The following is a 72089-nucleotide window of genomic DNA, read 5'->3' as shown; positions in this document are numbered from 1 at the left end:
AAGGAACTTCAAGTCAAAACTGATACCCCATTATAAGTTTATAACTATGACCGGATGGATGGTAGGCTTCTTAGCAGCCAATTTTTATGATTTTATCCGTTTTTTATTATATATGTGAACTTGGTATTTAAAGGATGAATTCGTTATTTTGATCATTCTTCGTTTGCTGTTATTTTAGCCATCATCTGCAACCAAAAGGCAAAAATTTAAGCACCCTGTCACCAGGCAACAGCATTATGAAGGTGAGAGGTCAATAGATGACATCATGATGAATAATTCTCCAACTTGAGAACGTATATTAGATTTGGTCCAAGTTATAAAGGGAAATGAAATCCCCTGGTATCTATCTAACTGCATTGTTCCCATTGTTGAACTTCCACTGCAGATAAAGGTAGTTCTGAAATTAGCGGCTTAGAACTACCAGAAACTGAAAGCTCCAACTTGCAAGACAAGAGGGTACCCACTGAAAGTGGAGTTGCTGTTGCTTTGACAGCTGATGTTGTCCAGGAGAAGCATTTACCAGAGGATATAGTTGAAGAATGTCCCAGAACTATGGAAGATTGTCCTCCAATCAGGTCATCACAGCCAAAACCTGAAGTTGCTGACATACATGAAGGCAAAAGGTCATTGCTCAAAGTTGAACATTCTGCGACAGATCCAGGGAAAATAATTTTGGCTGGAAATGAGCCTGTTTTGACTCCTGCTGCTGACACCCTGAATGAGAATAATTCACTTAAGATTGTGATGGAAAAAGGCAATGTCAGAACAACCCAAACAGGCTCGAGGAAATCAAAAAGCAAGGAAAAGCTTAACCTGCCTCGTCGGTCTTCAAAACGACTTGCTGGGCTTGAACCAGAGCAGGTAGCTAACTCGGTTTCCAGTGAACAAGCTCTTCAAGTTGTAAGAAAGTGTAGTAAAAGTGATGGCAGTCAAGATGCAGTTTTGGCTTCAGATGCAGATCAGCAGGTTGGGGCTGCATCAGAAGTAGTGGTTGCACATCATACGTCAACTGACATAAAATCTACATCACATGAGGAGGCATTGAATAAGGGCAGGATGCCACTTGATGACCAAATGGTTCCTAAAGAGCAACAACAAAAGCTGGAAAGTGAGAGAATGGATTCTGAGAAGCCAGAACCAGAGTTCTCCCTTCTGTTCGGCTCAGACCCATGCCTAGAATTTGCATTCAAAACGCTTACGGGGGAATTGCCAATAGCTGATACTGTGGATAATGAGCCTATTCTGAAACCTGCAGCTGATGTGCTGCAGAAAGAGAACTCACTTGAAAGTGAGATGGAAAAGAGCTGCAGCAGAAATACAAGGGTTAACAAATCCAAGAAAAATAAAGAAATTAAGTTGCCTCATCGATCTTCAAAACGGCTTGCTGGGGTTGAACCTGAGCTGCTGCCCAATTCTATGTCCAGTGAACGAGCTCTTCGAAATGCAACTGGAAGGTCCAGTAAAAGTAAAGCCATCCAAGCTGTCAATTCAGCAGATGAAGCATCTCAGCTGCCTGAAGCTGGGCCAGAGACGAAATTTGCAAATTATCCTTGTACTACTACTATAGACACTTCAATACCAGAGCAGTCATCAAACAAGAGCGAGAATTTTCTTGAAGACCAAGCTATTCCTCAAGAGAAATCACAGAAGTTTGAAACTGAGAAGGCAGCTATTGAGAATCCAGAGGCACAATTCTCTTTCCCTTTCATGGATTCTTGGTCTGACCCATGCCTAGATTTTGCATTCAAGACTCTTACAGGTGCAATACCAATAGAGGATGATTTGTTTCAGGGTTATTTCCAAGAAAAAATTGAAACCTCTCACAACCACAGAGATAGCTTGGCACTACCAGATTTTGGCTCACCCAGCTTTTTTCAAAGTGATATATTACCTCAGTTTGACGCACCAGAACAATCTATTTCAGGCCAACAGTTACCAATGAATTCTTCGTTCCTGCCTTCAGGAAATGTGGGCATGTCAAATTGCAATGGGGTTGCTTCAAGCCAACAGTTATCCATGAATCCTTCATTCCTGCCTTCAGGAAATGTGAGCATGTCAAATTGCAACGGGGTTGCTTCAAGCCAACAGTTATCCATGAATCCTTCATTCCTGCCTTCAGGGAATGTGAGCATGTCAAATTGCAACGGGGTTGCTTCAAGCCATCAGTTATCCATGAATCCTTCATTCCTGCCTGCAGGAAATGTGAGCTTGTCAAATTGCAGTGGGGCCGGTTCAGGCCAACAGTTATCGATGAATTCTCCATTCCTACCTGCAGGAAACGTGAGCTTGTCGAATTGCGGCGGGGTTGATTCGCAGAAACCTTGCTTAGGAGACAGTAAGGATTATCGTGGAAAGGTAAAGTCCTAGAAGAAAGGTAATTCCTATCTGTAATGGTACACAGGTTTCAGCCAGCTGGTTATACATTTTGAAACCTTGTAGCTGCATGTCTCCTGTGTTGTAGCAAAGAATTCCATCTGAATATAACTTTTATTTTGTAAGTGGATATTTACCTTTACCTTTTTCCCGTATGTATTGACTAGCCAAGAGAAATATTTAAACTCCCAAGGGAGTCTTTGCAAGTCAAAACTGTTGTAGTTCTTACCGACAGATAAAATGCGTCATAGTGCTGTTAATGAAAATTTTCAGTTGAGTTTCTGATCATTTAAATGGATTTAGGCACCCCATTTTGTGCTTATCAGAAAGAAAATTATTGGTTAAAAAAACAAATGAAAGTTTATTATCACAAAGTATTAGCAATGGAACACTGATATCTCCAAGTTGGTATTATTCTTCAAGAACAACAAAAGGAAAAAAGAAAGAAAAAAAAAAAAAATCATATATGGTACTGGTATCGAGCAAAACTATTATTCTTCAGACAATCAGTCGCATGTGGACTGTTTCCTTCCACCATTTCACTCGTCTTCTTCTTCTTCATCACAGTCGCGATCTCCACTGCCATAGTCGCGATCGCGATCTCCACTGCCATAGTCGCGATCTCCACTGCCAGGCTGAGAAAAACAGACAATACATATATTATATTTGAAAATATATATATATATACGGAAAAAAAGGCATGGTACAATTGCCTTGCATGATTATGATAATTTATTTTCGTTAATAATGCCCCATTTCTAATAAGTAAACATGTCCTTATAGTCTTAATTTCGTTATATATTTATATAATTCAGGAGGGCTAACCGTATTAACTTACCAATATGTTAAAATTAATTCTATTTATACATATTAACTTATTAACCGATTAACGATTAACTATATATATCAATTAAGTGGACGAGGAAGAACAAATACCTCAGGATTGAAAAAGAGGCCAATGGTAATTTCTCCTCTGACTTTGTCGTTCCTCATTACGTCGTATGGCGTTGCTGGCATTCTCCCTTCGCACCCGCTGTCGGTAACTATTGCATCCAGTGGAATTCTGCATGAACATTTTTAGTAATTTTTTTCAAGGAAACTAATAAGAGTGAAAAAAAGAAAATTAATATGCACAAAGAAAATCTCTAAGATTTCACAGTAAAAATAATTTAAATACACAAAAAACATGTAGGAAATTGAAACGAAAATCCTATGCTATTATATTATATAAGCGCATGTATAAAAACCTTCATGTGCTACTAAGTGATTCTCTTAATGAGGGCTAATTCTTATTTATTTTATTACAAAAAATTAATTCACAAGATTATGTTAGTATATAAAGCTTGAATCTTTTTTTTTTTTTTTCTTCATAAGAGGGAGCTACAAGTGCTTACGTTAATTCACCCACAGAATCATCAGTGCTACCAGAGTCTTCGTCATATAACTTCAATCTGAGTTCATCTTCAGCACCAGCAATTGTAAATAGAAAAGTTTCATTCCAATCTGGTTCAGACCCTTGACCTGCACAAACACTTTTTTTTCTTAATATTAATTTCACCAGGTATGTAATACAAGTGAATTAATGATTCATCATATTATACTTTTTTTAAAAAATTCAAAATCATTTTGTTCTCATGACCCCGTAAAATATATGTATATGTTATATACAATCCCATTCTAATGAGGGATTCATTTTCACTATTCTCGAAAAGTTTTTCTCGGTAGGAGAAAAACCATCAATGTGATCAGATGACTTGAAGCATTTATCTTTTTAATAAGAACTCATTTAATGACAAAATAAGAACTCTTTTTTTTTTTTTGATCATCTAACTATAACACAATAAGTAGACAAACACAATATTTCGTATCAAACAATGAAATGATCATGACGATATAATCAAATAATCGAACTTACGACCGCATTAATTTGCATGTATGATTCTTAAATGAGGATTAAAAGCTAAATAATTCAGATCATTGAACCACACTGTGGAGTATCCCCAACAATTCGATCCCTTCATACTCTTCATCAAAGAATTGTAGGTTCTTTTTTTCTTTTTAAAAGTAATTAAAATAAAGAGAGCTATGTAATGGCATTAAGCTCAACATCATACTAAAAATTCAGGGAGACTAGAAACCCGACCGTTTGCCACCTGGCTCTTTTTCTCCTGATCTTTGTAGGTGAATACGACATAAGGATCCATCATACCTACACGTATTCATATTAAATGTTGTCAGAAACATATTCTAATTCATAAGATCATCTCGCAAACCGATCATCATGCATGAAAAAGCCATGAACTGCATGCATGCTTAATTACCCATTGTATCCATGTTTTTAAGATCCTTAGCACCGACAAGTGTAACTTCAAGGGTTCCTCGAGGAGCCATTTTCAGAAAGGAAGGAACAAATTAATCCCAAGAGGGAAAAAGATGAGTGTGATGTCTTGATGAATATGAGCAAGAAGGTTTTGTGAGTGTAATCAAGTTGTGACACTTTTTTTCTTGGACCTGTCTCTTTAATGAATTATATAACTGGAAATAACTACGGATGAGGGCTGAAGAACCCGAAATACACACGGGATTATTGGACAAAGAGCATGCGTTCATTTGTAGCCGTGAAAACCAAGTCAAAGTAAGCCTCTGGAGCTAGTCCTGAGGGGATGGTCGAAAAAAAAGGTTAACAAAGAAGAAGTCGAAATTCATGGATATAGGACAAGGAACTGCATACACACTGTGCGTAAATCGGATCTAGGCCATAGGTGCATGCTTATTTACGTGGGGATTTAGGGCGAATCATGGATGGGTGAAGCTATGAGAATATAGGGTGTTAAGAAGAAATCAATAATTTGTTTTGAGTTAGTTGAATGCATGCAAACATCACATGAATTCACATTGGTTATAAGATAGAACCCTCGATCCTGCAAGCTTGGTTCACATTAATTCCACGTACCACAAATCCAACATGATCCTATAATACATTGGTGGAAAATATATCTGTGACATGTCGATGTGTTACATGTTAGGAATTTATTCAAATTATATCATGTGACATGTACAATCATTGAAACAAAATTCAACATATATAATGTAGTTATAATTAGAGTGTGAATTCGTAATACAATATCGACATGTCATGTAATTTCCGAATCAAAACCGACCATGAGTCCTCAATGCGGCAACTGTCTTAGGCACTTAAATTGTTCAGTCCCAAATTAATGTTACCTCATTTAGTATATATGTTAATTTTGGCTAAATCAATTATTAAGTTTTTTTTATTAACACACAAAATAAAAACCGAACAATATATCAAACCCATGACCCAAATACACAAAATAAATTTATTTATTTCTATATTGGAGTAATATTTAAGTGATGATTTTTTTTTAATGTTTACATTATGTTTAAGCAACCTAGCCTAATCCAACCCATTTCCATGGTCAACCTTCCTCATCATTTAAGCTAAACTTCGAAACCTTAATATTTAAGTGAGGTTTTGATGCAATTATCAAGTTTCCATTTGGGTTGCATTTTATTTGTTGCTTTCCTTCTCTATTTTGGATTGCATCAATTATGTTTGTGAGTGAAAAAATTATATGAATCTGTAGTGCATATAGGGTTAGAGTACACCTAGGCCCCATTAATATTTTAATGGTTTAAGGTCTTTAAGCTAAGCCTAAGGATATATCATACGATCCTCCTAGAACTAGAATAATTTTGGGGCGACGTAAGATTATTTTATGTTTGATTCGTTGACGATTTTTTAAAATCTTATCTTTATGTTTCATTATTTATATATTTCATTAAAATCCCATCAACCAATGCAATTGACATTGAATTCTATTTTAGGTCAATCTCATATACTTTGAATTGTAAAAAATGGTCAACATTTTTTTACAAACTAACCGTACGTTTTGAACTGATAAAACAAGAAAAAAAAAAATTTATCAAATGTTTTTTTTATTATAGGAAATTAATCAAATGTTTCTTAGCAGCTTCATTTAGCAAAGAATTACACAAGGACTAGTTATTTTGACAAATTGGAAGGCTTAATTGGACCAATCTATGTCTGTCGAAATCTTTCTTCTATGTGTCTTTGTGTCTTTTTTTTTTCTTTGGGTCGGCTGGCTATTTGATTCAGCCAAATGAAATAACAATGCTCAACCTCACAAGAGCCTAAAGGAACTTCTCAAAAATGGAATATGTACTGTCTTTTTTTAATGGCAAATCACATATTATTAGCAATGGAACCCTTAAATCTCCTAAGCCAAGAGTGTAAACTTGCATTTAAAGTACATAAACTCCTAGCAACTCGACTCGTTCCATCAACCATAGCTGCTGGAGGACTCCTTCCATCCGCCTACGAAGTCCAAGTCCCGATCATTGTGTACCTAAGAACAATGCACAATTTGTTATTATTATGTTATAGAATGTAAAGTCTCACCTCGGAAATTCGAAATCTTTATAACATTTTGTAGTACCACTCCGTCCATTATCAATCGGGTTTAAATGTGTCGGCCGTAAATATAACAATGAAAGTAATTAATGGAAAAGAAAAAGAAAAACTACCGCAGGAGTGAAGGTGAGGCCAAGTTTAATCTCCCCATGGTACTTTTTGTTCCTTAGGACATTGTACTTCATTGGTGGTAGCTTCTCTTCCACAAAGAGAGTTTTCAGTGGAATACTGCAAATGATGATCAAACCAGAAAATAGTTTTGTCAAAATATATTTATATATGAGACAAATTAACAGAACTTGTTAATTGACTGGAAAATATTTTGCAGATTGGGGCTTCAACTTACGTTAATTCTCCCACAAAGTCATCCTTGCTCCCGCTGTCCTTGTCCATTATCATCACATGAAGTTCATTGACATCATCAGAGATGCCGAACACAAAGCTCTCATTCCATTCTGGATTGGACCCCATTGCTGCACAAACATTAAATTATATATTTTCAATATTAATTTGGGTTCTTATGTAAATTCGCCTAAACCCTATTTTACAATATTAACTTTTTTTATTTTTTATTTTTTTTATAGTTAGATATTAAGAATATAGGCGAACTAGAAAACTGACCTGTTGCCACCGTGCTCTTTTTCTGCTGTTTTTTACAGGTGATGACGACATAAGGGTCCATTTTGCCTATATGCATTTTAATATCAAACAAATGAAATTTCATTATATTCTTTCTTTCTTCCCCAAAAAATATATATATATATATATATTTCATGGGTTTAGCTTCACAAAGTAATGTAAATCAAATGGTTTCAGCAAAAGGGTCCAAAGAATAAAAAATTTGAACTTGTAAGATTATAGGATGTTCTCATAATACGTAATGTTACCGTCACATATAATAATTTCTCACGAAGAAGAATATTTGATGCATCACAATTAGTAAACCCAAGAGACAGTCTGATCGAAAACTAATTATCAGCTAGCATGAAAATTTACAGAGACAACATGGGAAACAAAATTGAGAGCGAGGGAGAAATTTACCAAAAATCTCTGTGTTTTTAAGACCCTTGGCATTGACAAGGTTAACTTCAAGAGTTCCGCGAGGCATTTTGTCTATGAAAGGTAGAGATCCCAAGAGACAAACAACTGAAGGTATAAAATGTCCAGAGAGAAGCAAGCGCCCCCGAGAGAGAGAGAGACCAAGAAGGATTTGAGTTAATCTCTTTCCTTCTGGCGAGCTATAATATGCCAGAGATTAATGGTTATATATCTTCTTCAACAATGGTTTCGGGCAAAGCAAGGATTGTAGGTACGAAAACCAGGTCAAAGTGCATGGCTGGTGGATAACCAGGCCTTGTTTAGCGGGGTATGAGCAGGACGTCACACGCCTTAAATTAGTATGTCTTGATTTAATACATCTTTAAAAAAAGGCCGCCTTTTTCATTGATTATTGAAGTGGAATTATTTGCTCACTTGAGGGTGATGGTCCTCTTGTTTGCGAGCTTTTTGTGCAAACAAGTCTAACAGAACGTGCTAGTGAGCTTTTTCATTCATGTATTGCATCTTCCCCCTGATTCAAACTAACAAAGAAAAAGTCCAACAAATGCCAAGTACCCAGATATTACTGATTTCATTCATGCATTGCATCTTCAGCCTGCTGGACCAAGTTTCAACCTTAAGCACAAGTACCAATAAGTTTCCTAGAAAGCTCCTCCTCCACATTAACAATTGTAAGCCGAGCACTGGATCCAGATTCATAATGCTTCTTTTCTGTCAGCAGAGTTCCATGCACCACCAACAACAAACATTGCATTGTCTCCACCAGCTTCTTCTCACTACATGGATGCAGGTAATGAGAAAACCCTCTCACTTCTCAAGCATTCCTCTGCCTTCATCATGTAACTGTCCTCCAAAATCCATCTTGATGCCTCACGAGAATTTTTTTTTTTGGGTTGAAGATGCCTTACGAGAATAGTAATCACAAACAGCCACCCTTTAAATAAATAAATAAATTCATTTCAACATTAATACGTGCAAGATTTGGAAGAGTAACCAAAATAAAATAAAATATATATATTAAAGTTATTATTATTTTTAAATTCATTTTGTAACGAAAACTGACCAAACAAAAATTAACTCAACAAAATTGTAAAGCAACAAAAAGACAAAAGCCATGATCAAAGTTACTAAAATTAAGTCAAAAGAACATATAGCTTCAAAATCAGATGGACTTCTTCTTAAAATCCAATCATCATTGGGACTTAAAAAATTCAACTTAAACAATCAAAAACTTCGCTGCAATTTCTGATCAAGTTGCAACTATACTAACAAAAACAAAAACAAAAGGCAAAGCCATCATGAAAAAAAAACAACTAAATAAAATTAAGAAGACATATCTGTTGATGACACAATTGTATAATTTTCTTTAACTTCAAAAAAACCAAAATGAACAAAATTGCCCTTGTTTATTTTTGGATTTCCTAAGGAATCCTTGAGAGGTTTTTCTGTCTTTTTTGAAAATTTTTTGACTATTTTTAAAAATAAAAGTTTTTTTATGACTAAAACCTAAATTTACTAAAATAATTTAAATAAACTCACCCCCAAAAAACATGCCTGATCTTTCATATTTTGAATTCAAAGATGCACAAAAACATCAATTTAGAAAAGCAATCCTGTCTGTCTATATTTGCGTTGGTCCTTAATGTGTAATAACGAGATTGGCTTGCCAATATAATATACTTCCAATATTCCTGGCCCAATTAAAAACCCAACCCAGCAGTCAAATCTCAAATGGCCACTAATGAGTACCCCGATCAGGAAAAAAAAATAACAAAAAGGAGAAGAAGAAGAAGAAAAAGCAGCCATTGAGTGAGAGTTCTCAATTCCTTTAAACAAGGAGTGGGTCTTTGCGGTATTCACTCAGGCTGCTCGGCTTTTTCTAGCCCAAGAGTCCAAGACTACATAAGCAATCACCGCCTTCACTTAGCTCAGTTGGTGGGGATCGTTAATCATCCTCAATAGGGTCATAGCAGGTGCAGTGTAATTAAGGGTTTGAAATGCTTTGATTATACACACCCTTATACTAGTGTGAGAGACTTGACAAAAAAACAAAGTTAATAAACCATCCATGTGATATTATGGCCCAGACTCCTCTATTGAGCTCAAATTCTTCTCTTTCTAACATGTACCAAATTTGTTGTTGGAGGCAAGAATGGGAGGTCCCCAAATTAAAGAATGACCACCAAATGTACACTCTTATCATCAAGGGCGAGTGCGAAAAATGTCATTCCCCAAAATCTTATTTTCTTTTTGAACAATAGAGTTTGAACTTACTTCTATCATCATGCTATCTATCTCATGCCACTTGAATTAAGACTCATGAGCGTACCATTTATAATAGTACCTTGGATGAGTACATTAATATTATTAACATTGTGTTACACAATTCATGTACACTACCACATGTACATGCTGTGACAAAGCACTCAAGCTTTTAATTATTGCATCACATACATACAATCAATATTATCAACCAGCTATTGCCAGCAGATTTATTTCTTCTATAACAGAGCAAAGTGAACACCTCCTTCATGGGCATGATAACGAAAGTGGTATTTGCAGGGAAAGAGAGGGAAGAAGAAAGCTAGAGATAGAACACAGAGATTTCTAAGAGATGTTTACTGTTTGTATTTTCTTAATGAACAATTATCGTACACACAAGAGCTTTATACAACTGCTTGACAACTCCTAACTGACCACGAGATATACACGTGATCTAATATTCTGACTAGACATGTACAGTCATCATTCCCCCTCAAACCCAGCTGAGTTCCCCAATCTAAGATTAATACAGTGTTTGAGGATACTCAGCTGGTATGTATTGAACAATCAGGTCTCCTTTTTGAACTCTCTCTCTCTATGAGGAAATGAAAATCAATGTCTAAATGCTTGATACGTGAATGATAAACAGGGTTAGAACTGAGTGCATTCATTGACAAGTTGTCACAATGCAAAACAGGCTGCTGAGGAAGAAGAACTTTTAAATCTTGCAACACCTGCCTTATCCAAGCTATATCAGCTGAGGTATGTGCCAAGGATCGATACTTAGCCTCTGTTGAACTCCTAGCCATAGAGGTTTGTTTCTTGGATTGCCATGAAATAGGATTAGGACCCAACAAAACCACAAATCCGGTAGTAGATCTTTTGGTATTCATATCTCCTGCCCAATCTGCATCACTAAAAGCATGTAATTGCCAAGGACCACTAGAGAACTTCAATCTATGATCTAGAGTGCCCTGAATGTATATGAGTATCCTTTTAACAAGTAACCAATGAAGTTCTGTAGGAGCAGTCATGTATTGGCAAACAGAATTGACGGCATAGGATAAATCTGGTCTAGTAAATGTTAAATACTATAAAGCTCCAACAACACTTCGATATAACGAGGGAACAGATAGAAGAGTACCCTCAGACTGCAATACTTAAGTATGTGGCTTACGAGGAGTTAAACAGGGTCTGCATGAACTCATGCCTGCTTTGTGCAGAAGTTCTTTAGCATATTTCTTCTGACTTACAAATATATCACTCTCTGCATTATAATCAATCTGTAAACCCAAGAAATAGGTAAGCTTTCCCATGTCTTTCATTTCAAAAACTGCACTGAGTTCATCAACCACTTCTTGAATACAAGATACCTTAGAACCTGTAAGAATTATATCATCCACATATAAAAGAATGACAATATTAGATCCAGTATGTTTGACAAACAGACTTGGGTCAGAATGAGAGGATTTGAAACCAATAGCTGGTAAATAACCAATGAATTTAGCATTCCAAGCCCTTGGAGCTTGCTTAAGACCATAATGAGATTTCTTTAATTGACAAAAACTCTGGATGTGTAGAATCTTCAAAACCAGGGGTTGCCTCATGAAAACTTCTTCTTCAAGATCTCCTTGTAAAAATGCATTTTTAACATCTAATTGTCTTAAAGACCATTTGTTCATAGCAGCAATACTCAGAATTAATCAAACTGTAGTATGCCTAACTACAGGACTAAAAGTCTCACTAAAATCCAATCCAGGCTCCTGACTAAATCCTTGAGCTACTAGACGTGCCTCATGCCTAGAAACAGTTCCATCTAAGTTCCTTTTAATCCGGTAAACCCACTTACTGCCAACAACATTTTTATGGCATGGTTTTGGAACTAAAATCCAAGTACCCTGCATATGTAATGCATCAAGTTTTCCTGCATTGCTTTTATCCACACTGGAGATTGAGAAGCTAACTTATAAGTTGCAGGCTCAGTTTCATCAGGCAGTGAAGGAATAGAGGTATAATAGCATTGATAATCAGAAAAAGGCATTCTACAAACAATACCATCCTTGGATTTTGTAGTCATAGTATGTGTATTAATAGAACCACTAGGTACTGAAACAGCATCATTTTGAGAACTAGCTGGTAGAAGCACTTGTAACTGATCATCCTTTAGCACGGGTACTGACATAGAATCAAGAGGTACCATGTCACCAATAGAATCATAGCTAGACGAAGCACTAGAAATCGAATCACTATCAGAAACTTGGTGAGGTAAAATTACATCCTGAGATACAACAGGTTGTAAACCAGGCTGTGATAAACTCATACTATGCACTGGAGCTGATGAAGACACATGAATAGGAATAGAAACCAATACTGGAGTTGTCTTTGAATTTCCATGAGACGAACCCCAAACAGATGAAGACATTTTATTTGCAAAACGAAACACTATCTCATCATGCAAAACATGTCTCGAAAGAACAAATTTATCAGTAAGCAGATTAAAACACAAAACTCCCTTGTAACCTTCTGCATAATCCATGAACACCCATTGAGTAGTCCTTGGTTGAAGCGTGTGCACATTATGACATATCAAGTAAGGATAAACAGCAGTGCCAAAAACTCTCAGATGTTGAACATTAGGAGCATGGCCAAACAACTTAAGGAATGGAGATTGATAATTCAAAACCTCACTCGGCATTCTATTTATTAGATAAACAGCATGAGCAACAGAATAAACCTAAAACTTTGTAGGAAGTGAAGCATCAGATAAAAGAGTTATGGCTGTGTCAATAACATGACGATTCTTTCTTTCAGCCAGCCCATTCTGCTGAGGAGTGTGAGGGCAAGACAAGTGATGAATAACGCCTTTAGAATCAAGAAAGGCCATGAACAATGTGCTAGTAAACTCACCTCCTCCATCAGTTTGAAATATCTTAACTTTAGCATCATACTGATTTGTGAGCATAGCATAAAACTTCATGAAAACTCCAAAAACATCTGATTTATTAAAAATGGGATATAGCCACATAAAAAAAGTACATTCGTCAATAAAATTGACATAATATCTGTAGCCATCAATGGATTTTGCAGCAGAGGGACCCCATACATCACTATGGATACATTGAAATGGAATAGTAGCTCTAGAATGACTAGTAGGAAAAGACAACCTATGCATTTTGCCTTGTAAACATGTTGAACAAACGCTGAAGGAAGATCATCAGAAACAGAAATAGAAGAAGCTTGCAACATTTTCTTTGTAACCCCATTAGTGGTATGTCCTAACCTCTGATGCCACAGGGAGGACTTAATTTGCTAGCCAATGTAAGCTTTATTCATTGAAGAAACTGAAGATATTGTAGACAAAGGAAGCAGTGGAATAGGATATAAGCAATGATCACTCTTTCCCTCGAGAAGCACCTGATGAGTGACTTTATCTTGTATTAAGAAACCAGAGACATCAAACGCAATATAGCTGTTGTTATCCTTACAAAGTTGGTGCACTGACAAAAGATTTGCTTTGAGTTGAGGAACGTGACAAACAGAGGGCATTATAAGCCTAGATGTGGCACTAGAAAGATTAGAAGTGCCAATATGAAGTATATTCAAACCTTCCCCATTACCAACTGTGATATTTTCCTCAATAGCACATGGAGTCACATTTTGCAACTGAGACACATCACCCACCATATGATGTGTGGCTCCAATATCAGCAATCCATACTTGTTCAGGAGAATAAGAAGTTTGTGCTGCCATGGCAGTTAAGGAAGAAGGAGGAGCTTAACCTTGAAATGAGTAATTCGACCTGTAATAGCAATCCAAAGCACCATGTCCACACTTGCCATAGATTTGGCACTCAAGCACTGTAGAAACTAAAGATTGAGAATTAGCATGCCTATAGAAGCAAATAACAGTCATATGACCCCTTTTATTACAAATATGATATTCAGGAACAAACTTGGAACCATAAAATGTGTTGTGGCCTATATAATCAGGAGTAATGCCTCTGAAATTTGGATGAGCTGGAGAGCTAAAATTCCTTCCACCATTGAACTTGCCTCGACCAAAACCAGTATTAGAAATAGGGCGAGGACCAAAAGCCAGTGAAGGAGGTCGAGAAGATGCATTACAAGAATAACCAACATGAGAAGCAGGTGTAGGAAGCAAACCTTGTCCTGAAGATGTAGAGACAGACGATGAACCACTTTGAGCTCCTTGAAGCCCATAGCCAGAAGATGTATGAGGCACAAACATAGCAGAATGAGAGGTAATCCAAGCCTCAGCAGTTTGCTCAGTAGCCAGTAACTGAGCGCGAAAATATTTCAACGAGATTGGTGTATCACGAGCAATCAAGATCGTTTTGATTATGTCGTATTATGGTGGTAAACCATTTAATGCAGCAATGATAAAGTCATCATCAGAAATCTTAGTACCAACAACATGTAACTGATCACGCAGATGCTAGAGACGAAGAAGAAATCGCTCGATGGAATCTCCATCTTTTTGCACAGTCTGAAATTAAGTTTTCAAATGATTGATTATGGCACGAGAAACTGACACATGACGATCGGTGAGATTAAGCCAAGCATCCCTAACAGTCTTACAGCCAATAACATACTCAATTGCTTCGTCAGAGAGAGAAGTAATGAGAAGACTGAACAAGCTTTATCAGTGTGCATCCAATCCTTATACGCAGCAGTGACTTCCGATGTCACGCCCTCTTCATCAACATTTGCAAATTTGGGCAGAGGAAGAGTAGAGCCACCAAAATGGCCAAAGAGGTCGTAACCTTCCAGAACCAACTCAATTTGATAATTCCACTTAAGAAAATTATCATTAGTAAGACGAATAGTAAGCAGTTGATAAGTTCTTAATTTCATACATTCGCATGCCTTCTTTACTTAGTGACTTTGCTTAGTTTCTCTTTATTTTGAGTCACTTACCTCTTTTTGTTTGTTTTGTAGGTTAAGACAGCAAGAGATCACAATTGATGTAATCCATGCTTGTTAAGGGCTAATTGGGATAAGAGGAATATAAGCTTAAAAGACAAACCAATTTGAGCCACACTCTTTGTCAGTCTAGTTTCGTAGGTTATTTGCAAGCCTCATTTCAGTAACTTACACAGGTCGGATGAGGAGACATCCTTGATAGAAGTTGTTCCAATAGGTGTCTATTATAACATGTCCTAATTTCAGCCTAATTAGATAAATCTGGAGCCCTCAGCACGTTAAAGACTGAACCAAGTTCACAGAAAAGTCATGTTGGCTGACATCACATTTAATGTGGCTAAATCCTTAGAGCCATGTGCTATGTTGTGATATTTATTGCAAGCGCACAATTCGCACAAGTAATATAGTGATGAGTGAAGTGTCGTTCCCACGAAGAGTGATTTAATTTACCAAGTACCGATTGTGATTAACCCAAGACTTTATTTGAACAATTGATGATGAGATTTGATTGATTAATTAACTAAAACAATGAATAAAAACAAGCATAGAAAAATAAAGTAGTGAGATTCAAGTTATGAGAGCACTAGAGCTTCCGATTTCACCATAGACAATTCTACCTAATTTCCTTAGCATGTTAATCCTAATTATTCTCTATGTTGACAGTTGATTTTCCCTACTTTATTCGATACTCCATCCTTGGTTATACCAAAAGTATTCTTATTACCAACCCACTCTATCCCTAGTAATGGAATTAAGATAATAAGAACCCATTAAATTCCTTGGAAAACCTACAAAACAACCACATAAGTCATGACAAACATCCCTGTCTAATCATGTAACTCATGGCATCTATTACAAGAAGCAACCCCAAATTGGATATTCCTATTGTCAATTTAGCATCAAAACAATTAAATGTTGGCCAAACATTCAAAGCATTAAGCATGGTAATAGATACTCAACATGGAAAAATACTTGGAATTAACATTGACTAAAGTAATTGAGTATTCATGGCTAGGCTACATCGTAGCCCTAGCAAGAAGAAATTAGTTCATGACAACTTTAATAAAAACCATGATAAATAGTATCATAGGAAAGAAGTAACCAATTGAAGATTTGATCTCTGCACGACAGCAACTCTAGCTCCAGGTTGTCTTCTTTGTCTCTCTAAAACTCTCTCTCTCTCCTTTGAGTGTTTCGGTGATGAGTATGAATGTGTAGGAATTTTAGGGTAGATGATGGAGGATGGATGATGGGTAATGGATCCCTTCAACAATGACCTAAACTCCCTATTTATAAACCTCCTAGAAATCCTACCTAAGGAATAATTACAATTGTTATAAAAATAGGATTCCTTCTAAAATAAAGTCTTCTTTATTTCTCCTTGTTTGACTTGATAAGACTTGCACCATCTTGAACTAGGAAATTTGACAACATTCCTTGCAACAAAAGGAATGACTTGGCTTCTTTTTAGTTGATCTTCATCTTCTCGCCTTTTTTTAGCACACTTTCTCCTATTTCACAATTCCTTCACAAATCTCACAAAACCAATTAAAAACAACCAATTTAAACCAAGAAATTAATAAATAAATAAGCAAAGGAGGCATAAAATATATATAAAATATACACTTATCATGCTACACATTAGAGCAGCCACACATGGGAGATAAATTAGCTTGGGAACTCAGAAAGATGAACAAAAGTCAAGATTTCCATAAAGAAACCAAGAATAGTCCACCAAAGCATGTATTGGGCAGCTGGAGCAGTTGACATGTACGGGCAGCTGGAACAGTTGGGCATTTGAAGTAGTTGGGAGCAGCTAAGAGAGTGTGCTTTACCAGCCAAAAGGGAGGACGAAATTGCACTCTATAAATAGAGAGCTGCTCACTCATTCAAGAGGGATAGAGTCAGACACATTCACTTCATCCATTATTCTCATATACACATTCAGATTCACCACAAAGAGAGAAGAGAGCTTGAAGCTGTCCTGGGAACTACATTGCTGCTCGCTAGCTCTTCTCTTCTCTTTATTCTACCTATGTATTTCTTGTTTTCTTTATTCATAGTTATGTCTAACTAATCCATTTAGTTAGGGCTTAGGATGAAGCCCTAGTCATAAATATTCAATGTTATGGATGATTTTATAGTTAATTGATTTCCTTGCTTTCATTATCAAGTTGTTAATATCCAGTTTATTATGTGCTTAATGTATGTTTTCTTGGAGTAGCTAAGTAGGATTTTATGCATCTAGCACAAGTTGGGAAGGGGTTTAGATTCACCAATTCTACTCTCCTTTCACAAGCAACACATGAATGGCCTAAGAATCATTCAAGGGGTTACTTACCACAGGTTGACTAGGACAGATACCATGTTCTATGTTCTAGGACTTGCGTGATTGTCATATTCTCATGGAGCTTAATGACTCTTGTATGCTTTATTCTAAGTAGATACCATGCTTAGGTTGCATATTAGAGATCACGTGTTGTGTAGATACCATGCACAATTACATGCCTTAGGAGAATCATGCATCATGCACCTAGATACCATAGGCTTGTATGCGATAATCTATTGTTGATGAAGCTTGAGTCAATTTCTATACATTCATAACTTGGATAGGAAAACTAGTGGTGGATTCCAAGGCTCTAACACCTCTCAATCATTGTTTCACAACTTGTTGATTGCTGCCAGTGTTTACTTTCGAGCACTTTCATTTCACTTTCTTCTTTTCATTTCAACAACAAAACCCCCCATTTCGAGTGCGTGTGTGGTGCTAGGATTCTGTCCTAGACCTTGAGTAATTAGTAAGAGGCATTGTTGAATTCGACCTTGCCTTTAGCTAGTTAGTCAGTTTCTTTGTTCTATGTTTTTCTAGCATTCTAAGTAATTTAATTTGGAACCAAGTTACCATTCTCCGTGGGATCGACCTCGTATTTACATAAGCTATATTATAAACGGTTCGTGTACTTGCGAGAATTAAAGTTGCTGTTTTTAATAACTCATTTTAGTTGTTAAGAATAGTCTCAACAGCAGTCTAAGAAGTTTTTCAATTTTCAGAGAAGAAGAAGAAGAAGAAGAAGCCATGGCAGAGATCTAGGGTTTTCTGAAACAAATTTTTTTGATATTAAGAAGAAAATTCGTCGATGAAAGATGACGAAGACACAGAAGCAAAGAAAAGAACAGAGATATGCGCAGAAGAAGAATGGATCAGACAGCCACGAAGGGCTCTGGTACCATGATAACAAAAGTGATATTTGCAAAGAAAGAGAGGGAAAAAGAAAGCTAGAAAGAGAACACAGAGATTTCTAAGTGCTCGTTTGGCATTGCTTCTTTGGGTGATAAGTGATTTTTTAAAAATTTTGGAAAGCCCAGTCCGTTTAGTGTTGAAAATTATTGTGATAGAAAGCTATAAGGGAAAGCAGCTAATGAGGTTCATTTTCTGATTATGCGGGAATCAGTTTCAAAGAGGCGCTAGGTTTAATGATTATGTGGGAATCATTTTCTGATTATGCTGAAATAAGTACCAACAACACTTTTAACAAAAAATTTACCAAACGCCAAACTGTTTTCTCTCACAGCAAATTTAACAGCGATTATTTTTACAGCACAGCAATGCCAAACTGGCCCTAAAATATGTTTACTGTTTGTATTTTCTTAATGAACAATTACCATACACACAAGAGCTTTATACAGCTGCTTAACAACTCATCCTAATAGGCCACGAGATACATTTGATCTAATATGCTGACTAGACATGTAGGGTCATCAGGGCAGAACACAATCCTATAGTTAGTCCCAGTAGGGCATGTAAGTGTGTTGGTTTGGTCATCCTCGGGGTAACTATAAGCATCCGGGCACTAATCCTTGAAAAATCTAGAGAAGTCTGTAGGGCCACAGCTCCCAGAATTATTGCAGCAATATTGATCAGTTTTAAACACAGTGCAAGGGTTATTGCAGCCTCCTTGAGCCTTCAATTCGTTAGGACACTGCCCATTAATATCAGCCGTGCATTGTATCCCCCCAGTGCATCCATTGTCCGTGGGACTAAAGTCCATTGGGACATTGAACCCATCAACTAGAGAAATATCAAAAAAATCTAAGTTGTTAAATTGGTTAAGTGCATATTCTGCTAGGGTGTTTGGGGGTAGACCATGGCCTTGGCATTGGAGGACACCTCCACAATCACCTGTTTGGCAGACGCCACGTCCAGCTCCATCGAAGTTGCATCCCGTTCGTGCCCAAATGCGGCCCCCAGTAGTGATGTTGCTCACATCTAAAGGCCAAGATTCGCCACTGTTAAGCTGCCTTCCACCGCCTGGTACGGCTGCTGCCCAGACTTTGAAGCCACAGTTGTTTCGGATATCAAAATGCGCTGCATTGGTTGATATTGGAAAACAAAGGGTGATGCATATGATGGAAAAAACTGAGAAGTTTTTTAGTAGGCTCATTTTGGGGCTTATAATTAAGCAGTGACAATATTGGTTTTTGCTTTGTGGCTGTGTTTTGAATTGTGAGGGAGTTCTCAAGTAATTCTTATATATAGAAATTGCAGGACAGTTTCTTCTTATTGTCCCTTCTTTCCAAAAGACCAAGACTTTTTCGCCAAAACTGAAAATCGTGGAAGATACGTTCATGACTAACTCGAAATTAGATGCTAGTCTTGGTCAATTTGACCTAATACACGTCTCCAATGCGATATTATTTTTACAATAGATAATCACGACAGGACTTTGCTGCCCAAACAGTGGAAGGTCAACTGCTTCGTCTTAATGATTATTCCATATCAATATATAAAAGGGATGTTTCCTTCCGTTGCACATCATATAAATAAATAAATAAATAAATAAATAAAAGGTCCTCCCCTATATTCGCAAGGAGACAAGATATTTTGGCATATTTTTCCAGTCAATTACATGCAATATTTCTACCCTCTATTTCACCTAATTTAATTGTGAAGGGATTTGAGGCCAACATTGTCACTTCATTGTTGGAAAAAAATAAGGTTTAAATGCTATATTCATAGAAAATCAATACATTTACACAAATAAATATAAAATTTATTCCATAAAAAACACAAATAAAGTGAGTCATTTTCTTAAATGGCAAAGAAGAACTGTATCACAAAATTAAATGGCATCCCTTTCTTAGGTCAATGTCTTTGTTTTCTAGTCTATGTCCACTACTGCACATGGAAAGGAAAGGAAAATTTCTTCTTCACTTTCCCTTTTTTCCACAAGGAAGCAAAAAAAAGGAAGTAAATTAAGTCAATGATGTGGAATTTTATTCTACGAAATTAAATTAATGAGACACACTTGGCTACATTTGTATAGAGTTACAAATCGTCCCTATCCAATAAGACATCGAGTATGATGATGTCTCTCTTTCGGCCCTATAATATTATTAGACGAAAAATACAAAATATAATATGTGCCCATAAAGAAAAGAAAATATATATTGAATTTACCAGAGTCTTGTTAAATTAAGAGTCTGAAACATCGGTTAATTATGTTAATTCTTATCTAAATATATCATTTCATAAGTTAACAAGATAACACAAAGCCTTCACACACATTTAGGAGCCCATTTGGTTTAAAATTGAAGAGTTCGTTAGGATATCGACTTCCTACTAAGTAAGCATTGATATTTGGGAGAGGCTATAATGCGTGGTAAGTTATAAGGGGTGTCTGTGTGGGGTATCTAAGAGCCATCGAACATGGTGCATTGTTAGAACCGGGTTGAAATTACTCGTTAGAAACCCGACTCAGTTCAAGAGTTGTAACCTTCCAGAACCAACTCAATTTGATAATTCCACTTAAGAAAATTATCATTAGTAAGACGAATAGTAAGCAGTCTAAGGAGTTGTTCAATTTTAAGAGAAGATGATGAAGAAGAAGCCATGGTAGAAATCTAGGGTTTTCTGAAACAATATTTTTTTTTTTATATTGAGAAGAAAATTCGTCGAAGAAAGATGACGAAGACACAGAAGCAGAGAAAAGAACAGAGATATGCGCAGAAGAAGAATGGATCAGACAGCCACGGAGGGCTTTGATACCATGATAACAAAAGTGATATTTGCAAAGAAAGAGAGGGAAGAAGAAAGCTAGAAAGAGAGCACAGAGATTTCTAAGAGATGTTTACTGTTTGTATTTTCTTAATGAACAATTACCCACTACTACATTTTACACTTTGCGCGACGAAGAGAATTTCGTCGCGCAAAATATACTGTAGTCGTACAAATTTTAACGCGACAGAAACTTCGTCGCGCAAAGATCGTGAAGAAAGACTTTGCGCGACGAAAAAATATTGGTCGCGCAAAGTAACTTTGCACGACGAAAAATATTTGTCGCGCAAAGTTTTGCGTGACGAAACACATTGGTCACGCAAAGGTTTGCGCGACGAAACACATTAGTCGCGCAAAGGTTTGCGCGACGAAAAATATTTGTCGCGCAAAGTCTCAAAAAAATTTATAAAAAATAAAAAATTCCCGCGTCCCATTTTTGGTACCCGCCTACATTTTTAGAGTTTTGCGCGACGAATACTAACGTCGTGCAAATATTTGCGCGACGAAATATTTTTTGTGTTTTAAAATTTTTTAATTAAAATAAACTAATTTAATAGTTTGCGCTACAAAATATTTTGTCGCGCAAGGTTTTTGACTTTTTGTTTTATTATTTCTTTAATATTAATTTATTCAAATTTTTACTTTTTAAATTTAATTTAATTGTATGATTTTTTTTAAATCACTTTAATTTAAATTGATATTAATTTTTTCGAATTTTTACTTTTTAAATTTAATTTAATTGTAAGATTTTTCTTAATTACTTTAATTTAAGTTGACATATTCAAAATAAAATTACATATGAAAAATAGTGATCAAATTATCCAATAAATATATATATAATATTCAAAATGTACACATAAATTAACAAAATACAATAATAAAATTCTAATACAAGCGTATTGTGGTGGTAGTGGCGGATGATATGTTTTGATAGCTTCCTAATCCTCAACTTTAGCCATCAAAGTCTCGATGATTACCTACAAAAAAACAAATATGGTCATATAACAACAACAACAAAAAAAAGAATGCATAATCTCCCCTAAAATTGTTATACCACAAATCCAACCCAAACTCCAATATCTCCCCTTTACTCAACCCCAAACCCCACACAAACTCAAAACTAACTCCAAAAACACATATTAATGAAAAAAATTTCAAATTTGGAGAGAATATACCTTTTGGCAAGATTGAGAGTGAGTGAGAATGAGAGGGAGAAGTGAGTGTGAGAGAATTAGATAAGATAGTGATAGAGAGATGAGAGAGTGAGAGATAGTGAAAAGATAGATGAGAGAGTGAGTAAGAGTGAGAGATAGTGAAGAGAGATATGAGAGATTAAGTGAGAGGAGTGAGTGTGAGAGAAAGGGTGGAATTTGGGGAGAGGGAAAGAGAGAGGAGAGGTAAGAGTAGAGAAAGGCATTGAGAAAATGGTGGAGGACTTATTTCGGTTTTAAAAATCGTATCACTTTGCGCGACGAAAAATATTGGTCTCGCAAAGTTTTGCGCGACAAATTATTATTATTTTTTAAAATTCCCGCATCCCATTTTTGGTACCCGCCAAAATTTAACTTTGCGTGACGAAAAATACATATTGGTCGCGCAAAGTCTAAAAAAATTCCCGCATCCCATTTTTGGTACCCGCCAAAATTTTTAAATTTTTGCGCGACGAAAAGTACATATTGGTCGCGCAAAGTCTAAAACAATTATATAAAAAAAGTCCCGCGTCCCATTTTTGGTACCCGCCCAAATTTTTGGGCGACGAAAAATATATATTGGTCGCGCAAAGTTTTGAGCGACAAAAAATATTGGTCGCGCAAAGTCTAAAGTTTTTTTTTAATTTTAAAAACCCGCGTCCCATTTTTGGTACTCACCCAAATTTTTTGAGTTTTGCACGACGAACTGTTGGTCGCGCAAACTTTTGAGAGACGAAAACGTAGCACAATATTTATAAAAATAATTGTTTTGAATAATAAAAAATAAAAAAATTTATTTTATGATTTAAAATATAATAAAGGTGAAAGCTACTTAATAAATGTATATACTATTCAATTTCTTAAGTGTTATACGCACAAAATAAATAAATTTAAAGCTACTTAATAAATATATATATATATATATATACACACACCATTCAACGATCCAACCGTAAGACTTGTTTGTATATACTTCAAGATCGTATACTCCAAAAATCGCAAAAAATAAATATTCAGAGATCTAGTAACGGGATAAAACTTTTCGATAGTTATAAATGAAAAATCACGATTTAACGGTTATTTTAACTCCAATTTTGATGATTTTTTACAGCTACACTCCTTGACCCTATGAGAATACAATGACTGAATTTGATCTTCAATTTAAAACATTTGCACTAGTAGATACCACAAAATCTTATGTTATATTTAACGAAAGTATAAATAAACTCTTAATTGTTAGTGAATATATTGTTTTGATGGCATATGCATTCTACGAAACTAGTTTCAATGATCCAACCGTCAAACTTGTTTTTTTATACTTCGAGATCATATACGCCAAAATCAAAAAAAATAAACATTCATAGATCAAGTAATGGGACAAAACTTTTCGACGGTTATAAATAAAAAATCATGATTTAACGGTTATTTTAACTCCGACTTTGATGATTTTTTACAGCTACACTCCTTGACCCTATATGAATACAATGACTGAATTTGATCTTCAATTTAAAATATTTACACTAGTGGATACCACAAAATCTTATGTTATATTTAACGAAAATATAAATAAACTCTTAATTGTTAGTGAATATATTGTTTTGATGGCATACACATTCTACGAAACTAGTTTCAACGATCCAACCGTCAAACTTGTTTGTTTATACTTCGAGATCATATATGCCAAAAATCAGAAAAAATAAACATTCAGAGATCAAGTAAAGGGACAAAACTCTTCAACAGTTATAAATGAAAAATCATGATTTAACAGTTATTTTAACTCCGATTTTGATGATTTTTTACAACTACACTCCTTGACCCTATATGAATACAATGACTGAATTTGATCTTCAATTTAAAATATTTACACTAGTGGATACCACAAAATCTTATGTTATATTTAACGAAAATATAAATAAACTCTTTATTGTTAGTGAATATATTATTTTGATGGCATACACATTCTACGAAACTAGTTTCAACGATCCAACCGTCAAACTTGTTTGTTTATACTTCGAGATCATATATGCCAAAAATCGGAAAAAATAAACATTCATAGATCAAGTAATGGGACAAAACTTTTCGACGGTTATAATGAAAAATTACGATTTAACGGTTATTTTAACTCCGATTTTGATGATTTTTTAAAGCTACACTCCTTGACCCTATATGAATACAATGAACTAATTCGATCGTCAATTTAAAATATATATTTTCTAACAAAAACCCAATCCGAACAACAATAATATATTTTTCTAACAAAAATCCGATCCGATCTAAAATAATAAATTTAAAGGTACTTAATAAATATATATACCGTTTAATTTCTTAAGTGTTATGCATACAAAATAAAAAACAAAAATAAATTGGTTTAAGTGACAAAATGTTTGGATTACGTCATGCAAAGATTTTAAAAAATAATTTTTTAATTTTATTTATTTTTATAAGGACTTTGCGCGACGAAGTTTACTTTTCGTCGCGCAAAGTCACTTTGAGCAACGAATTATTTTTCGTCGCACAAAGTTGGTCGCGCAAGACTTTGAGCGACGATGTATTGTCGTCGCGCAAAAGTTTGTCGCGCGAAGTCACTTTGCGCGACGAATTATTTTTGGTCGCGCAAGACTTTGAGTGACGAAGTTTCAAGTTTCGTCGCGCAAAATGACTTTGAGCGATGAATAGTTTTTCGTCGCGCAAAATTTGGTCGCGCAATGGGTTTTTTTTACTAATGACCGTACACACAAGAGCTTTATACAGCTGCTTAACAACTCCTCCTAACAGGCCACATGATACATTTGATCTAATATGCTGACTAGACATGTAGGGTCATTAGGGCAGAACACAACCCTATAGTTAGTCCCAGTAGGGCATGTAAATGTGCTGGTTTGGTCATCCTCGGGGTAACTATAAGCATCCGGGCACCGAACCTTGAAAAATCTAGAGAAGTCTGTAGGGCCACAGCTCCCAGAATTATTGCAGCAATATTGATCAGTTTTAAACACAGTGCAAGGGTTGTTGCAGCCTCCTTGAGCCTTCAATTCGTTAGGACACTGCCCATTAATATCAGCCGTGCATTGTATCCCTCTAGTGCATCCATTGTCCGTGGGACTAAAGTCCATTGGGACATTGAACCCATCAACCACTACAAGAAAAATATACTATGACAACACGTTATTAACAACGTGCGTAAGTTAGCGTTGTGGAATTAGACTTTCCACAACGTGCAGAAGGTGCATGTTGTGTTATACAACTTTCAACAACGTGCATTTAGTGCTCGTTGTGGAAATGGAATTTTGGGGAAGTTCTAACAACGCACCTGTGCGTGTTGTTGTATATGGAGTTCAACAACATGCAACGCATATTGTCAAAACTATATCAGTTTACTACAGTAAAAAAATTCCTGAAAAAACTAGCCGAATTTTTTTGTGGGAAAAACTCCCGCACTGTTCCACTAAATATTTCAGTCTCCCTCTCAAATGTTTTATCGTCTCCTCTCTTTCTTTGGTCTTTCTCTTTATCTTCTAAACTCTCATTTCTTCTCTCTCCATCTCTTGCGCTGGCCTTCTATGTCGCTCCTCTCTCACAATCTGGTTTTTTGTTTGTCGTTGGCTCTCTCTCTCTCCCAGCCTCTTCCTCCATTCCCGAGTAGATTATCCAACACTCTCAGCCTCTTTATGACAGGTAAAAGCTTTGCTTCTCTTCCTCTCTCTTTTTAACTATGTATGATTTAGATTATTCAAATCAAGCTTAATGGTATTTCAATCTAGGATTATGGTCTAGGGGTTTTGACAAATCGATTTCAATGTTCCTAATATGCTTTAGGGTTAAACTATTTGGGTAGTGAATTGTAAGTCAGAACAAATCGATTTCAAAACTCGTCATCTCTATGGAACCGTCTCTAGGAACAAATCTCCAAGTACTCCTTCGATACTCTCCTCTACAGAGTACTTCTTTTTCTTCTTATTCTTTTAATTTGCAATATTTGTTGTTTTCCCTTCATTTTCTCTTAATTCTTTTTAATTATTTCGAATTTGCTTTTCATTTCCATATACTGTATCGGTTTCTTGAATGCAGAATTTGGTGATTTGGCATCTATTGATAGTTGGCCTATGTAGGCTTGTGTTTGGTTTGTTTAGAACCTACCAGAGTCCGCTAGGGACCTCCTGCCCAAGTTTTTGAAGCACAATACCCTCTCCAGCTTTGTTAGGCAATTGAACACCTATGTATGTATCTCTCTCTCTCTCTCTCTCTCTCTCTCTCTCTCTCTCTCTCTCTCTGTGTCTTTGCTCCTCATGGTTTATGCTTTTATTGGTGATTGAATTTTTACCAACAATTGATGGAAACATAGATTGATTTTATTTGTGGAGTACGTTTATAGTTTACCCAAATCTAAATCATTTAGGAGTATGAGGCTACTGAGAAAAACCTAAATTTTTTGGCTAAGAAAGGAAAAGGAAGAAAGGTGGCAATTTTGAGATAGTAGTTTTGTTGAGTATGGCTTGGAGCAGAGTCAAGTCTTTAACCATCTCGACTTGGTCTTTCAGTTCTTACATGTCTTCTTTTTTTCTTATTTCTTTTTTTAAAATTCATTCCTTTATATGTGTTTTTTATCTGAACCTCAATTCAATTTGCAGGAAATTCAAGAGAGGAAATTCATAAGAGAAAAAGAATCATTTTGCTGGATATACTGATTCATGTAAGAATTTGTTTGTCTCAATTGTCAACTAATTCACACACAGATGGCTGCCCTGCTTGCTATTGATCTTGAGGTATGTATGGATTGCTTGTTCTATGTATGTTTTATAAAGCTAGAACAACCTTCTTAGATCCCAAAATTTGCATAGAATCTGTAATCTCATATAAACTATGCTCTAACATTTTTTCTGAGGTTACAATAGTGGTGCATGTGCTTGTATCGTTTTCTTTTTATCCTAATTTTATAAGTACTACTGATTGGGGTAATGGTATATCCTCATATTTTGGGAAGTCAGTTATATATTAGTAAATGCTTCTCTGTTCAAAGCCTTGCATTCTTGTCTTTTAACACTTGTAAAATTGAATCTAGAAGGTGGAGACCAGAATGAGGATCGTTGCTTCTAGTGAAGGGAAAAGCAAGTCCTTCGTTCGCACATTCATTTAAGTGTCATCGTTCTTATTTATCATATTTTAAACTTTTACATGTTTTTTTCTTTCTCTTTTTGGTGGATTTTCTGGCATTTTGTGTTTGGTTCTATGTGATATTAGAAAAAGTGCATGATTTAACAGACATAAAAGATTACTTTAACGATGCGAAATCAAGTTTGTAATGAAGATAGTGTGAATTACAAAACACGAGATAATTGAAGAGCTCAATGTGAATGTTTATCATCCACAACTATTGGATCAAATCCTAACAAACTAACTACTAGCAATTATATATATATGTTCTCAATGTGGGTTGGATAGATGGGTTCCATTAGCAGCTTCATCCCGAATTGTAAGTATTATTCATATTTTCTTATACTATTTATTGAAACTTACGTGTGCATTTTTTTTTCTTTCTCAATGCACATAGTTTATGTTTAGAAAATCATTATCTCTGTTTTTTATTGTCCAAACCTTTTCAGAAGATATTTAAGAGGGTGAAAAAAGCTTGGAAGCATGGTAAGGATCAGCTTGGTAGATTATGTGATGAAGAGTTTGTTGATATTGGTACAAGTGAAAGAACTATAAAGGAGAAGCTTAAGTGTACCTTATTTAGTGATTATGAAGGTATACATTTATATATGTAGAACTTGACTTGTAGGATAATCATGTATATCAATTTGGTTTAGGTTTATTCTTGTAATTAGGCATGTAGTTAGAAGTCCTAGAATACTTCAATCTTCTAGATTTTATTTTATTTTATTGTACTTTTGATATTGTATGCTTTTGAATATTAATAAGTAATTGATACGGTTTTTTGTTGATGGAAAGGCAACAAAAAATGAAACGGATTATGTATTTTTCATGCAATAAGGTGATTATAGCGATTGGAAATAATTATAACATAATAATATTTAATATCACAACGTGCAAAGGCTGTTGTTAAAAAGTTAACAACAACGTGCATATGAACGTTGTCAATTAGGTATTCAACAACACGTTGAACAAGTTGTTGTCAGCCTCTTCCACAACATGCGTGCGTTGCATTTACTGGTGTTGACAACGAGCACTAATATCAACAACAACATGCGAAGCGTGTTGTTGAAAGCTGTGAACTTTTTAACGACATCGGCTTCAACAACGTGCACCGCATGTTGTTAATACCCTTCAACAACGCACAATGTGTGTTGTTGAATGACTTTTTTCTTGTAGTGAACCAGAGAAATATCAAAAAAATCTAAGTTGTTATATTGGTTAAGTGCATATTCTGCTAGGGTGTTTGGGGGTAGACCATGGCCTTGGCATTGGAGGACACCTCCACAATCACCTGTTTGGCAGATGCCACGTCCAGCTCCATCGAAGTTGCATCCCGTTCGTGCCCAAATGCGGACCCCAAAAGTGATGTTGCTCACATCTAAAGGCCAAGATTCGCCACTGTTAAGCTGCCTTCCACCGCCTGGTACGGCTGCTGCCCAGACTTTGAAGCCACAGTTGTTTCGGATATCAAAACGCGTTGCATTGGTTGATGTTGGAAAACAAAGGGTGATGCATATGATGGAAAAAACTGAGAAGTTTTTGAGTAGGCTCATTTTGGGGCTTATAATTAAGCAGTGACAATATTGGTTTTTGCTTTGTAGCTGTGTTTTGAATTGTGAGGGAGTTCTCAAGTAATTCTTATATATAAAGAAATTGCAAGACAGTTTCTTATTGACCCTTTTTTCCAGAAGACCAAGACTTTTTCGCCAAAACCGAAAATCATGGAAGATACGTACTTTGAGGTTCATGACTAACTAGGTAATGTCTCACAAATTGTGATCATGATTCCATTATTGTTTTACAAATTAAATTAGTGAGACACCGAATTATCTTTTAAGCAACCGCTGGTTGCTTCTTAAAACTTCCTAAACTCCCTCATTTTTAAATTAAGCAACCTCTTTTAACGAAATACTTGGGTTGTTAAATATTTCTAAATAAGAATGTTTTTTTTTATGTAGCAACTCGATCAACTATAATCAATCTCTAAATTAATCAAATCTAAAGGGAGTGGGATTCGAACTTAGATGCAAGTATAGTCTTGGTCAATTTGGCCTAATACACGTCTCCAATGCGATATTATTTTTACAATAGATAATCACGGTAGGACTTTGCTGCCCAAACAGTGGAAGTTTTTGAAAAAACCAATCCCTTGATCTATTGAGAGATCTGTGTCTGTATTTGCGAAGGGATTTGAGGCCAACATTGGCACTTCAATGTTGGAAAAAAAATAAGGTTTAAATGCTATATTTGTAGAAAATCAAAACATTTACACAAATAAATATAAAATTTATTGCAGAAAAAACACAAATAAAGTGAGTCATTTTCTTAAATGGCAAAGAAGAACTGTATCACAAAATTAAATGGCATCCCTTTCTTAGGTCATTTTCTTTGTTTTCTTGTCTATGTCCACTACTGCACATGGAAAGGAAAGGGAAATTTCTTCTTCACTTTACCTTTTTTCCACACGGAAGAAAAAAAAGCAAATAATTTAAGTAAATGATGTGGAATTTTATTCTACGAAATTAAATTTATGAGACACACTTAGCTACATTTGTATAGAGTTAATAATTGTCCCTATCCAATAAGACATCAAGCATGATGGTGTCTCTCTTTCGGCCCTATAATATCAAACGAAAAATACAAAATATAATATGTGCCCATAAAGAAAAGAAAATATATATTGGATTTACCAGTCTTGTTAAACTAGGAGTCTGAAACATTGGTTAATTATGTTAATTCTTATCTAAATATATCATTTCATAAGTTAACAAGACAATGCAAAGCCTTCACACACATTTAGGGGCCCATTTGGTTTAAAATTTAAGAGTTTGGTAGGATATTGATTTCCTACTAAGTAAGCACTGATATTTGGGAGAGGATATAATGTGTGGTAAGTTATAAGGGGTGTCTGTGTGGGGTATCTAAGAGCCATTGGATTAAATCGGACGGTTAGTTTTCAAAACATGGTGCTTTGTTAAAACCGGGTTGAAATTACTCATTGGAAACCCAACTTTAGTTCAAGATGTTTCCCTCTCTCTGAAAAACTCAAAATCCCACTCCTTCTCTTCCAATCTAACGCAAACCTATAATTACAAAGATCCAAAAATACTAGACTGGCTCCATTCTCATCAGCCCTTCAATGTGTTCCTCAATTGTGGTGGAGATGGAGTCTCCACCACCAAAGAGTCTTCGATTTCAAAATAGAGTGCATTGTTAGAACCGGTTTGAAATTACTCGTTTATGCGTTAGAACCCGACTTCAGTTCAAGATGTTTCCCTCTCTTTGAAAAACTCAGAACCTCACCCCTTTCTCTTACAACCTAACGCAAACCCATAATTACAAAGATCCAAAAATCTTATACTCACTCCATTGTCGTCAGCCCTTCACTGTGTTCCTCGATTGCGGTGGAGATGGAGTCTCTACCACCGAAGAGTCTTCTCTAATGTCCACCACAATCTCTCAAGCCGACTGACTTTAGGAGGTAAGTTCGCTCTTGCTGGATTGATTTTCTTGGGTTTAGTTTGTTTTTTTGTGGGAGTGGGAAATTTGTCATTTTTGCCATCAATAATGCATAATTTTTTTACAAATATTTAATATATTTAGTTGATTATTTTTGGTGGGGGTAGGAAATTCTGAAATTTAACGGCTTGGGTAAAAGACTCTAAAGTTAGGCTTAATAGGCATTAAGAGTAAGCATTTGGAGAGGATATTGAGTGAAGTTTAGTAATTGCTGATTTGAATTGCATCTGTGTTCTTAGTTGAATATGTTGGCTCTAACTTCTTCTTTTTTCCATATTATTTCACAAGAGATGATGTAATTGTTATTAAATTTCGCTTGTGTTTTGTGTTTTGTGTAATCGGAATCCGACAAGTCGGGCTTTGCATCTTTTTTGTCAATTTGGCAAATGTTTTGTGTAATTGAAATTTGTTATGCACTAATGTTTGCAATGCACTAATATTTGATTAATGAACTAATGTTTATTATGCAGTAATATAGAAGCAATTCAATAATATATGTGGGTAAAATGTATGGGGTTAGAGGAGAGTGATAACTGTATAATAGCTAATGGGACGGTTTACATACATGAAGTAAGAAATAAGGATACACCAACAGTTGGGATGAAGTTCGACTCGCTTGACCTCGTTTATAATTTCTATAATAGATATGCATTCTTGGCTGGCTATGATGTTAGACATCATTCCAGCTTTAGAGGAAAAAGCAATAAAAAGATTTTGAGGAAAAAATTTTATGTTGCAAATAAGGTGCATATAGGAAAGATAAAACTTGGCTGAGAAAAAGACAGCGGGGATAAGTACATGCAATTGCAAGGCTAAGGTTGTGGTTGTGAAGACAAATGGGCACAAAAAGTATACCATCTCTCTTGTTGTGGAGGGACACAATCATACAATGACACACTCAGAAAGAGTGCATTTTTTGAGATCACACCGTCGTATTTCAAATTCTACAAAAGTACTCTCAAAACAATTTGGTTCAGTTAATATCCCCACTCATAAGAAGGTAAGTATTTTCGAGGTGCAATCCAGATGAATGGATAAAATCGATTTTATCAAAAACGATATTTACAATCTTGAATATAGTGTGAGTGGGAAGCTGAGGAACCATGGTGTTGAACCAGTGACGGAGCTGAACAAAAAAAAAAAAAAGAGTCTTTTTATTTCAAGATTGAGGGAGATGCCAATAATAGGTTTAGTCGATGTTTTTGGGCAGATGCAACCTCTAGACGGGTGTACGTGTTTTATCGAGATTTTATTGTATTCGATATTACATTCAACACGAATCGATACGGCTTGACATTTGTGATAATGTTGGGGGTTAATAACCATGGTCAGACAATTGTCTTAGCATGCGCATTTTTTAGCAAGGGAACGATCGAGTCGTTTATCTGAATATTTGAGGAGTTTAAGGAGTATTTGCGTGATTTTCATAAAACCATATGGGATACTAACAATAAGGATAAGTTTGATGCAAAGTGGAATGTTGTAGTTACAAAGTCTGGTTTGATTGACCATCCATGGCTAAGTTCACTGTTTGATTTAAGAGAATCTTGGGTTCTAGCCTACGTACAACACGTTTTTGCCTTTGGAATGTCAAGCAGCTAAAAAGTGGAATGTTCTTATGCTTTCTTCAACAATACATATGAAGGAGAAATTCATTGATGGATTTCATAACTCGATTTGATAAGGCACTTTCCCATCAATGTCAAAAAGAGTTACTTGTTGATCACATTGATGCATTTGAAATGCCTCAATGTACTCTACTGATGCCAATGAACAAACAAATGCCTCTTTGTACACAAGGGCAATGTTCCAAAAGTTTCAGCAAGAACTAATACAAAGTACAACATGTTTCCTAGAGCTCAAAAAAGGGGATGCTTCTAAAGTTGTCTTTAATGTGAGTGAAAGGAAAAATTGGGAAACAAGAGTGCACTACTACGATTTACTATTTGCGCGACGAACATATTTTCGTCGCGCAAAAAGCACTATTGCGACGAAAAAAAAATACCGGAGCGCAAACAGCAGAACACTAGCGCGACGAAAAATCTTCGTCGCGCAAACTATCTATGCGCGACCAACACTAATTTCGTCGCGCAAAGGTCAGGGAAAAAACCCCGGTTTTTTTTTTGGCGCCATAATCTTGCGCGACGACAACAATCGTCGCGCATGACAATATTGCGCGACAATCTAAATGTTTCGTCGCGTAAAGATGGACAGAAAATTGTCTAATTTTTTTTGCTGTAAAAAACTTTGCGCGACGAACTTTTTCGTCGCAAAAGACGCCTTAGCGCGAAGGAAATATGTACCGTCGCGTAAGAAAACGAGGGTTACTTAATTTTGGCGGCAAAATGCAGGGTGGGAAAACTTTTTTTGCGCGACGGAATTAGAGTCGTCGCGTAAAGTGTAATGCCGGTGCTATCTTGCGCGACGAAATAAATGTTATTTGAGTGACGTAATCTAAACCTTGCGCGGCGAATAATGTTATTTGCGCGACGGATGTTTATGCGACGGATAATTTTATTCGTCGCGCAAAAAACCTGATGTCGGCAGGTAATTGCGCTACGGAAATGTTTTTTTGTGCGACGGAAAAGTGGGTTTTCGCGACGGCATTTTGCGCGACGGACTGGGTTGTTCGTCGCGCAAAGTCCTTCTTCTTCATTTTAGTATCTGCCATTGCAGAGGCAGAATGCAGTTTCTGCATTCTGCCTCTCTCTCACTCTCCCACTGTATTTTGCCTCTCTCTCACTCTCCCTGCCGTTGCTCTGCTGTGAATTCAGTACGTTCATTGGGTATGTATTTTTTGTCGTTAGTTTAAATGTATTAATGTAAATTCGTAGTAACGCTATTAATTTTGTTATCGTTAGGGATATTTGTGATTGGTGATTGGTGGAGAACGATTGAGAAGGTATGTTATTGTAAAAGTTTGTTTGTTATGTTTGTAATTTTTTTGTGAAGTTATATGTGTATAATGTTGTGAAATTGTGCGTGACATAGCACAATGTGTTGTGATGTACGAAGTTAATTGAAATTAACTTCGTACTTTTATTTTTATGTTTAGTAACACGTAGTTTCCCGTTCGAGATTAGTTGGATTTCGTGCATGGATGCGTAATGCATGACTGCGGTCCAATTAATTCTTGAATTGTCCCATTATTTGGACAGTTTGGTAATGCATAGTGTTGTCACATAATCTTCGGCTACAGGATTAGGTTTCGATTGTGGAGATTTCGGTGTCATCTCGGTACGTTCTTCGGGTGGTACGTAGGTATTTATACCTATGCCCACTTCAAGAACTGTGTCGAGATGCTGCCGAAATTAATCCACGTCGAAATCTAATCTCATGTAGCCGTAGGTGACGTGACAGGACTATGCATTCCCGAATGGGATAGGGCCCTTACCGGAGGCATAAGGTGACATTATAACTTCGTATGAAGTTGTTGTGATTGTTGTGTCGTGATTGTGGTTTCAGGAATTATGGACAGAAGGTGGATACAGAACCCGAATAGATGCGCAGACAAATACTTGGATGGAATCGAGGATTTTATTGAGTTTGCACGTAGACACAACCCGGGTGCAACTAGAATCCGTTGTCCTTGTAGGAGGTGTAACAACACGTTGTGGGAGACAATTGAAAATGTTGGATTTCATTTAGTAAGGAATGGAATGATTGAAACATATAGCATTTGGAACCTTCACGGCGAACAAGTAGAGCATGCTTCGTCTTCAAATGCCCCAAGAGTGGACAATGTTGAACCTATTGTGGATCCTAATGATCAAGTCATGGGTATTATACATGATGCTTTTCCATTCGCATCGACCAACATCAATCAGGAAGGGGAAGATGACGTGCCTACACCAATAGACAGTGCGGAGTTTGAACAGTATGAAAAACTGTTAAAAAATACCAACCAAGAGTTATACCCGGGGTGCGAGAGCTTTTCCGTTCTCACTGCCATTGTGGAGCTAATGCACAGAAAAATAAAGTATCGTATGTCGAACTTGTGTTTCGATTACTTTTTCGGGGTTTTCAAGAGAATGCTTCCGACGGACAATTGTTTGCCGAAAGACCATAAACATGCACAGAAGGTGTTGCACGATCTTGGATTGGGTTATGAAAAAATCCACGCTTGCAAAAACAATTGCATGTTATTCTACAAAGAGCATGAAACGTTGGATACATGCCATATATGCAATGAGTCGAGGTTCAAAATGACATCCCAGAATAGAACGACTAAGATACCACAAAAAGTCATGCGTTATCTGCCCCTTAAACCTAGGTTGCAGCGATTGTATATGTTGACGCATACTGCCACAGACATGAGATGGCATAAGGAAAAACGGGTAGACGATGATGTGATGCGGCATCCTGCAGATGGGGAGGCATGGAAAGAGTTCGATCGAACGTTCCCCGAGTTTGCTGTTGATCCCCGAAATGTAAGATTGGGACTTGCCACTGACGGATTCAATTCGTATGGGGTTCTAAACCAACACCACAGCACTTGGCCGATTTTCGCATTCCCATATAATTTGCCGCCTTGGAAATGCATGAAAAAAGAATACATGATGATGACTGTTTTGATAACTGAGGATCCTGGCAGGTCAATTGATGTGTACTTAAGGCCTCTGGTTGATGAGCTGAAGGATTTATGGACAAACGGTGTTCGCACGTACGATAAATCAACTGGGAGGATGTTCACTTTGCGAGCAGCAGTTATGTGGACTGTGAATGATTTTCCAGCATATGCAATGGTTTCTGGGTGGAGCACAAAGGGTTATATGGCATGTCCTGTATGCAAGGAAGATGTAACTTCTGGTTGGCACGCGGGAAAAGTTTGTTACCTTGGTCATCGGAGATGGTTGCCATGGGACCACGAGTGGCGAGAAAAAGATAAAGAGTTCGACGGGAACACAGAGCGTCGCCTCAGACCTAGAGAATGGTCCGGTGATGAGATCTTGGAACAGCTGAACCGTTTGGATTTTGCTCCGTTCGGGAAAACAGTTAGTCGGACCAGACCTTCTACACATTTGAACTGGACGCACAAGCCTATGTTTTTTGAGCTCCCATATTGGTCGAAACTGAAATTGAGGCACAATCTAGATGTGATGCATGTTGAGAAAAATGTATTCGACACATTGGTGGGCACGATTCTAGATATCGAGGGGAAGACGAAGGACACGATCAAAGCTAGTCTTGATTTGGAAAGAATGGGCATACGAAGGGGTTTATGGATGAATAGGGACAGTGATAAAGCTAGAAGGGATCTTGCATTCTTTTCTATGAAACCGAATGACAAAAAGGAGTTTCTAAAGTTTGTATCGTCTGTCAAATTTCCCGATGGGTATGCTTCTAATATCGCACGTTGCATGAATGTCGATGGGGGTAAATTTACTGGACTTAAGAGCCATGACCCATGTGTTCATGCAACGCCTACTTCCTGTGGGTATTCGACACCTACTGCCGGAAGATGTGGTGAAGCCAATCATGTTGTTATCCAGATTTTTTTCCCAACTGACGGCAAAAACATTGCGAAGAACAGACATGTTTCAGTTGCGCCATGACATTGTCCAAGTCCTATGCAAGTTTGAGATGATATTTCCTCCAGCTTTCTTTACAAGTATGATGCACGTGATGGTTCACTTGCCAGAAGAGGCATTGCTTGCTGGTCCTGTCAACTATCGATGGATGTATCCAATAGAAAGGTATATACTCTTTATCATTTGTGTATGCATCATTATCGACAGTTTGCTAATTTGTATCATATCGTTTTATTTTGGCAGGCTTCTCGGAGAGCTGAAAAAAAGTGTACGCAACAGGGCAAAGCCCGAAGGATCAATTATAGAGGCTTGGGTTCAATATGAGTCGCTTACTTTCTGTGGAATGTATTTAAAAGATGTGGAGACGGTTTTCAATCGTCCTCAACGCAATAATGACGGAGGTATGAGAAATGAAAAACTTTCTGTTTTTGCCCAAAGCGCACGACCATTTGGAGATCCTGGACGAGGAGAGTCGTTTTCTAGAAATGACATGGAGGTAGCGCATTGGTTCGTACTAAACAATTGTGATGAGATAATGGCCTACTTAGATGAGCATGAACAGATGATGAAGCGAGAACATCCATCACATTTGGTTGCCCGGAAACACCGTGAATTATTTCCACAATGGTTTTTGGATTCTGTAAGTTATAAGTGTTTTCTCATTGACAAATATAAATTGTAGTATTTAATTTTGTCAGACTAACATGTAATTGGTTTTGTATACTATTAGGTGAATAAATTGAAATCATCGAATTCCCCCACTTACAGTGATGAGTTATATAACTTGGCGTTCGGCCCAATTCGCGCTGAATTGTTCTCGGGTTGTAATGTTAACGGCGTCAAATTTTTGGGGGCCGCACGAGATGACAAGTTGTGTATGCAAAACAGCGGTGTCCATGTCCCAGGTGGAGGCGAAAGTACGGACATTGATTTCTATGGAAAACTGACAACTGTCGTGCAATTGCTTTACAAAGATCGATACCAAGTCATCATGTTTAAGTGTCGATGGTTCGATACCAACCCAAATAGGGCGGGAAGTGTTAAAATCGACCATGGAGTACTGTCTGTGAACATTAACAGAACTTGGTATGATGACGACCCGTACATTTTGGCAAACATGGCGTCCCAAATTGTGTATCTAGATGACCCTAAAGCCGGGAACGGGTGGAAAGTTGTGCAGAAGATGGATCATAGGAACGTGTATGATATACCAGAACTAGACCCAAGTGACAACGACGTCGACAATGTGGCTGACCAATGTTTAGAATCTTCAATGGAAAATGATGCGGAAACACTTCAAGATACAAATGTTATACAAGAACCGTTTCAAATAGAAGGAGTGGCTTCAGTCAAAATACCGATTCAGTCAATTACAATTGACCTCGGTGATCTTCCCCAATACGATGTTGCAGTGGGCCCTAGCAACGCCAATGATGCAGTTATAGAGGAGGAGGAGGAAGAAGATTGGGAGACCGAGAGTGATGATAGCGACGATAACGAAAGTTATTATAGTTCAGATGATGAATAATGAATTTATTTGTAAATTTATTATGTTAGTGTATTCATTTTGTGTAATACAAATCTTTGAATATATGTAGTTGTCCATATGTAGTTGTGTATTCATTCTCCATATTTCATCACAAACTTCATTGGAATGTCAATACTTTAGTCAGTACTTATTACGACCCCATGCTTGTTGATTGGTTTTTATTTATTTATTTATTTATTCATGCCTTAAGGCCTCTTCAATTATTATTTTTTTCTTTTGAGATATAGTTATTTCTTCATGTTTAAACAGAAAATTTAAGTTATTTCTCCAATATTAGCTGTGTGCCACTTATTTTTCTTCACTTTGGTTCATGATTAGTGGCATCAATCTAGTCAAACCGATAAATTCTTCACGATTCAAATCTTAATTATCAATTTAGTTTGGTTTTGATGAAGAAATACAAAGCCTTCCCAAAAAATACAAAGCATAAAAAATGATGAATACAAAACCTTTCCCAAAAATACAAAGCATACACAATTTGAATTAAAGGAGGAGTTATGGCGCCAAATCCTTGCGCGACGAAGACACATTATCGTCGCGCAAAAATACCATACGCGACGCAAAAAAATGCGTCGCGTAAATTTTGCGCGACGAACCAACCTCGTCGCAATAGTTTTCGCGACGAACATGAATGCGTCGAGTATGGGTTTTTTGCGCGACGATAAGAAGAACTTCGTCGCGCAAATATATATTAGGTTACGTTATAGTATAATATATACACACATATATATTTCAAATTGGCGATCGAAGTATTTCATTGTATTCATATGGAGTGTAGGACTGTTGGTGCAAAAAATCATCAACATCGGAGTTCAAATAACCGTTCAATCATCACTTTTTATTTAGAACCGTCGAAAAGTTTTACCCCGTTACTTAATGTCTGAATGTTTTTTTGGGCCGAATTTTGCTGTCTATGATCTCGAATTATAAAAAAACAAGTTTGACGGCTGGATGGGTGAAACTAGTTTCGTAGACTGCGTGTGCTATCAAAATCGTCTATTCACCAAAAACTAAAAAATTTGTTCATACATTTGTCAAAATGTAACTTAACGTTTATGTGGTATCCCCTAGTGTAAAAATCTGAAATTGAAGATCAAATTCAGTCATTGTATTCATATAGGGTCAACAAATGTTGCTGCAAAAAATGATCAAAATCGGAATTAAAATAACCGTTAAATCATGACTTTTCATTTATAACCGTCGAAATATTTTGTCCCGTTTTCTGATATCTGAATGTTTGGTCGTTTTGATTTTTGGCGTATACGATCTCCAAGTATAAAAAAATAAGTTTGCCGGTTGGATCATTGAAACTATTTTAGGGTTTAGGGTTTAGGGCTTAGGGCTTACGGCTTAGGGTTTACATTTTAGGGTTTAGGTTTTGCGCGACGAATAACTTTCCTTTCGTCGCGCAAAGTGAAAGTCATAAAGATTGCGCGACGGATATTTTCACATTCGTCGCGCAATCTGGGACACACAGTTCACCCCTCCATCCCCTTTGAACACTTAGTGAAAATTTCAACCGAATGAAATTCTGAACTAGCGCGACGAACAGAATAAAAACGTCGCGCAATCCCTCGACCCTTTGAACACTTAACGAAAACTTCAACCGAATCACAATCTCGAACTCGCGCGACGAATTACATGATTTCGTCGCGCAAAAGGCGAAGACCCTTCAGTTTCAGCCCAACCCTAAACCCCAAAATTTTGGCGGCCAGAGGTGTTTTGCGCGAGAACACGCGTACTTCCGTCGCGCAAGGTTCATTAATGGCATTTTGCGCGACAGATATTGCGCGACGCGTAGTTACTTCGTCGCGCAAAAGGCAAAGACCCTTCAGATTCAGCCCAACCCTAAACCCCAAAATTTTGGCGGCCAGAGGTGTTTTGCGCGACGAACAAGGGTGCTTCCGTCGCGCATGGTTCATTAATGCCATTTTGCGCGACAGATATTGCGCGACGCGTACTTACTTCGTCGCGCAAAAGGCACAGACCCTTCAGTTTCAGCCTCCCGCTAAACCCTAAATCTCAAAATTTTGGTAGCCAGAAAGTGTTTTGCGCCACGAACAGAAACATTTGCGTCGCGCAATGATAATATTGCGCGACGCTTTCTTGCTTCGTCGCGCAAAAGGCACAGACCCTTCAGTTTCAGCCTCCCGCTAAACCCTAAATCCCAAAATTTTGGCAGCCAGAATGTGTTTTGCGCGACGAAGAGAGTTGTTTCCGTCGCGCAAGGTTCATTAATGCCATTTTGCGCGACGATATTTCCGTCGCGCAAGATTCATTAATGAACCTTGCGCGACGGATTTATTGTTCGTCGCGCAAAGTCGAATAAATCTGCAGAAACGACCCGAGCCTCCTTCTTCCCCATTTCTGGTTTTCCTCCCTTCTCTCTCCGCCGTCGCCTCCGCCCTCTCTCTCCGTTCGTACCGCAGCCACCTCCCTGCCGTCACCTCAGCCGCCTCCCTGCCGTCGCCGCCTCCCTGCCGTCGCGTTTCGTCGGTTTTTCCCGAATCTTCGCCGCCGATTTCTCTCTCCTCCGGCCACCATTTTCGACGCCTGAGGTATGCTTTCTCGACTATTTTTTGTGCTCTAGCTGATGGTTGGTTAGGATTTAATGAATTTTTGCCGTAGGAAATACGAATTAAAACCTAGGTTTTGGCCGGTTTGAGAATGTCAAATCCGGCCACTTCCGGCTATTTTTCGGGGTCGGTCCGAGAACAAAAGTGGCTCCAATTAATGTTTTCAACCTAGGGTAGGAACCTTGGCCCTTAGTTTTTAGAATTTTCCGGCGAATTTTATCGCTTTGGACACCCACGCACTGCCGGCGCGTGTGGTGGCGGGTGGGATACTGTGGCAGTGGGGCATTGGGTCCCAGAGCAATCCCCTGTTTGTCACGAGTGCGTAGGTTTGCTCGGATTTGAATTTGGTTGCCGTTTGAGTCTTGATCGGATTTCGCCTATTGTGCGATTTCCAGGTTTGATATGTTTGGACCGTTGGATCGAACTGAAACTCACGTAGTTGTACCTTTGTGTTTCTAGGATCGTTTAGGATTCGACCGATCGTTGATCGGAGTCCCGGATACTCCGAAATTCCAAACCCTAGGTCAGGCTATGCTTTTAATTAATTAGTTTAAATTCTGAATGAAATTATATGTGCAGATGTCAGACTTGATTAGACATGGTAGGTCGATGACGACTGCACCGAGTTCGGATCCCCCGGCTCAGTCGGCATCTGCTGCCACTGCTCCTGCTTTGCTGGACCACGTGGTGGTTGGTCCCGGGGCGCCCCAGGCGCCTGTGTCATCTGCGTCATCCGTGGCGCAGCCAGCTAGTGCTAGGCGGCGGCACCGGCCCACCGACACCATCGACACGACATCGACCGACGGTACTGGTGCCTCGGGATCACAGCCAGGTATAACTACACTTTTGTATTGTTAATTTTATATTGAAATTTGACAATGTTTTTTTATTTAACATTAATACCTTATTTCTTTGCAGCAAAGAGGAACACCCGAGGACCGTGTCGTCAGCTGAAGACGGCGAAGGTCACCCGGGTGACCAACAGTCGTATCAGCATCGGATACGACGAGCGCCATCGGGCTGCACCGACGGCGGAGTTGCATAGCTCCTTGGCCCACGACATTGGCCACGTCGTGCGGACCCATTGCCCGATGCAATGGAAGTCTTGGAGGGTCATGCCTGACGAGATCCAGGCGGAGGTTCGCGGCCAGTTGTCGGTATGTACCTTACATTTTCATTATTTTTCTTTAAAATTGTGTATATTTCTATTACTTAACGTATCTAATTAATTGATTGCAGACGAACTATAACTTGGAGGATCTCGACGAAGAGTCGTTGACGTACGTCAACAGACTCTTCGCTGAGAGGTACAAGCAGTGGAAGAGCGACTTGCACCACCATTTTCAGGCCTATGATGATCCGCAAGTTGCTCTTCAGGAGGGTTGCCCGAAGGAGCTTGAGGGGCGGGAGGATAGTTGGGAGTGGCTCTGCGCTCATTTTCAAGCGCCCGAATTTGCGGTATTTTTTTAATTATATTTGTTTAATTATTACTTATTACTTATTAATGTTTATTTTATTTTTTTATTTCATTATTATTTAATTTTTTATATTTTAACTAATACGTTTCATTTTTTGTATAACAGAATAAAGCCCAAGTGAATAAGGGTAATATGAAGAAGAAGACCCTTCTCCACCATTCCGGCTCCAGACCCTTTTCGTATAGGATGGATGCACGGCGTCGGGTAATAATCACAAAATTTTTATTTCATTTTTAATGTCATTTTTATTAATTTATTTTTTTCATACTAATATTTTTCTTCTCTTGTTCAATTTAGGAGGGGTCCAAGTTCCCAGAGATCGACGTCTTTGGTGACGTTTATGTTCGACCCGGGAATGAGTTGGCCGAGTCCCTTCATGTAAGTATTATTTAATTTTAATTCTTATGTTACGCATTCAATTTATATGCATGTTTTAATTTATATTTTATGTTATGTTCAACAGACGACGATGGTGGAGAGGAGCCAGCTTGTTCTTCAGGAGTCCGCCTCCCAGCTTTCTCCCGAGACTCCGATCGAGTATGTGGCTCCTCCACAGGATGCTGGATTTCAGATCTTGACGGAGACGTTGGATCAGACTCTCGGGAGGAGGCCGGGGACATATTGGGAGGGATGGGGAATGCCCGGCGGAGGGAACCTCGACCTCGTTCATCGGCGCAGTCAAACAGTCAGGTCACTGCTTTGACAGCACAGGTGGCCACTCTTCAGAGCCAAATGTCGGTCATTTGTCCCTTGCACAGTCCGGCATTCCAATCCCGCATTTTGATGCGCCGACCTCTAAGCCCGTCCATCCCGGGCATCCCCACCAGACCACTGCCCCGGTGAACGCCCTGCCCTCCGAGCCGCATACTGGCGACGACTCGGTTGATTTTGATTCATTATTTGATTAGTGTATTTATTTTATTTGTAATACATTTATTTTATTTTATAACAAAATTTTATTCTAATTTATTTTTATTGCAATTTCATTGTTTAATCAATAAAAAGAAACCAATTTTATTTAAAATATAAAATATAAAAAAAAATTGTAATATTATTTTTGCGCGACGGAAATTATTTCGTCGCGCAAACCATCATGTAACAAAAAAAAAAATCAAAATTTTTTTATCGCTTTTAATTCATGCGCGACGAACACATACGTCTCGCAAACACGTTTTGCGCGACGAAATGCTTCGTCGCGCAAAACATTTGGCGCGACGACATAATTGTTCGTCGCGCAATTATATGTGCGACGAAAACTTTCTCATCGCGCGAATTGTTCTGCGACGAATATATACGTTTCGCGAACATATTTTGCGCGACGAATAATATTTTGTCGCGCAATTCCCGTCGTCGCGCAAATATACGTGCGCCGCATACTTGATCGTCGCGCAAATACTTTTGCGGCGAACAGTTGTTTCGTCTCCACACCGTTGGTGCAACGATGGTTTACCCGTCGCACACTTTTGCGCGACGAAGGGTTGTGCCTCGTCGCGCAAAGGCTTTCTTCACGATCTTCGCGCGACGGAATATGCGCGACGACTTTTTTGCCGCGCTGAAATTGGGGCGACTAAATGCGACTTTGCGCGACGTTTTGTTCTTCGTCGCGCAAAGTGTAAAATGTAGTAGTGGTGGCAGAAATCATATATGACAAATATTCTGACCAAGCGTCGTGTAGTTGCAAAGGATTTGAATTTGTTGGAATTATTTGCAAGTACATCCTAGCATTGTTGAGAAGGGACCAAATTGAATATATGCCCGGTAAATATATTTTGAACAAGCGAAAGAAAACTTCAAAATCTAGATTGGTGTCAGATGCAAATGGCAATGAATTTAAAGATTGTGCAGACCCTGGTCTTTTAATAAAGCGGAGTACAATGTCTCGACTTGCTTCAAATGTAGTTGAGGATGCTTTAGTGTCTGAAAAAGGTTGTGAGCTATTATCAAAGAATCTAAACAGTTTGCGGGTGAAGTTGAAGTTATAGAAGGATGGAGCAGGTAATAACGAAGTTGGAGGGTCCAGCTCTCAAACACAAAATATGAAATGTAACATTCCACATCGATCAACGGAGAGGGGGTGATGTGCCTTATATGTACATGCCCGCCTCCATCTAACACGAGGGCTTTTGGGAGCTCACTGACTTCGGAGTAATGGGAACTCCGAAGTTAAGTGAGTTAGGGCTAGAGGAATCCCACGATGGGTGATCTACTGGGAAGTTGCTCATGAGTTCCCAAAAACAAAACCGGGAGGGCAGAGAGTTAGGCCCAAAGCGGACAATATCGTGCTACGATGGAGTCGATCCCGGGATGTAATTATTTGGTATCAGAGCCACTCTGTCGTGTGGTGCGAGTGTGCCGACAAGGACGTCGGGCCCCTAAGGGGGGGTGGATTGTAACATCCCACATTGACCAACAAAGAGAGGATGATGTGCCTTATATGTACATGCCCGCCTCCATCTAGCACAAGGCCTTTTGAGAGTTCACTAGCTTCGGAGTCATGGGAATTCTGAAGTTAAGCGAGTTGGGGCTAGAGCAATCCCACGATAAGTGACCCACTAGGAAGTTGCTCGTGAGTTCCTAGAAACAAAACCGTGAAGGCAGAGAGAGAGGTCTAAAGTGGACAATATTGTGCTACGGCGGAGTCGATCCCAGGGTGTGATTTGAAAGACCCTAAGAGAGTAAGGTGTAAAGAAAGGTCGAAACGAGTAACGGGAGCAAAGGAAAAGGCAATGAAGCGAGGGATTCGACACTATCAAGAGTGTGGACACATTGGTCATGATATAAGACAATGTCCAAGAAATTTGAACACACCGTAAGATGTTAAAACTATTTATAATAACACCTATTGAAGGAAAAATGTGAACCTCCCAACATAATTTCACCACTACTAATTAATTAATGGGGTTTTATTATTTTAGGTCCTACCCATTCAAGACGTAGTGTCTCTTAATTACAATCACTTGCTTCAAGGGAACACCTTTTGATTCCATCATAAAGAAACAGAATGTGTGTCTTTGGTTTTGCGACTACCCCTAAGTCAAACCTTAGGGTGCCTACGTATCCCCTGCGGGAATCAAGCCACTCGTAGTTCAAAGAATGGCAATGAATAAATGACTCATTGTAAAAAGGGAGGATTTGTATGAATTTGATTGAAAGAAATGTTTGAGCGAATTTAGCTGAATAAACTAGGGATTCAATTTTGATGTGTGTTTGGGGTTGAATTTGGTTAAGAGTAAACTAGGGATTCTAATCGGATTTAAGATTCGGGTGGTTGCATCTAGATTGAGTCTCTAATTGCCAATGTACCCTTTTGAAGGGATCAAACCAACGTAGTTCGGCATTGATTGGTGTGAAGGTGGATATTTGATTTGTGGGAATTTGGTTGATGTAACCGGCGATTCAAATTTGGTTGCGGTTGCATCTATTGAGATGCTAGACTGCCTATGTATCCTTAATGGGACCAAACTGACGTAGTTCCAAAATTTAGAAATTAATGGGTAAGTGTGGCCCACTAATTGAGAATTTGTGTCTTTGGTACAATTTGGAGATTTCCATAGGTAGATGATCTATGGGAAAAATTGAAAATTAATGGGTAAGTGTAGCCTACTAATTGAGAATTTGTGTTTAAGAGATTTGAATTTAATCTCAAAGAAATTTTCATGGATAGATGACTCATGGGAAAATTTGAAATTAATGGGTAAGTGTGGCCCACTAATCAAGAATTTATGTTTGAAAGATTTGAATTTAATCTTATTGAATTTTGCATGGGTAGATGACCCATGGGCAAAATTAGAAATTATGGGTAAGTGTAGCCAACTAATTGAGAATTTGTATTTGCGAGATTTGAAATTAATCTCAATGAAATTCGCATGGGTAGATGACCCATGGAAAAAATTGGATGATGTTGTATCATTTTTTCTTTTTATCAATGTCCAGGAAAATTAATGAGCCATTTTGATTAACCTACTAATTTTTAAAATTGACATTTGCATTTGAACCCAAATATAGTTATGAGAATTTTTAAATTAATCTATTAACTATATGATAGGAAATTCGGGCATCTATAAATTTAATAAAGATTTATTTAATCCATCCATTAAATGTTATGAATTTTTGAGAATCAATAGGCAATTATTTTTGACAACCCATTAATCTATTTTGGGCCTTTCATATTTGTTGTCAATTAAACAGGAACGAGAAGCCCACGAAAAGCTCTGGTCTTGCAGAGGCACAAGAATAAAACAAACAAACAGGCTGTCAGTAGCACAAGATACCAAGAGAGCTACCAAGAGGTTCCAATACTTTTCGTCTTTTTCCTCTCTTTTCCTCAGCAACACAAACAAAGTGGCTGTGTACGCCACTTTTGTTCCTTCCTCTTTTCTTTGTTTTTTTTTGTTTTGACTTTTCTTCTTTTTTTTCGATGGAAGTCTTCTTCTTTGTTACTTCTCTTCTCCTGTTTTCCTTGTTTTTGGTTTGCTGCACAACACTAAGCTGCCAACAGAAACGTGGCCTTCCTATTTTCCTGTTTTTTTTTTTTTTTTTGTTGCTCCTATATGCTGCCGACAAACGTGGCTGTCCCTTTTCTTCGTTGTTTTTGTTTGTTCTTGCTGTATGCAACAACACCAAGCTGCCAAAAAAAACAAAAGCGTGGCTGTCTTCAAATTCTTTTTTTTATTTATTTATTTATTTTTTTTTTTTCCAGTTCATCGCCTCTGTATGCACCAGACCTTCTTCCAAAACAAAATACAAACCTTAAACCTTTTTTGTTTTTGTTTTAATCTGTCTCAAAGCAAACAATTGATTTTTTGTTTGTTTGTATTTGTTTCAGAGCAGTCCAGACACAGAAGAAATTAGTGTCTTTGTTTTTTTTTTTGACAGAGAGGGAGAAAATTGATCAGATTCTCCAAAGGCAGAGATAGAACCCACCCCATGGTTTTGTTTGTGGGTTTTGTACCCAGATTGGATCCAAAGAACTCAGTGAACGAGCTTTATGCCCAAAATGGATATATCACATATTTGATTGAGGGTTACACACCCATGATGGATTTTGTATTCAAGATTTTTTTTGGGGTGTAAAACCCAAAGTCTTGATTTCGGGATTGTAAAAGCTTTGACTTCTGGGATTTATTATCCAAAGATGGATCGAAAATCCGAGAAATTTTGATTCAATGGTTGCCACACCATATGGATTGCCATCCATTTGATTGATTAAAGGGTTGCCACCCAATATGGAGGACCTCAAGAGAGGAGCTTTGTTGTAGATGCATCTTTGATTGCTTTTGTCTTTTTTCCTCTCTAGCCTTTCGCCTCTTCTTCTTTGCCTTCGTGGCCTTGTAGGCTTTTATTTTTCTTTGAAGCCTCCTCCCTCTTTTTCTTTTCTCTCCTCCTTTTTATAGAGTCCTTATGAGTGAGATTTGAGATGGAAGAATTCCCATTCAAATTGGATTCCTCCTCCCCTTTATCTGATTATCCTCTTCCCTTATTTATTGAATCATGATCCCTTCCTTTTCTCTAGGCATAAGATTAGGAACAATATGACTTCCAGGGTGTTTCAAACTTGTTTTGAAAACAAGCATAGGGTGAGGACCAGACCCACGCAACATTGTGGGGCTTATCTAAATCCATGTTTGAAAATTTTTTTTTTTTGGGTGAATTTTTTTGGTTCAACAACACCTAAAATTTGAATAGTTAAATTTTTTATGTGCATGTGTTCGGTGCTTATGCAGGACATCAGTGTCGAACAATGACGAATCAACTCCAATAGATCTTAGTTACCCATTATTCGATGAATTTGACAAGATGCATGAACCTACCGAATAGATCTTAGTGATCCAGTCTGATTCGGTGCCGGTTTGTTGACGTTTTAGTCAACACGGTTTTTTTTTCCGATTTTTTCCATTAGGTGCAGCTCGGTGTTCTAGTTTTCCGGTGTCGATTCCCACCCCTAATAAATGATGTCGATTTAAGATATTTTATTTGATTGGTTTGTTTTAACTTTCTCTTTTTTGTAATCTTTTGTAATCTGGTAAGGGGTCATCCAACAAGTGGTCTATCAAGGCTACTATATATGGGGTCTGACAAGTGGTCTATTCCTTGTAGATTTTATGATTATGAGGAGGGTTTCTTATGAGGATTTGTGTTAGTATGAAATTTGTATTGTCATTTCCTAGACTTTAGCATAGGTGAAAAATTAGTGTGTGAAGAATTGTTACTGGACGTTTTGGCACAACTCGTTCAATCCCATACTTCCGAGGCATGACTTGACCGATATGAGAAACTGATTTCAGGTAAATCATGATATAATCATGCATTCATTATAGGATTCCTAGTTGGAGTTTTTTCACTCAAGTATTTTTATGTTAATCTTATTTTTAATAGGATTAGATTTTATCTCTTGAGATTACCTTCCTAGTTGGACTCCATGTTGTTTTAAAGGTAAAATATCTTTTATCTAAAACTTGGCAAGCACTTCGTAGTTGTTTCATTTCTTTCATCTTGCTGTATATATATTGTTTCCTTTTATTAAAAGATGTTATTGGATGGTATTTGGGATACCATGCATAAAGCTGGCGTAAGTCACTACAAGAAAAAACCTTTTCAGCAACAAAATTTTTAAAGACCAACCCAAATTTGGTCACTCAAAAAGGAAATTAGCAACAAACCTTTAGCAATTGGTCGCCAAAGGTTTCGTGGTATTAAGGCATCATCCAAGACATGAACAAAATGAATTGCTACCAAATTCTTCGGACGGGCGACGAATTTTTTTTCGTGGCTATGGTTGCAAGTGGCGACCAAAAATAATTTTGGTCGCCATTCATTGAATAGAGTGAGCGCGAAATTGAAAAAATTCTAGGCGACAAAAAAGTTGTGGAGCCAGCGTCGTCGCAAAGCAAAAACGCGCGCTAAAAATTTCGGGGTATTTGGCGACCATTGGTTTTGGTCGCAGATTATTGTGTGCTAAGAATTAAACCCATCAAAATGAGGTCGTTTTGCATATGTTGGCATTTTGGCGACCAAATTATTTTGGGGCTAATTTGAGACTATAAAAATAAAAATTCCCCTTCACCAACACGCGTATTATTTCCCTCATCCAGTTCGCATACCCACTCCCTTCATCTCGCACGCCCTAACCTGCTTCGACGCCGAAAAAGCAATCTGCCACCAACGTCGGCCAAGCAATCGTATGGACATTCCCATTCTCATCCCCATAGATTTCTGATGGCCTGAGTTATTTTCCATTGTCTCTGCCCCAGATATCTACCCTTCAGTTCTCCAGAATTTTCAGAATCTCTTCAGCCACAACCAAGCAGTGATTCAAAGGTATTTTCTCCTTTTGTTTATTCAACAATTGTTCTATAGTTATTTGATTTTGATTATTTCAAAATAAAATCTTTTTTTTTTTTTGGGTCTTAATAACAAGGTCGTTGCAACCCCCCAACCATTGAATTGACGAAGTCCTCCTCTCACAACTTCCTTCATATGGTGCCTTTCTGTTAGGTATGAAGACCATTTGCTTTGTATGATGTGCGTTTTAAGTTTTGGAACATGGAAATATTTATTTGGTCATCTAGATTTACTGAAAACTACTTCATACCATGTGGATTGGTTCTTAATGATAATGTTGAATGAAAGAAGGTTAAACAATTAAGGACTGACAAGTAACAAACTGGTACATGAGTGATTCTCCCAAGTATAGTAGACTTTTGAATTATTTAGAATCAGTTACGAGCCTTTGTGTAAGTGTCTTTAATTTATTAGATGAGTTTGTAGTCAAACCTAATTGGATTTTGCATATAATTGAAGTACAAAATTGGAAGTTGGAAGTGGGTCATGTGGGTGTGTATTCGTTTCAAGGTTTCTTTGCTTTTGTCTGTGAGAATATGCTTTATTTTAGTTATTATTACTGGTTCTTTTTTTTTTCTTTTTTCTTTTTTTTTTTTTTTTTTTTTTTTTGGTGACGAAGGAGCTTTGCTTTTATTGTTTGGGAGAATTTAACTAGGAAAAATAATGTTGTTGTTTTTGGATGATTAGTGAAACTTAAAGGGCGAAGTCATAGACTATTTTGAGTTTGAAGACTAATTTGGTCTCAAGCTCTCCCAAAATATCGCGTCTAACAAATTTTGTTATTTTTTGCAGTACCCTATTTGAAACACTTTCTTTGATGAATAATTCATCTATCTCAAGCACCAGTGTGATGAGAGTCGGTGTCATAAAAGTTGAATGCTTCAATTTTTTTCTTGTCTTTTTTGTTTTGTTTCAGGGAATGATATATTAGTATGTTGCTCTATTTGAGGCTTTGAGCCTTCTCTCTCTGTTTTTTGTGCTTTGTAAATGTGCCGGATGATACTTAAGAAGGCTATTAGCTTAAGCAATAATAATAGGCCACATCTCAGCATGTGTCTCATTCTCTAAGGTGGTTATTTCTTTCACCCATGTAATCAAATCTTCAGAGCCTGTTTTCTCAGTTTTCTTTTCGTCGTTCCTAGGCAATTCATACACTTTACAGGTCTGGCTTTCAATCCTCCCTATTGTCTTCAGTTGTTCTCTAGCTGCAATTGATGGGCTGTCATTCAATTTCCAAGGCATGTGGGGTGCTTTGATTAGCAATCTTGGGTTTGTGTTGAGGAACATTTACTCAAAATGCAGTTTTCAGAACTTCAAGGAAGCAGATGGGTTGAATTTGTATTGTTGGATCACTATACTTTCACTCCTCTATCTATTTCCTGTAGCTATTTTTGTAGGGTCTCAATGGGTTCAAGGGTATCACAGAGCTATTGCAACTATAGGAAAACCATCCACATTTTTGTTGAAGTGGCTTTTTGCTTAGCAATGGTAGAAGACTAAGTGCCTAGTATGTGCTTAAGAAAACTCTGTCTTGGGCCTGAAAATATGATAAAGAATTATCTTCTAGACCTCTAGTTTTTCACTAGGATCATCCTCTCTTAGCTAGTGTTTTCACTTTTAAAGAATTTTTCATGTTATTTTATTTCAATTCAATCATCTTTTTGTACATTTAGATCTCTTTTTTTTCTATTTGCATCGAAAACGTTAAAACTAATACTTGTTTATGGTTAATTGATATTAGTTCATGTTTGATTGGAAACTTATTCTAAGTATTACATAGGAAGAAGAATATAACAATTCTTGTATGTAATCAAAACAGAAACGCTGCAAGGCCAATGCTTTGAACATAAAAAAGAAAGAGTTTGAGCATATAAGGGGTCACGTCCTTTCCTCAAACACATGGAAGCTGCTAAACAGGTTTATAATTTTATGTCACTTTCAATCTTTTTTTAGTTATTATATTGTAATAATTTCAAGTATTTCTAAATTTCTTTTGGTTGAAAAAATGTAAAAGGGTGAAAATCCTACATACATGCAAGTTTTTGACAACCCATTATTTTAGTGCTAACTATGTACCTGGTTTTAGCATCATATGAAGGCCTTATCCATTTCAGAAACTGAAATGCTTGTATATCTTGACAATGGTTTTTTGTACTGAAAACTCAGGTTTTTATTTTATATTTTTTTATTTATACTGAAAGGCATTAATTTTTCTTTGAATTGGTTGGGTACGTAGATGTGGAATGGAATCACATTTTGACAACCTCTCTCTCGCTCCTCTCTTTGATTGTGTAGTAGCGTTTTCCTCTGTTTTTCCTTTCTTTAATTGGTTGTGCTTTGTAATTCAATATTGCACTGTGGCCTTGTACGTTTTGTCAATGATATATCAAATTGTCCATTTTTTTTTTTATAGACACTTTGTATTTCTTTTAGAGTTTTGTTGTTTAGTGCAGGAGAAGATGCATAATTGTTGAAGCTGCCATTGTGGTTTTTGTGGTAAAAATTTCATAGTTGGTTATTCAATTTAAACTCTGCCTTTATTTTTTTTAATTGTAGTTGGTCAATTCAGATTAATACTTTTTCAATAGTAAATAGCAACATTTGTATGATTTAGTGTTTTGATGTTTAAAGCTGATAAGTGGTGTATTTTTAAAGATTTGGGTTGGTTGATGAAATCTGTGGTTATGCAGAAATCTGTGATCTTGTGTTATGTTCTGGACCAGAAGACCTAGTTCGAATTTATATTTTGATCTATATTTTTTATAATTAGACATTTCAATGAGCATTTCAAAACTGGTTTCATACAAATTGGAGTTAAATTGGATTTTTGGCAAATTTTTAAAGTAGTTGTTATGTTGCAGGAAGCAGAAAACTCTGTAGCCCAGTCTGTTTTGGATTTTGTTTTTGACATGCTTCTTTAACTTCGAATGCCATGAAATTTTGATGTGATGAAGTTTTATGTGTCTAGTTTTGATCTGAAAAGTTTCGCACTGTTTCGACTCAAGCTGATTTTTTAGTGAATTTCCCAAATTGAAGTGTTCCTGCCCAAATTGTTTAACAAAATATGTATTTGGTCATCTATGATTTACTGCAAACTACTTTATACCCTTTTTGTTGAATTGTCTTTTTTCTTATCAATGTTTGAAGACGAAATTGAAGTACCTAGAAAATGAGGAATGTTGGGCTATGTGCTTAAGCAAACTCTATGTCTTGGGCTTGAAAATATGTTAAAGAAATATCTTCAAGACTTCTAGTTTTTCACTAGGATCATCCTCTGTGAGCTTGTGTTTTCACTTTTAAAGAATTTTTCATGATATTTTATCTCAATTCAATCCTCTTTTTCTACATTTAGATATCTTTTTATTTCAATTCTTCATTGTATTCTAGTGGAAATTGAAAAAGTTGTCGTTCAGTGTTTCTATTTGCGTTGAAAACATTAAAACCAATGAGTGATTGCCTTATTTGGGTTTGTGGTTCTCTTTATCTTATAATGCATTTAGAACAATGTCATTTAGGAGTCTAATTTTACTAAGGTAATATCCTTTTTGCATGTCAGATTATTTGAAGAGGTGGAAGGATTTGGTTTGTGGTTTTGGACAGAGGACCATTTGAGGTAAGAACCTCTTCTTCTCATTACACTCAGTTCCATTTGTTTTCTTATTAACAGCTATGGTAGTTGTCAATGTCATTGTGGTGTTGTTTGTTTAAAGGTATTAAAATGACATACGTGTTTTGTATTATGTTGAGAAGTTATGCAACCCTTGTTGGTTAAGGTGTGGATTATACTTTGGATTTTATGATTTATGTTTTCTAATGGGTTTGTGCTATGCATGATATTAGTCTTTACATTGGTTTCTCGGAATTGTTTTCCTTCATTTGTGGTATTTGTTATTATCACAAATGTATGCTTTAGACAGTTGATATTGAGCGGTATGAAAAATGAATTCAAATTTTATTAAGTTTGTTCAAATACCATTCTCAAACATTCTTAAATATTGATGACTAGTGATCATTTTTCTTATGTAGATCCAAACTCTTTTTAATGGCTTATTTAGTTAAGATTGTGAATTTCAGCTTTTGGGCAAGATTTCTTGTAATTGTGTTGTTGAAAATTGTTTGTTTTTGGTATATATATATATATATATATATATATCTTTTTATTTATTTAAATTTTCTTGGTTTTGGCATCTTCTTGACCATTGACATTTCCTTGTTTTGTTTCTTTTGTAAAGGAAGATGATTGATGAGTTTGAGAAGATCAAGCAACAATTAGCAGTGTTTGGGAATTCCATGATATTAGACTACAGTCCCTATCCCACAGGTTTTAAAGATCATGACTACAAAATTTGGAATTACAGAAGGCAATTACATGCATTTTTTTCAGTCAAAACCTAGTCTTAGAGTGGGGAAATAATTATTACAGAACTTGGGTTTACCAAGGGCAAGAATATATGGAGCTTGGCCTCCAGTCTTTGAGTGAAGAGTTCTTCACTCGTTTATATCTACTATTTTTGGATATGTTATGTATACTTGAATAACTAGTATGCTCTTGTGTAATTTTTAATGAGAGAAACTTTTATTCATGTCATTTTCTTTTGATCTGTTTATGTAAATTTATTCAAAATTCCAATATGTTAATGAACAAAAGGTTAATATTACCACAAAACAGAATATAAATCATATAATTAAAAACACCCAAAATATACAAATTTTAACGACCAACTAAGTAAGCTTTAGCGACCAAATCAAATAGTCACCAAAACCTATCGGCGATGAACCAATCTATTTGGTCGCCCAATCCATCCTCAGTTCGCGGCAAATTTTGGTATTTTCGCGGGAGCCCATTTTTATAGGCGACCAATTGATTAATTAAAGGCAACGAAAGAAATTGGTCACGTAAAGGATTTTAGAGTAGTTTGGTACTTTCAGCCACGAGCCTTAGGCGACCAAGTTGGTGACGAAATAACAGCTTTTAGCGACCAAACATGGTGGTCGCCAAAAGGGGTTTTCCTTGTAGTGAGTGATAGAATCAAAACAAATATCCATAATTGAACATTATTTGGTCTCCATGTTTTGACGTCTTTCACCAAGAGTCCATATTGGACGAAATTTGATTGTGATGATTGAATAGGATTGGTGGACTCTTGTGCTTCCCTCTTACGAGAGAGAACACGGTTTTGTATAAAAGAGGTGTGCCTCTCTTTTCATATAGTGCTTTTCCATATTTTGTTCGGGTATCAAAAATTCTTAAGAAAGCTACTGTGCATATATTTGAGATAAATCATCAAAGTGTTCCATGTTTACTTGGTGATTTATCAAACACTTTAATCATTCATATTGCATTCATATGCATGTTGGTGACTCATATGGTTGAGGGCACCAAGACCGTGGTGGCGGTTTTCCTCCGGCGAGCTTGAAGTAATCGTGGCCAGTATTGCGTTCAACATAAGGAGTGTCGAAGATCATCCCATGACAAAAGTTGAGTTACGAAGAAGTCGGTAAACATTATCTAGAATGAGTCTAAGATAAGTGTGTGAGTACTTCTTGTAATCATCGTTCTATAGTGGATTTGAGGTGGACTGAGGAGTCCCGTGGATTTGCCCCAGAGGTGGGGTTTTACCACGTAAAATAATTCTCTGTGTGTTATTTTATTTTATGCTCAGCATGTTTCAGGATTGATAAGTCATATCAATCCTGCTACCGAAGTTTATTTTTACTTATTTGATTATAATCTTAAATTGGCCTATTCACCCTCCTTTAGGCATTTTTTAGTCATCCTACAGGTATTATCAATTTGGCTAGTGTTCCTGAGGTTCCTGATGAAGACTTTGCCATACCATTTAGACCAAAAAGTCTTATCCTGCTCATAAAATTCGTTGTGATCGAAGCTCAAGAAGAGCAAAGATAATGTACTGGCAAAAGAGAGAGAACATTCCCCCTAATTCAAACTAATTAACAAAGAAAAAGTCCAACAAATGCCAAGTACCCAGCTTGTTGAGAGTTGAAAACTCAAGTCACAAGCTTTACTACACGAGTCCTTGTGATCGTCTTTGAGTCAAAAACACCAATAATGATCAAATTTAGCATTTGTCAGCTCAATAATGTTTTTCTTATAACTATAGAGTGTTGTTATCTAACATATGCAAAGATTACTTGTATATCTATTTTATGTACATGAATGACATTAATGTGTTCTAACTGAATACAGAGGAGAGGAGGTGGCTCAGCAGGGGTTCAATTTCTTCTTCTTCTTCTTAGATTTACATAACATTCTCAAGCCCTACATACCAGAGTCAGTATATATCTCAATCCTAGAGTGATGAACTAGGTTTTGTTCATTAAAATTTCCCATATTTGTTTTTTGATTAGAATTTAGGATATCTGATTCTGCTAGTAGCGTAGCTCCTAGGTTTTCATTATCTTGTTTGTTTGTATCAGTTAGTTGAATTACAATTTACAATCACGCACAGGTTTGTTATTTGTAATGCTGGGAATTCGCTTACTCATGCTTGGCTTTGGTACTGAAACTGCATCAGGGAAATTGGCAGTTGGTAGGGATGACATGAAACCACACTTGTTGAGCAAGCCAACCAATTTTGTCAATCAATTGGTTTGCAAAAATCTCCTTCTAATGCAGAAGTAGAGCAGACATTTGGAACACGGATAAGCAACCTGCTGATTTGACTTGCTGGGATAGGAAGACAAAAGTAGACTCTACATCATTAGCCAAAACAACACAAACCCAATAAGGGGTATTAAAATCCCAACCCAACGAACAGTTACCCTTAAAAAAAGGGAAAAGTTTACTTAGCAAATCCCTAAATTTATGTCAATTTAAATCCATTTGAAATTAAAACACTAATCAAACGACAGACATTACTGATTTCATTCATGCATTGCATCTTCAGCCTGCCGGACCAAGTTTCAACCTTAAGCAAAAGTACCAATAAATTTCCTAGAAAGCTCCTCCTCCACATTAACGATCGTACGCCGAGCACTGGATCCAGATTCATAATGCTTCTTTTCTATCAGCTGAGTTCCATGCACCACCAACAATAAATATTGCATTGTCTCCACCAGTTTCTTCTCACTACATGGATGCAAGTAATGAGAAAACCCTCTCCCTTCTCAAGCATTCATCTGCCCTTATCATGTAACTGTCCTCCAAAATCCATCTTGATGCCTCACGAGAATAGTAATCACAAACAGTCACCCTTTAAAAAATAATAATAATAATAATTCATTTCAACATTAATACGAGCAAGATTTGGAAGAGTAACAAAAAATATAATTGGAAGAGTAACAAAAAACAAAACAAAAATATTAAAGTTCCTAAAAAAATTCACTATTAAAAATAGAAACTATAATCCATTTTGTAACCAAAACTGACCAAACAAAAACTAACTCAACAAATTATAAAGCAACAAAAAGGCAAAAGCCATGATCAAAGTTACTAAAATTAAGTCAAAAAGGTGAAGAAGACGAAGAAAAATCAGCCATTGAGTACGAGTTTTCAATTTCTCTAAACAAGGAGTGGGCCTTTGCGGTATATTCACTCAGGCTGCTCTGCTTTTTCTAGCCCAAGAGTCCAAGGCTGCATATGCAATCACCGCCTTCATTAGCTAAATTACCATTCCACATGATTTTATTTGCTAAGTTGGCGGGGATCGTTAATCATCCTCAATAGGGTCATAGCAGGTGCAGTGTAATTAAGGTTTTGAAATGCTTTGATTTTTATATTACACACACCCTTATACTAGTGCGAGAGACTTGATAAAAAAAAAAAAAAAAAAAACCAAAGTTCATAAACCATTCATGTGATATTATGGCCAGATTCCCCTATTGAGCTCAAATTCTTCTCTTTCTAACATGTACCAAATTTGTTGTAGGAGGCAATAATGGAAATTAAAGAATGACCACCAAATGTACACTCTTATCATCAAGGGCGAGTGCGAAAAATGTCATTCCACAAATTCTTATGTTTTTCTTTTCGAACAATAGAGTTTGAACTTACTCCTATCGTCATGCTATTTATCTCATGTCACTTGAATTAAGACTCGTGAGCGAACCATTTATAATAGTACCTTGGATGAGTACATTAATATTATTAATATTGTGTTACACAATGCATGTACACGGTACATGCTGTGACAAAGCCCTCAAGCTTTTAATTATTGCATCACAAACATACAATCGATATTATCGACTAGCTATTGCCAGCAGATTTATGTCTCCTATATCAGAACAAAGTGAACACCTACTTCATGGGCAGAACACAACCCTATAGTTAGTCCCAGTAGGGCATGTAAATGTGCTGGTTTGGTCATCCTTGGGGTAGCTATAAGCATCCGGGCACCGATCCTTGAAAAACCTAGAGAAGTCTGTGGGGCCACAGCTCCCAGAATTGCAGCAATATTGATCAGTTTTAAACACAGTGCAAGGGTTGTTGCAGCCTCCTTGAGCCTTCAATTCGTTAGGACACTGCCCATTAATATCAGCCGTGCATTGTATCCCCCTAGTGCATCCATTGTCCGTGGGACTAAAGTCCATTGGGACATTGAACCCATCAACCAGAGAAATATCAAAAAAATCTAAGTTGTTATATTGGTTAAGTGCATATTCTGCTAGGGTGTTTGGGGGTTGGCCATAGCCTTGGCATTGGAGGACACCTCCACAATCACCTGTTTGGCAGCTGCCACGTCCAGCTCCATCGAAGCTGCATCCCGTTCGTGCCCAAATGCGGGCCCCAGCAGTGCCGGAGTTCACATCTAAAGGCCAAGATTCGCCACTGTTAAGCGGCCTTCCACCGCCTGGTGAGGCTGCTGCCCAGACTGTGAAGGCACAGTTGTTTCGGATATCGAAACGCGCTGCATTGGTTGAAGTTGGAAAGTAAAGGGTGATGCATATGATGGAAAAGACTGAGAATTTTTTGAGTAGGCTCATTTTGGGGCTTATAATTAAGCGGTGACAATATTGCGCAATTGGTTTTTGCTTTGTGGCTGTGTTTTGAATTGTGAGGGAGTTCTCAAGTAATTCTTATATATAGAGGAATATGTAGGCAGAGAAGAAGACTTTGTTTCACACATTGAAATTGGAGGACAGTTTCTTATTTTCCATTCTTTCCAGAAGAACAAGACTCTTTCGCCAAAACCGAAATCGTGGAAGATAAGTACTTTGAGGTTGATGATTAACTAGGACGTAATGACTCACAAATTGTGATCATGATTATTCCATTATTATTTTACAAATTAAATCAGTGAGACACCAATTAATTAACTTTTAAGCAGTCGTTGGTTGCTTCTTAAAGCTTCCTAAACTCCGTCATTTTTAAATTAAGCAGCCTCTTTTTACCAAATACTTGGGTTGTTAAATATTTCTAAATAAGAAATTTTTTTTTTTTGGAGCAACTCAATCAACTGATGGCACTCATATAATAAATCCCTAAATTACATAGTTATTAGGGTTTTTTTTCTTTCTAATTTCCAATTATATGTTAATTGTTGTGTAAATATGTCGTTTTGATTCATAGGTTAACAAGATAATGCCGGTCCAGTTAAATTTAGTTGCAGGCTGGCACAATATATGGGTCAACCCTATAAATTTTTGTGATATATTATATATCATGGGTCGATATCGATGGTCAGTCCACGCTGAAAAAAAAGTCCTCCCCTATATTCGCAAGGAGACATGTGATATTTTGGCATATTGGTAGGGAAAGTGCCCGTGTTCACGTCGAAGGACCAAGTTTGGCCTGGAAGAAGCTGCTTCCCTCCGCCGGGAAGGGAGGCTGCCCAGACGGTGAAGTGGCATTGGTTTCTGACGTGGAAATGTGTTGCATGAATGGTTGCAAAGAAGAGGGTGATGATGATCAATATCAATAGGATAGAGAAAACTGATGAGAGGTTTTTTTCTGATGAGCAGCAGGCTCATTTTGGAATTGAATTATAAAGATGCTACATTTATGAGGTTAATTGTATAGAGCAAAGAAGAACTGTGTCACAAAATTAAATGGCATCCCTTTCTTAGGTCATTTTCTTTGTTTTCTAGTCTATGTCCACTACTGCACAAGGAAAGGAAAGCGAAATTTCTTCTTCACTTTCCCTTTTTTCCACAAGGAAGGAAAAAAAAGCAAGCAAAAGTCAATGATGTGTAATTTTTATTCTACGAAAGTAAATCAATGAGACACATTTAGCTACATTTTTATAGAGTTACTAATCGTCCCCATCAAGCATGAATGTGTCTCTTTTGGCCCTATTATATTAGACAAAAAATATATAATATAATGTGTCTACAAAGAAAAAGGAAATATATATTAGATTTGCATGAGTCTAAAATATCGGTTAATTATGTTAATTCTTGAAAAAGCTTCATACACATTTAAAATCTGTTTAGTTCAAAATTTAGGAGTTTGAAAATGCATTACAAGATTTAAGAGATCAACTTCCTACTAAGTAAGCATTGATATTTTGTCGGTAGACATAGCTTTCACAAAGGCTGGTCCAATTATTTTAGTAGCAGGCTGCGAAAATACATGAAAGACTTATGAATGGGTCTGCGGCCAGTCGACGCTGAAGAAAAGTCCTACGCCTTCTGTCCACAGCTTCTCAAGGAGACAGGATATTTTGCATTATTTTCCACCCTCAATTAATTGTCATCATATACAACAATATCTGCCTCATATTGCTATGACCAAGTTTTTCCTTTTGACCAATCAACAAGAAGACAGCATACGGCACTTAAAAAGATATAGGTAGTCCATAAGAAAATCGAATTTGACTTGCTTCCTCCCCCTCCCTTAGCCTTAGAGACATCTTTTGGACTAGGAATATTAAGGGCCTTAAAAATCCTTACTTTTTACTAAAGATGTATTTAGTTTCATACATCGTTCTCAAATAGGATTATTATTATCGATACTTATGTGATATAAAGACTGAAATTATTTACTATCAATATAATGAAATACTATCGATGATGTCGATATTAACAATATATCGAGATGATAATTGATCTATTAGTTTTTCTTCTAATTCTAAAAAATCCAAGCCTATCGTTTCATCGTTTCTTCCAAGATGTAAGAATATTTGGGTCCGCAGAACAATTCTACAATAGATCGATAGAGTTGTATACGTAATTTATGTTCAGATTTGTTTTTGGCTTAATGCGCAAAAGTAAACATACAAATTTGTCAATACTCCAAAGGAAAAACGTATGGACTTGACTAAGAGAGCACAGAGCACAGCCATCACTGATGGGGTTTATCCAATTTGCTATAGAAAATCTCAAAGACCATAAGAGAATTTCTAAGAATCAGACTTGCGCCTGATTTATTATTATTACAATTAATGGAATATTATATTCAAAGTTTGCAATACTTTGCTGCCCAAACGGTGAAGGGATAATTGCATTCCAAAAGAGATAGAACCAAAACACTACAAAATCTGAAAAATAAACTGAAGAAAATAAGGGCTCATTTGATGAACATTTCAATTTTAGTTTTTAATTTTTATTTTTGGTGGTAGAGTATAGAGGAAATTAAGAGGACCAATCTCAGGGCTGACACAATCGAATTGGTTGAGGAAACCCCAGCGACCAAGCAATCCTGCACCCAAAAGCGGAGACCGAAGCGAGAATGGGAGTAAGGATGAGATTGAGAGAGAGAATGAGAAGAGAGGATGGGAGGGAGGAGTAACAAAAGTGAAAACAAACACTTGAAAGTGAAAACAATTCCAAATAAATTTTCAGTTTTTAATTTTTATTTTCACTTTTGTTACTCCTCCCTTCCATCCTCCCCTCTCATCTTCCCTCTCAATCCCATCTTCACTCTCATTCTCACTTCTATTCTCCCTCTTTTCCCCTCACTACTCTAGCACAAAAAATAAAAACAAAAAACTAAAATTGAAAAAGTTATCAAACGGGGCCTGAGAGAAGCTTCCCTAGAGATCTCAAACTGCATCTAACAACCTGAATTGCTTTCGATTTATAGGTCGCTTTTTCATATATGAATACTTTTACTAGGAATGGCCACTGAAGATATACCTTTTGTGAGAGGAGCTATAACCCATTGAGCTTCAACATTAGTTTCGAATTTAGGTAACCAAATTTTCACATTCATTAGGTAATATATGAAGCAAAATCGCCCAGCATTAAGAAAAATAAAGCATGACTGATGATCGTAAGAGTTTCACTTTATTTTTCATTCATTTTTCATCGAATAGATCGAAATTAAAGATGGTGCTACTCAATAGAAAATGAAAAACTGAGACTTTCATTTCGTTATGATGTCTGAACCGAGTGAAAGAGTACAGGTACATTGTTTTACATAATGCACACCATTACATGTGCTAATGACAAAGCCCTCAAACGAATTTTATTGCATCAGACTTATTCATAAATATTATAAACTAGAAGATGTATCTGCTTCATCATGGGCAGAACACAACCCTATAGTTGGTCCCGCCAGGGCATGTAAATGTACTTTGTTTGGTCATCCTGAGGGTAGCTGTAAGCATCCGGGCACCGACTCTTGAAAAACCTAGAGAAATCTGTAGGTTTACAGCTCCCAGAATTGCAGTAATATTGATTAGTCTTGAACACAGTGCAAGGGTTGTTGCAGCCTCCTTCAGCCCTCAGTTGGCTAGGACACTGCCCGTTAATATCAGCCGTACATTTGATACCCCTAGTGCACCCATTAGACGTGGGACTAAAGTCCATGGGAACATTAAAGCCATCAACAAGGGAAAGTCAAAGAAATCCAAGTTGTTAAATTGGTTAAGCGCATATTCAGCTAGGGTGTTTTGGGGTTGGCCAAAGGCTTCGCATTGGAGGACACCCCCACAATCACCTGTTTTGCATCTCCCACGTCCAGCTCCATCAAAGTTGCATCCGGTCCGGGCCCAAATGCGAGCCCCTTTGATTCCGGCAGCCACGTCTAGGCCCCAACTTTCGCCTCTATTAAGTTGGCGTCCTCCGCCTGGCGTGGCAGTTGCCCAGACGGTGAAATGGCAGTTATTTCAGATATCGAAATGAGCTGCATTGGTTGATGCAAAGAAGAAAGTGACACATAGGATGCAGAAGACTAGGAGGTTTCTGAGGATACTCATTTTGGAGGTGGTGTTTTTTTTAATAACTGTAATCTGTTTGGTTTATGGAATGAATTTGAGGGGAAACCATTTCCAATGTCATTCCCCAGGGAATGGGAATGGATGATTCTTTTCCCACGTTTGGTAATGCTGGGAAAGTAATCCGGAAATATCACTTTATTTCCTTTCCCATGTTTGTTTTGAGTATGAATGGAAAACAAAGTTTGTATAAATTTTCAATTATACCCATATTAAATCAAATAAAAAAGAATGCATTTAATGATATATTGTAATTCTAAATTGTTAATGGGGATAAAATGGTCATAAAAAATATGTATTTAATGTTAGCTCATTTTCCCAAACTCTCCCATGATGAGGGAAAACAAAACTCAAGTTGGAAGGATGGCTTCACTTCCCCCCTACTTTCCCATGAGCCAGGCAACGATTTCTCATACCTAGACTTACCAAACATGGGAAAGCAATTAATTTCTCATTCTTAAGTCTCATTTCTCATGAACCAAATGGGTATATAGAGCGGGGTAATGGGCAAGGAGCAGTGTATGACGTACATAATTTTGAAAAATGACGTCCCTTTCTTAGCTCATTGTTCCACGCACACAAGGAAATAGGGCCAATACTTATTGGCTGCCCCTCCCCCCAACCACCACAAGGAGAAAAAGTGATGAGAGAAACTTTTTTCCACGAAATGGTAGAACTTTTGCGTTGTTTATCACTTCAGAATTAGGTAATGTCGCACATGTAATTTTATACAAATTAAGTCAATTATAAGACAAGAATTAGGTCCATAACCAAGTTAGTCTTACTCAAAACTAATAGCATATATTATGCCAATCGGGTATATTCTAGTTGAAAAGGACCTTTGCTGACCAATAGTTTCATATTTGAACTCCTATATGGTACTTTGATAGTGTGTGTGTCTAAAAAACTCTTCCCCCTCTTGTACTTTAGAGTATTATTTGTATTATAATATATATATTACATATATTATTTGAAAAAGATCCCAAATAGTCCCAAATGATATTGGTTTTTCGTGTGGAAACTATAACCAAAATGTCCTTTCCTCTTTGTAGTTATTAGATGTAGATAACGATTGAATTGATCAACATTAACAAAAGTCTGAACAAAGATAAGAGAAATTCTAACTCGTATTACACTTGCACAAATTTAATGAAAATAGATTGAATCAATATTCTATGAAGCTAAAACTTTGGAATTGCCTTCACAGGAAAAGTGTCATGACAAGCTCCAATAAATTATCGTTCGTTTTCCCTATTTGAGAGCTACCAACAATTATCAACTGTGGATTAGACTGCATTCCCCAATTACACCTCAAAAGGCTTGATAGGTTGCAAACAACTTACATTCTCTCAGTTGTCCATATTTAGTTCACTCCAATATCTTATATAAATCGAGAAATATTTGTGCTGAGCATTATTTGTACGAAAGACAACAAGCTTTAAAAGTTATTTTAATCTAACATATTAGTAAGTATTAATATATTTTAGGGCTTGTCCAATATAAGTCCCTACATTTTCTATTTCCTAAACATATATCTACATGTTTACGTATCAGTAATGGGTATGGGAGGAAATGGAATGATTTCAATTCCTGACTTCCCCTGCGTTTACTTGCAATCAGGAATGAAAAAATAAGTGGGCCCAACTTCAAAATCTGTAATCACATTCCCTCAAAACTAGGAATCAGATCAACTAGGGGGGAGTAGTCGATACGATTCCCATTCCTGTTTTCTCTTAATAACTTCCAAAAATACGCTTACCACTTTACCATAATTCTAAAATTAATTTGGATTCTGATTCATGTAAATTAGTAAACAATAACAATGGGAATCAATCACATTCCTTTGCTAATTTCATATGTTTTGTAAACATCTTTATGGGAATGATTCTTCCCATACCGATTCAGTAGTTCCACGATTCCTAAATTCTCTTATTCCTTACTTTCTCCATTACTGATACGTAAACATGCCCTAAGTCTATGTGTAAAACCCAATTTCAAATTTAAATGGCCAGTAGGATATAAGAGGTCATAGTATTCCTATCTTTTTACATCGTTGCCATAAGACTTCATATTTAATCAGTCCTGATCTCTTGGACCACAGGAGTCCAAGAGATTGTGGTCACTCACCGTTGGATATTAATCTAATGGTTCAAAAAAGTTTCGTAAAAGGAGTTCAAGATTGAATGAACCGTTGAAGTTACATCCAACGGTGAGTGACCACAAATCTCTTGGACTCCTGTGGTCCAAGAGATCGGGACTGCATATTTAATTTATAATTTATTTCAAACATTTCATTAACTGCCATAATTGTAATTAATACTCCCTATTAATAGCATATCAATCACCCAATTTCTTTTGGTTGCCATTCCCTCTAAAATATCGCCCCTAAAATTGCAAAAAAAAAAAAAAAAATCTATAAATTACATATCCAATAATATACCTATGAAAAATATAAATATTTATTTAAATAAAATATAGGTATATCATTTGTGAATATAAAAATAAATAAATAAGCCAATTTTTTTAAAGCAGCTTTTAAAAGCTGGGTTATCCCGGCTTTGAAAAAAGAAGCGATCATTGACCGCAATTTTTTTTAAAAAGCTTATTCTTGATGTCTACCAAACACTACAGTTTTGGAAATTTTTTATTAAAGTAGCTTTTAAAAGCTGGGTTATCCATGCAGGGATATCATTGGTCAGTTTTTTAAAAGCTATTTGAATAACTGACCAGTGGATAACATTGCTTTTAAAAGCTGTTTAAAAAAAATTATCTTTTCAGTAATAAGTTGGATTCGATTTTCTTTTATGTTTTTGATTTTTCTCCTTTTTTTAGTGCAGCAGTCTACGTCTACCCATCTGGTCGAGACTGAAAATAAAACCTATATGATTGTCTAAAAGGAAAAATGAGGGGTAAAAAGAAGATGAACTTTTACTATAAAGGAAATAAAAACTAGATTCACAAACGAATGCATGTGGAGAGGGACCAAGAATATTGCATTATTAACTAGACCGGGAAAAAAGTTGCTTTTATAAAATATAAAAAATAGAAATTGTTGCGATGCATGTTTTGAGCATATAAAATGATAAGATTGCACAGAATAAAGCACAAATTGAATGTCAGAGTTGGATCCAAGCAGAGCCGGCCCTGGCCCAGGGCTACCAGGGCCACAGCCCGGGGCCCAAAAAACAATGGGGCTCAAATTTTTCTTAGTCAATATATATATATATATATATATACAGAGAGCTTCCATTGAGGGATCCCTCAAATAAGCTTATTTGAGGGACACCCCTTGTAGGCCCCACTCCGGATTGTATTTCACTAATCCAAACCGTCTATTTTGTACATACTCATTCAAAGATCATCTCAACAAAAAATCACTTGAATCCGATATTATTTGACCACTCAATTAAGCTATTGAAATTTTAGCATTTTCTTGAAGCATCGTATTCATTGATTTTGTAAGACACAATTGGATGTCGAAATGGTTTCCGATTTGTCTAATTTTTTGTAAGGATGATCTATGAATAAAGACCTAAAAATAGATGGTTTGGATCATTGGGAAAAAAATTGTAGGGTACCCTAAGGGGCGTCTATTTGAGGGATCCCTCAATAGAAGGGGACTGTATATATATATATATATATATATCTTTGAAAAAGGGCAACAAAAAAATGTAAAAATATAAAAAATATAAAAAAATAAAGAAGAAGAAACTAAAAGACGCTCAACATTAAGTCATGCGTTGGAAACCAAAACCACTTCTCCTCCTTTCCAATAAAAAGTCAAGTGAACAGAATAATAATTTAAGAATTGATAACCTGTTGGGCAAAATCAAAGCGATTGATTCATCAATCTGTGGGTTTCAACCAGCAGTCAAAGCCAAAGTAAAAAAATACTTTAAAAAGGAACTGGTATTTTTTCTATCTTTTTTTCGGTCGAAATGGTATTTCGTCTATGGGTCTTGGCCATCTTGAAGAAAGCACAATTGAATGAAGGATTGTGCTAATTGAAATTTTGCAATTTGGATTTTTGAAGAGGTATCAAAACTTTCGTTTAGTTTTATGTGATTATATTTGAAGGGAAAAATATGCTCCAAACCCAGATGTTATATTGTTCTCTGTTTATTAGTTAAATTATTAGAGTTGAACATTTCATGCTTGAGTGTGATTGATCATATTTTTAATTTCTTTATTTCTATTGCCTCTAACTTGTTGTGGTGATTGTTTAGATTTTTATTGTCATTAGTTCTGTTTAATATAAAATTTTAAACTTTGGAAATCTGATAAAGACAAAAAATAAAAATAAGAAATAGCTCAAAGTCTAAAAAAGATATTTTCTTCAAAAAATCAATGCTTAGTTTATTATAAAAAAAAAACTATAATTTTAATTATTAATGTGTGTATATGGGCACACTTTAGATTTTCGCCCTAGGCCTTTGAGAGCTCAGGACCGGCTCTGGATCCAAGGAACATATACATATGGTTGATGGACCAAAAGGATATGGTCGAAATGATTGCTTCTCGAAAAAGCTACAAGACGGAATTAAACTAAAAAATATAGAGATCGATTTGAACCCCAGACCAACCCCCCAAATGTTGTGAAGATTTTATCCATGCATCCCATTTGTTTGAATGGAATAATAGTGAAAGAACCTAAAATGGAGTGGTAGGTCATTAATAACTCCATTTGTCTAAGAGTCTTGCATGAAGAGGTGGAGAGTAGATATGAGCCGAGGATGACTTGCGAGAATTTCAAGGCGTATGTCCTCGATTCTCGTTTGTTCTCTTTTCTCTTATGTGAGATTTTAAAGGACGATGCAATGGCCGATGATGAATTCAACATTTGTCAGTTCAATAATCAAATTTAGCATATGTCAGCTCAATAATGTGTTCTAACTGAATACAGAGGAGAGGAGGTGGCTCAGCAGGGGTTCAATTTTTTCTTCTTCTTCTTCTTAGATTTACATAACATTCTCAAGCCCTACATACCACAGTCAGTATATATCTCAATCCTAGAGTGATGAACTAGGTTTTGTTCTTTAAAATTTCCCATATTTGTTTTTTTTATTAGAATTTAGGATATCTGATTCTGCTAGTAGCGTAGTTCCTAGGTTTTCATTATCTTGTTTGTTTGTATCAGTTAGTTGAATTACAACCAATTTTGTCAGGAATGAAACGAAACCGCACTTGTTGAGCAAGCCAACCAATTTTGTCAATCAATTGGTTTGCAAAAACCTCCTTCGAATGCAAAAGTAGAACAGACACTTGGAACACGGATAATCAACCTGCTGATTTGACTTGCTGGGATAGGAAGACAAAAGTAGAGTTTACATCATTAGCCAAAGCAACACAAACTCAATAAGGGGTATTAATCCCAACCCAACAAGAGTTTACCTTAAGCAGAAGTACCAATAAGTTTCCTAGAAAGCTCCTCCTCCACATTAACAATCGTAATCCGAGCACTGGATCCAGATTCATAATGCTTCTTTTCTATCAGCTGAGTTCCATGCACCACCAACAACAAATATTGCATTGTCTCCACCAGTTTCTTCTCACTACATGGATGCAGGTAATGAGAAAACCCTCTCCCTTCTCAAGCATTCCTCTGCCTTCATCATGTAACTGTCCTCCAAAATCCATCTTGATGCCTCACGAGAATAGTAATCACAAACAGTCACCCTTTTAAAAAATAATAATAATAAATTCATTTCAACATTAATACGAGCAAGATTTGGAAGAGTAACAAAAAATATAATTGGAAGAGTAACAAAAAACAAAACAAAAATATTAAAGTTCTTTTTAAAAAAATTCACTATTAAAAACAGAAACTACAATCCATTTTGTAATTCATTTTGTAACCAAAACTGACCAAACAAAAACTAACTCAACAAATTATAAAGCAACAAAAAGGCAAAACCATAATCAAAGTTAATAAAATTAAGTCAAAAAGAAGAAAAAGCAGCCATTGAGTATGAGTTTTCAATTTCTCTAAACAAGGAGTGGGCCTTTGCGGTATATTCACTCAGGCTGCTCAGCTTTTTCTAGGAGTGGGCCTCAAATTGTAAACCAAAATGTCCTTTCCTCTTTGTAGTTTTTTTTATTTATTTGGAGTACCTTTCCTATTAAAAGATAATATAGTATATTAAATTTACACACACAACACGGATGTTAGGACTCGAACCCAGGACCTTGTCTGATGAAGTAAATACTTCAAACCACTACATTAATGAGTTCTTTGCTCTCTTTATAGTTATTAGATGTAGATAACGATTGAATTGATCAACATTTACGAAAGTCTTAACAAAGATAAGAGAAATTCTAACTCGTTTTACACTTGCACAAATTTAATGAAATGGGCACACGTGCCTACTCTTTTCTTTTTGAGTCCGATTTTCCTGTTACCAAAGTCCCTGTGCCCCCATGTTTTCTCCCTAGTTTTGTGACATGTGTACTATAACTTAACAGGAGTTTAACTCTGTTAACTCTCTTTTAGCATTTTTTTTTTCCTTTAATTAAAAGAATTAAAATATTTATATTAGAATACACGTTTGACAAAAACACTTTGCACGCCGTTTCATCTTCTACGCTACACTTCAACCCCTACATCTTCTCTGCACTGCAAAACTCAGCCACTTCATCTTCTCTACTCTACGAAACTCAGCCCCTGCATATGGTTTTCTAGTTTGCACGTTGGTTGCTAGTTCATCAGGTAAACATGCTATGCTCTTCATGTTTTTTTCTTCTGCTTTTTGATTGCTGTTTTTTAGCATCGTATGAAAAACTTATAAACATATAACTTGTGAGAATCATATACCTAATATGCAATTCATTTGAATCAAATTCATTTGGTTTCAATTTTGTGATGACTTTTCATTTCCATGTACAGTAACAACGAATACAAAATACATTGATTTTTCTTTTCATAATTTTTCAGATAGTTTGTATTTTGGTTTTCATCTACGTCCATTTTCTAGTTTCATCAATAACTAATATGAACATATGATTGTACAGTACTTAGCTCTGTTGAATTTTTATGGAATCAATTGTAATTTTTTATAATTATGGAAGATATTTTAGATGTATAAATTTTGTTTGATTCAATTTTTGAAGGATATGAATATGGAAAATAATTGCATGGAAGATGGAGAAGGTGAAACAAGCACTGTCTTGAACATTTCAGAAGGTGAAAGCAACAAAAAGTCATCCCAAGCTATGAAAGGTAATGAAAAAATAGATTTGGTTCGTTCTAGCATTCGAAAACAACTAATTCCTGTGATTGGGATGGAGTTTGAGACAGAAGACTTGGCATTTAAATTTTATAATGCATATGCATACAATATTAGTTTTAGTATTAGAAGAAGTAGCTGTCACAAATTCAAAAGTGGCCAGTTGAGAGATAGGCTTTTTGTTTGCTTTGCTGAAGGTAAGCGTGAAATTGATAAGCGTGTTTCTAATGTGAAATATCATCGTGCTGAGATAAGATGTGGATGCTTAGCAAGGATGAAAATTAGTTGTCATTTGAATGATAAGTATTGTGTCATAGAATTTGTTTCTGAGCATAACCATATGACTACAAGTCCATCTAAGACTCATTTGTTTAGGTCTCATAGGAAGAGCACAACTTGTTGCTGTGAATAATTTAAACATGGAATTTCCGGTTAGCATGGTCAACTTATTGCAGTTACTTCATTGCATTTAGTTAAAACTTTTCTTAATTGTAATTTTGTACTTGATTGAGTATATTTCATTATTTTGACATATATATATTGTATGAGTGTAGGCACAATCACCATTGGAAGGAGAATTTGGGTTGTTTAGCTCTCAATTCACAGGTACCGGGGCCAAAAGTTCTAGTGTTGAAGTAGATCCACCTTTTTCAATTGACAAGAGTCACCAAGCGTCATAATGTTGAATTTGGGTTGTTTAGCTCTCAATTGTTGACAAGGGTTCCATAATTTGTTACAACTCTGTTTTGATTTAGAACAAGTTTGTTATGTTTGTCCTGTCTTGGCATTTGAACTTATTCTGATATTTGGCATCTCTGCCTTCTTAAGGTGTTGAAGTATTGCATTCAATGTAAATATTACTTGCATTTCAAGCCACGAAGTCATTTATCATGATGCATACTTTCCAGTAAGCTCTCTCCATGTCAGAACATGATGAAGAATGCACAATGATGTTAATAATGCAGAACCTCATACAAACTTCATAGAATTTTGGGTCATATAAAAAAGATTTTTGGGGAAAAATAATACATAATTTTTCATAGTATAGGATTTCCTTCCCATCACTATGAACCTCAGCAATGGTTGGTTCTCAATGTTCACTTCCTGCCTACCATGCCCACCTTCACTACTTTGACTACCACTAGAACCTTTTTCACTAGAATTTGATCCCTTCTTCTTTGCACCTTTTTCACTAGAACATCATCTGGGCTGTGAGCTTCCTCTTTGTTAACTTTTGGCCTGTAGAAGAAGAATATTTCCCAGCTTTCTTGCCATTTCATTTGTCACAAACAAACCGACATGAAATGAACACGTACCAACAGTTTTTGGTACAACCTAACCATATAATCCAATCACAATTCTACCTGCAAATGTAAAAGTGAAAATAGAAGTTATAGATACTGATATTAGATGCAAGCCACTATACTCTTACAGAAGCTGCAAGCATCATTACTCAAAGAATAAACCACTTCAAATAGAAGTCAGATGTCAACCACTAAAGATCCCTCACTACCCACACCCACCTACACTTACATTTTGGTATCTGTTTTAAGCAAACCTGCACATTGTATCTGGAAATTACAAATCGCACATTAGGCTAGATAACAGAACCCACAACTAGTAACAATGTTTCAAGAAACAAAATGCTTAAATATGAAATGTATTATGACAATGAAAATAGCTAGACGCAGAGACATGAGCTACATAGGCAAGCACTCTCGATATATAACATAATAATAGCATTTACACAGTTTGACCAACACACAAGGCTCCATTCATAAGCAGTTGTTCAACATTTAGGACAGCATCCCCATCTAACCACCACTCTTAACCATTTCACCATTTAACATATTCCAAATTATTAGTACCCAATAAAGCATTCATTAAATAGTATATCTGTGGACAAACAATAAAGCATTCATCCCTATGTATATAAGGGTGATTAGCTTTTGATACACACCCCAAAAACGTCTTTGTACATCCAAAAATTCCCAGAATTGCCTTTGTAGCCAAGTGTCCAGAGACATAGCTTGAAAATAGGATCAATTTAAAAGGCAAGATGGGAATTAACTTCTGATGAACCAAAATGCTGGAGGTATGCTTCAGCCAAATCAACCTTCTTCCTTCTCTTTTTCTTGAATTTTTTTTTGAAACCAAATGAATTGCATAATTGGTATATAATTATCACAAATTAATCTTTTAAAAGCTTCTTGTGCGTTGTCTCCAACACCAGCAACCAAAAAGGGGGGAAAAATTATGAAG

At 36.6% G+C, this 72089-nt stretch overlaps 4 protein-coding genes, 2 long non-coding RNA genes and 2 pseudogenes across 7 annotated transcripts in view; 3 read left to right on the top strand and 5 right to left on the bottom strand.

Annotated features, from left to right (window-relative positions):
* Window positions 1-2639, top strand: part of LOC18777966 (methyl-CpG-binding domain-containing protein 13) — a 7222-nt gene extending 4583 nt beyond the window's left edge. The window contains exons 7-8 of the mRNA XM_007209627.2: window positions 179-242; window positions 386-2639. Of these exons, the coding sequence (XP_007209689.2) occupies window positions 179-242; window positions 386-2367 (2046 nt within the window). The 3' untranslated portion in view covers window positions 2368-2639. The remainder of the gene's footprint in view (window positions 1-178; window positions 243-385) is intronic.
* Window positions 2762-4852, bottom strand: LOC18777639 (elicitor-responsive protein 3). The gene is made up of 5 exons (XM_007208835.2): window positions 4695-4852; window positions 4517-4582; window positions 3768-3894; window positions 3310-3436; window positions 2762-3008 (listed from the first exon to the last, which is right to left on the bottom strand). Exons 1-5 carry the CDS (start codon window positions 4762-4764, stop codon window positions 2913-2915), a joined length of 486 nt encoding a protein of 161 aa, XP_007208897.1. The 5' UTR covers window positions 4765-4852; the 3' UTR covers window positions 2762-2912.
* On the bottom strand, window positions 6510-8077 carry LOC18776878 (elicitor-responsive protein 3). The gene is made up of 5 exons (XM_007210768.2): window positions 7871-8077; window positions 7451-7516; window positions 7176-7302; window positions 6943-7057; window positions 6510-6764 (listed from the first exon to the last, which is right to left on the bottom strand). The coding sequence occupies exons 1-5, from the start codon at window positions 7935-7937 to the stop codon at window positions 6699-6701; spliced, it is 441 nt and encodes a 146-aa protein (XP_007210830.2). The 5' UTR covers window positions 7938-8077; the 3' UTR covers window positions 6510-6698.
* Window positions 18716-29085, bottom strand: LOC18775750 (annotated as a pseudogene).
* Window positions 25542-28664, top strand: LOC109949097. 2 transcript variants are annotated; one of them, XR_002271574.1, is made up of 5 exons: window positions 25542-26013; window positions 26155-26276; window positions 26407-26555; window positions 26967-27101; window positions 27939-28664. It is a non-coding gene; the product is annotated as an uncharacterized LOC109949097 (long non-coding RNA). The 2 variants fall into 2 exon arrangements; XR_002271573.1 differs by lacking the exon at window positions 26155-26276 and having other exon boundaries at window positions 25553-26013.
* On the bottom strand, window positions 57553-58597 carry LOC18777433 (protein P21). Its single transcript, XM_007210527.2, has one exon. It carries the CDS (start codon window positions 58427-58429, stop codon window positions 57749-57751), a length of 681 nt encoding a protein of 226 aa, XP_007210589.1. The 5' UTR covers window positions 58430-58597; the 3' UTR covers window positions 57553-57748.
* Window positions 61909-62667, bottom strand: LOC18777026 (annotated as a pseudogene).
* LOC18775872 lies at window positions 69029-70639 on the top strand. The gene is made up of 3 exons (XR_002271583.1): window positions 69029-69310; window positions 69712-69820; window positions 70382-70639. It is a non-coding gene; the product is annotated as an uncharacterized LOC18775872 (long non-coding RNA).

Source organism: Prunus persica, chromosome G5 (genome assembly GCF_000346465.2).
Source record: "Prunus persica cultivar Lovell chromosome G5, Prunus_persica_NCBIv2, whole genome shotgun sequence".
In the NCBI taxonomy this organism is placed as follows: Eukaryota; Viridiplantae; Streptophyta; class Magnoliopsida; order Rosales; family Rosaceae; genus Prunus; species Prunus persica.
This window is presented reverse-complemented; position numbering and strand designations above follow the sequence as displayed.

Bases quoted from the DNA above. Each gene is read 5' to 3' on its own strand.
- LOC18776878 (XM_007210768.2), bottom strand. From the start codon at position 7,937: ATGCCTCGCGGAACTCTTGAAGTTAACCTTGTCAATGCCAAGGGTCTT. The intron at 7,517-7,870 runs GTAAATTTCTCC...AAATGCATATAG, and splicing joins TAAAAACACAGAGATTTTTG to GCAAAATGGACCCTTATGTC. The intron at 7,303-7,450 runs GTCAGTTTTCTA...ATGTTTGTGCAG, and splicing joins AAAGAGCACGGTGGCAACAG to CAATGGGGTCCAATCCAGAA.
- LOC18777433 (XM_007210527.2), bottom strand. From the start codon at position 58,429: ATGAGCCTACTCAAAAAATTCTCAGTCTTTTCCATCATATGCATCACC.
- LOC18777639 (XM_007208835.2), bottom strand. From the start codon at position 4,764: ATGGCTCCTCGAGGAACCCTTGAAGTTACACTTGTCGGTGCTAAGGAT. The intron at 3,895-4,516 runs GTCGGGTTTCTA...GTGTTTGTGCAG, and splicing joins AAAGAGCCAGGTGGCAAACG to GTCAAGGGTCTGAACCAGAT. The intron at 3,009-3,309 runs GTATTTGTTCTT...TGTTTTTCTCAG, and splicing joins GCCTCTTTTTCAATCCTGAG to CCTGGCAGTGGAGATCGCGA.